We start from the raw sequence: 72,089 nt of genomic DNA, 5'->3' as shown, positions 1-72,089 counted from the left end.
CCTTGTGCACCGACATTTCTTGCATTGGAAAATGCATAGGCGACTTTCTTCATTTGTTGACTCACATTTTGGTTTTGCATTTCTTTACTTACAGCTTGAAGAACAGTTCCTACCTCTCGTTCATCTTTCGTTATGTAACTTGTGATGTATGCTATTGCTGCATATGGGCTTGTCACATACTGGAGATCTGTATTAGCTTTCCATAATTTGAGAAAAAATGGATTGTACTTGTTAATACATGTTTCTGATGGATTTCGTTTCATGAAAACAGTTCAGTGCTTCGTAGTATACATCAGCGCTAATTTGACTCTTTTGACGAAGGTCAGGAACACTAAGCATGTCATTGTTCGAATCGTCTTGTTGCAAACACTCCTTAACTTTGCTGAGGATTTCAATAGCTGCTTTTCGGGTTTTAGGATCATCATTATTGCTATCTGGTCGTGAGAGAATGATGTCCTCTGATATTGGTTTAGAGAAACCAAATCTGCATGCACCGCCTCGCTTTGTACAAGTTGCTGTATGTCTGTGTGTTTGTACTTCCCGGACAAGAGTACAAAGTTCTTCATCAGTTGATGGGAGGTTAGATTGGATGTATTTGCCAACAAAATTGCATATGTCTTCACTGGGATCATTTGGCTGAGGTGCATTTTCTACCCACAAAATAGCATGGACATGAGGGGAGCCGCGTTGTTGAAACTCTATCCGATAGAAGTAGTTAGTCCTAAGGGACAAGCTGGTGACAGAATAACATCTGTAAATAAAGAATGAACTATGTGTTGAAAGTGCCTGGCAGCTGTTGTTGGATTGGATCTTAGTAAAGAACATCGGTCCTCCCATGTCATTTCCTTGATTTCTTCATTTGAAAGATTCTTGCCCTGTTGCTTTGCTATTGCTTTCAATGTATCCTCCCATCTCATGTCAGCTGCAGAGAGTGTCAAGAACCAAGTAAATATTTTAAATTGCTTAATAGCAGCCAGTAGTTCGAACATGACCTTCTGCCAGTATGGTGGGCTTCCTCTTATTGGACGTAGAAATCTGTAAGCATCATCTTTCATTAGCAATGGACGAACATTATCAGTGTTTTTGAAGTAGCCTGCAGTAAATGTTTCGTCACAATTGCCAATCAGGGACTTGCGTAGTGCAATAGACATGGAAGAAATAATTTGTTGCCATTCAGATATGAGCTGAAAGTCGCACTGGTCTTTAATATTTGTAACCAAATTTTCCAGATGGAAATAGTGTAGGAAAACTAAGCTCTTCAAAATTATCATCATGCAATATTGCAATTGGTTTTTTGCCTTCTCCCGGGGCTATTGAAAGTACTCTGTTTGCATCAATGGACATATCAGTTGGTTGAACACATGTTTCAAACTGGACGTTTTGAGACGGATCGGTAGAAATGGGTACAATATCTTCCTCATTGTCACTGTCTTCATCTGATGAAACGTTTTCAACTGTAGCATCTGGTGAAGTGTCTTCAACTGTAGTAGATTCAGGGTTGTCATCTTCATGAATGGCATTTCCAATTAACTCATTCCATGTTTCAGTGTCATTTTCTACACAGTCTGCTTCCCATGTTCTGTTTAATTGAACATTTTTGTAAAGGGTATTATTTTCAATGAGCCAATGAAGTGCGCTTAAAATTCTGTCAGGTCTGATGTATTGGAAGGAATAGTGACCTTTCTACTCAATCTTTCGTTTAAGTTTCAATGGAATGAATCCTGCTTGAGTAGGAGTTAACGGTAACTTTTCAGCAACAGTGTTTACTTGCACAGGTATTTTAACTACAGCTCCTTTGATAGCACTTTGTCTTCCTTTCGGTAGTGCCAGTAACTTCATGAAAGGATATCTCTGTGACAACAGTCGTTCTTCAAGAGTAGTCAAACCTTTCAATTCTTCCGGTGTAGCAGGTAATTTCAAATTGTTAGCATCTGCCTGTGGAGGCATCTTGTTTTGTTGCGTACCGTGCACATGTGTTACAAATCCATTCTGTGTTGTCAGCAGAAATAGTTTGCTGTTTGCAACGATTTGACATTTCGGTGTGTGTTTTCTTCAAAGTTAGGATTGGCACTACTGATTTTTTATACATCATTCTGCTGCAGCAGGTACATATATATTCGGGAAATTGATTTATGTTGTCAAAAAATTTGTTGGAAGCAGTTTGTAAGTTATGGCCCTTCTGGCGTACCTTGTGTTGTTCTTCTGCTCGTAAACGCTTTGCAGTCTTAATATCCGCCTGTCTGTGTTTATGCCTGACTTTGTTTTTCTGTTGTGTTTGTTTTCTTCTTGCCGTGTCAGGATCTGTTTGTCTGTGTTTTTCACGGACTTTTGTTTGCTCATCTGCTCTAACGCGTCATGCTGCGTCAAGATCAGTTTGTCTGTGTTTATGCCTGACTTTGTTTTTCTGTTGTGTTTGTTTTCTTCTTGCCGTGTCAGGATCTGTTTTGTCGGTGTTTTTCACGGACATTTTTTTGCTCATCTGCTCTAACGCGTCGTGCTGCGTCAAGATCAGTTTGTCTGTGTTTATGCCTGACTTTGTTTTTCTGTTGTGTTTGTTTTCTTCTTGCCGTGTCAGGATCTGTTTGTCTGTGTTTTTCACGAACTTTTTTGCTCATTAGTTCTAACGCGTCTTGCTGCGTCAAGATCAGTTTGTCTGTGTTTTTCACGTACTTTTGTTTGCTCATCTGCTCTAACGCGTCGTGCTGCGTCAAGATCAGTTTGTCTGTGTTTTTCACGTACTTTTGTTTGCTCATCTGCTCTAACGCGCCGCTGCGTCAAGATCCATAAGTTTGTGTTTAGCTCTGACTGTTCTTTTGTGTTGTGTTTCTTTTTGTTTCACAGCGTTCAAGTCCATGCTTCGTTGTTTCGCTCTCCATTTTTGTTTTTTCTCCTTTTCTTTTTGTCTTTTAGTTTTTTTCTCATCTGCTGCGTGTTTTTGCGGACTTTCACACAAGTCAATTAACAGTTCTTTCTTACGAGCAGCTTTTTCTGCTTGATCTCGGAAATATTGTTTTTGCAACTCACTTGAATCTTTCATTGTTTCCAGAGTTCGCTGTAGTGTGGCACTGTCCAAATGTGATTGCGTATTTTTGTGTGGGAGTTGCTTTTTAGTCCTTTTTGATGTTGCTTTCTCATTATGTGATTCGTTTTGATCATGTCTCATGTCACACATGACTTCTGCTTCTTTTTCACTCAAAGCACACAAGTTTATGCTTGCCTGTTTTTTTTTTCAAACTGTATTTCATTGTTTGTGTCATTTGGAATCGGAGTTTGTATTTTAACTGCATTCTTTTTTGCATCTTTGTCAATGGGTTACCATTTTTGCACGTGTGGGAAGACAGTAATTAAACCGTTTTGTAAACACAGTTGTAGATGAGATCTTAATTGTCTTTGATTTATGACAATACATTCGGGATCCATTCCTTTTAGTACAAAGTAGGCATTCGCAGCAGCAAATGCTCCACAATCAACAGTTGTACCCTGACTTTGAGCTACAATATATCTTCTTCTGTACTTTGAAATATCTCCATAAATATACTGCAGCTGTTTATGTAGTGAAGACATTCTAGAAGAGTTGTAGAGGGAGTCATAAACAGAAATAGTTTCACTTGATTTATAACTTACAACATAGTGGTTGTCAATGAAGTGTATTTGTAGTGAATTCTGATTTCTTGGAATTACTTCTGCAACACCAACTTGTTGTGTTGATATTTGTTGCTGGTAAATAATGGAAGTGGTGAAAATCCGTACTGCAATCCTAGTTGTATTTTCAGTAACACGGAGTTGTAGTCTAATACTTGTACATCTACAGAACCATAGAAAATGTCCTCATGTACAGCAGAACAGCCAGCGTTTAGATGAACCTGCAAATTACATGAATGTGTTAGTTCGGCATAAAAGGAAATTATGCATATTATAAGGGACTCATGTGAAAGTGTTTTTTTTTTGGTTTTTATCAAAGAGGTGGACACACTGAGGCAATACAAACACACATTTGTGAGGTAAGTAGTGACAGAAGTGTTGTACATGTTTTTTGTCTTTAGTTTATTTTATGATTTAGTTAAGGTGTGTAAAGTACAAGGTTTGCTATGGAAACACTTATTATTTAATTGGCTTTACATTAAAGTTGTCAGTGTATCTGTTTTTTGTTCATATATGAAGACATGAGATTCAAGCAAGTGGGTTAAATCGAAAGTCGTAAGCATTGTGCAATAAAATGCAAATTTGTCATTTACTTACTGACTCATGTACCTCTTCTCTTGTATTAACATCAGTGCAAATTGCACCGCTTGTGTCAGTAATCAGTGGTATCTCTTCATCAGGCAGAGGAAGGTGTACAATCTGCAGTGCAAGAAAAGAAATAAATTTTAGACTTGCGAAATAAGTATAGGATGTGCATGAGTGGTTGTTTTGTGTCGAATTTATAAAACAAGTTATCAAAATGAAAATGAAAACCAGGCTTGCTGTGGTTGTATGTTTAGTTTGATGACAAGTGGCTCATGACAGTTTATTTCAGATTGCTGACTCAAACTGCAGCCAAACTGCAGCAGTGGAACATTATAACAATATTTGAATACATCATGGTAAATTAAACATGTTTGACTTTCCCTACTTGATTTTGTGGTCCATTAATGAGTTATAGATTGGACAGTAAGAGCAACAAACAAACAGAGCGTATTATTACGTCTCTCTTTTCTGGTTAAGAAATATTCATGTAGAGTTTATTGGTATGAGCTGTTGTTTTAAAGTTTTGAAAACATGAAACTGAACTTGAGAATACAGAAAAGTGTGCAGAGTGATGAAGAATTGTACCTTAAGGGCATTGGAAGAATGTACATCTGTTCCAACATTGTAGCTATGTATCACAGATGATTCTTTGGGGGGGGGGCTGCTTTGAATAGTCACAGGTGGCTGAAACAAATGAAATACAGACTGTTAAAATATGAAAAACCCTGAAAATGTACCAATGGAAGTGAAAATGTTGTTGTCATTAGTTAGAAATGCATGTTCGTGCGACGTTTATGAATTTAGGGATCATTGAGTAGTATGGAATATTTTGAAAAATATTTGAAAATGATAATTATTACTGTCAGGAGGAAGCTGAAGGTCAAGTGTACACTTGTATTATATGATGTTATGAACTGTCAGCTGAAGAAGGTAAAGAAAGGAAGTGATATTTGTAACTAACATTTCTTCTTCGTTGCTTGACTTCTTGTCTGAGTGTCCTCAGTGATTTTCTTTTTGTTCTCGGCATGTTTCAATTACCAACATCTGGAATACAATTCATTATGTATTTAAGTGATGGCACCAGAAAACGCCAATCAAAAGGAAATTAGGTACATGTTATTATACAGTGCTCCAGCTAGGCCATATTGAAGGCGAACTGCCCTACCCACCCCCTACCCACCCTAACTTTTACCCTTTCTAGGGCCGCCTCTGTCCATAAAAAAGGAAGGTAATAAAGAAAATGTACATATGATTATTAGTAAATATTATATGACATTGTAATTAATATGTTTTTAAGTGTACGTAATAATTATGAATGCTTTAATAATTATGGGAATAATGTATTCTAACAATGATTAAAAAGATATGAATTAACATGCAACAGAAAGCTTGACTGTCCGCTTGAAAGTGCCCTTTTGACAAAATACCGTGTATTGAAAGAGCCGTTTGGGCAAAGAAAACCCTGTGCCCATTGTAAAGCCCATTGTAAAGCCTAGTTGGTGCACTGAGCCACTGATAAAAGTTGATGTTAAAATAAACTGGAAAGTTACTCCTTTGGAATCACTAATTGCAGGTAATAGTAGAATAGCAATTCTGCTTTGGCGTGTTTATCCATATTTCAAACAGAAAGACAAAATCACTCAGTCGCATGCGCACCTTGTTAAGGCATTTTTTGTCATAACAGTATCATATACACCTAATTTGCTTAAGACCTAGGAAATATAACGACACTGAGTGAAAGGCATAGAGCGATTTGATTCAAAGTGACCACGTATTGCTGTGTTTCAAGGAATTTCGCACCTCATGGTATGACAGTAAAGAACACAAAGATTAACAGTTAGTTAATATGGTATACGCGTTTTGACGCGAGAAAATTAAAAAATACTCGTTTTTGACGCAACCCCTTTTTCTGCCGTGCGTCATTTTGACGCATCGAAAATTTGACCCGTGCGTCAATCGGTTAACATCTCGAGTTCCATGGTAATAAATCCCACTATGCTCCTAATTGAAATTAATGTTTCAGTATTTGAAACTCGGTCTATAATCGAGAGAATACCCCGGGCGTTGTTTATCTTATCTCATCTCCTCCAATACACATGTCACCTTCTAAATAGTGAGTGCGCACTAACTGGGTAATTAGCAGCAGCGATTACGTGATAATTGATGGACCATCCGATAATTGCAGGTTTTTTTGCAGACTTGCAGACGGCACGGTTTTTTGTTCTGCACTAGTGAAAAACAGTTTTTGACGTAACAACGTATTTAGCGTAGTCACATCAATAAACACTGCTGCGTTTTCATAGGGCTGAACAGCAGCAAATGTCAACGTTAAAACAATAAGGAAGGACATACAATTTAACAAAATTGCATTCATGTCTTTTGACATTGATTTTTTTTTGTCTGCTATGAATTGTATTTTCACATGCTCCACCGTAATGCAAGCAGTTTGACATAAATGACAAAGCTTTTGTGTTATTTCAATTGTGTTATGGAAAACGCAAAAAAAAATATATTGAATCAAACATTATTAGGACTATAAGGATTCGTAAACCGGTCTTGGTCACTGCACTTTTCCCAGTTACCATCTGTTTATATATATCATACTGTGCCAAAAAACTTCTAAATGAGATGTAGAAAATAATATGTCTTGCACTCATTTTAACTTACACCATATTTAAGCCAATAAAACTTATTGAGAATTTCTTACACTACGTTGTGGGAGAGTCATCCACGAAGGAAATTAGTATTTTTTGTTAGTAGAATTAACTGACTCATTCTACAGCTTAACGTGGAGATTTGGAAAATTGACTCACTAATACTACAACTTAATACATGAGGTTAGCCAATAAAACATATTGCATGCCCTAGAGAGAATTTCTTAAACTACGTTGTGAGAGAGTCATCCACGAAAGAGGTTAGTATTTTGTGTTAGTAGTCTCCCTAAGGAGATTTGGAAAAATGCCTGACTAATTCTACAACCTAACACATGCAGCTAAAATTGACTGACTAATTCTACAGCTTCACACATCCACCTAAATATATTAAACTTAGCCAATAAAACTTATTGCATGCCCTAGAGAGAATTACTTACACTACGTTGTGGGAGAGTCATCCACGAATGAGGTTAGTATGTTGTGTTAGTAGTCTCCCTAAGGAGATTCTGAAAATTGACTCACTTATACTACAACTTAATAATGCAGCTAAACATGCTAAATTTAGCCAATAAAACTTATCGCATGCCCTAGAGAGAATTTCTTACACTACGTTGTGGGAGAGTCATCCACGAAGGAGGTTAGTATTTTGTGTTAGTAGTCTCCCGTAGGAGATTTGGAAAATTGAGTCACTAATACTACAACTTCATACATGCAGCAAGCCAATAAAACTTATCGCATGCCTTAGAGAGAATTTCTTACACTACGTTGTGGGAGAGTCATCCACAAAGGAGGTTAGTATTATGTGTTAATAGTCTCCCTAAGGAGATTTGGAAAATTAACTGACTATTTCTACAACTTCGCATGCAAATGCATAAAAGCTATAAACTTAACAAATACAACCCACCACATGCCTTAAAACTAACCACATGACCTCACAGGGTGATCTGTGTCTGTAAAGAGAACGTTTCATTATAGTAACTTAAAAAAAAATATTAACGCAAAGAATGAAATATATACCTTATGGCATGCCCTAGAGAGAATTTCTTACACTACGTTGTGGGGGAGTCATCCACGAAGGAGGTCAGTATTTTGTGTTAATAGTCTCCCTATGGAGATTAGGAAAATTGACTGACTATTTCTACAACTTATCGCATGCAACTACCTAGAGAGAATTTCTTACACTAGGTTGTGGGAGAGTCATCCACGAAGGAGGTTAGTAGTTTGTGTTAATAGTCTCCCTAAGGAGATATGGAAAATTGACTGACTTTTTCTACCTTATGGCATGCCCTAGAGAGAATTTCTTACACTACGTTGTGGGAGAGTCATCCACGAAGGAGGTTAGTAGTTTGTGTTAATAGTCTCCCTAAGGAGATATGGAAAATTGACTGACTTTTTCTACAACTTATCGCATGCAACAGCATAAAGCTATAAACTTAACAAATACAACCAACCACATGCCTTAAAACTAACCACAGGACCCCGCAGGGTGTTCTGTGTCTGTAAAGAGAACGTTTGATTATAGTAACTTTTGAAATTAATATCAACGCAAAGAATTAAATATATACCATATTGCATGCCAGAGAGAAGTTCTTACACTACGTTGTGGGAGAGTCATCCACGAAGGAGGTTAGTATTTTGTGTTAAATATCCCCCTAAGGAGATATGGAAAATTGACTGACTATTTCTACAACTTATCCCATGCAACTGCATAAAGCTATAAACTTAACTAATACAACCCACCACATGCCTTAAACTAACCACAGGACCCCGCAGGGTGACCTGTGTCTGTAAAGAGAACGTTTGATTATAGTAACTTTTTAAATAAATATCAATGCAAAGAATTAAATATATACACTTTACCTTAAGCATGCAGCTATCGCGCCTTACTATCTTTCACTCATTTTAAATCACACCTTTTCAATACTTTAAAACAATAAAGTTGTATCTGATAATGTGTATGATGTTAATGTACATGAATGTTGTGATGATAAGAGTTTTGTAATAGCACCGATAAAAAGAAATAAAGAAAAAAAACTCACCTCCAAATAGTCTTCTCTGTTGCGCAGTTTCCTTTCTGTTGTGATCCTACGTCTGGCGCCAAATGTCCAAAATTATATTCACCAGTAAAACAGATTCTTTTAACAGTCTAATTTAGGTTTCAGAATGATGATAAGCCCTGTGCAGCATCTTTTATACACCCTCAGACTAGAAAGACATTGGCCAATAGTCAATGTCAAATAATGTACTTCAATACATCTTGTCTGGGCTTACTTAAATTTCAATTGGCGGTTGCTTGCTCATGGAGTAGTGTTCAAATTGTGATTGACAGATCAGAATGTAAGACAAGGCATTTCAGCCCATCCCTCTGTGATTCCTCAGGTTAGACAAAGAAAACATGACAATTTACTCCAAGTCATGTATAAAAAGAATAGTAAAACAAATACAAAACAACAATTAGCACACCCATGTTCCTCTAAGAAAATGCTTCATTTTGAATATAAACATGACATAAATAGATTATGAGATTACAGAGTTGTGTTATTAACCCATTCCATACTACAGCCTTATCTATAGGCAGCCCCTATCAGTAGTAGCTTTATCTACCCCTAGCTAATCAGGACCCTCATCAGCTCTGAATGCCTGACAGATTATCTGATTATTGTTACTTTAAGTGGTGTGAAATGGTATATAGTGTTTTTAAGTATTGTTACTTTGTTGACAGTTCATGTGACAGATGTTTTTTATTATATTTCCAATTTAAAAATGAATATAGTAATGTATGAAAATTTCGAAATCTTGCATAACTTATCAAATAAAAAAACATTGAATTATGTCCAAATAATTTATCCAATACCATTATTATCTATGGATACACTTTTTACAAATAGAAACTGTTATAATGAATAAAAACAATCTTTTAAAATTATTCTAAAATAAAACAAAATTAATAATTAAATGACATATTCACAATAATAATTTATTGCTTATAATAAAAACAAACATCAATAAGCACAGTTATGTTTCAATTGCAAGTAATTTTATGTAAATAATAAATAAAATATGAGAACATCTAAATATGCTTATATTAAAACTTAATTAAAATGTAGAATAAAATAAAATACAAAAATAAAATACAGATTACAATAAAAAAAACACGAGTTACCATTACTTAATTTATTTGTTTTTATCTTTTTTTTGACAGGTTTTGACCAAAAATGGTAAAACAAAATCATTTTTCAAATTAAGAAAGTATTTGATACAAGAATTTTCTTAGGTTAAAACAATTAATGCAAATAAAGCCAATTTGAACAAACGTACTTTTAAGTCATTAGGCATTCAGAGCTACATCTAAGTTGTCGTAAATTTACGCACTTATATACGACGCTAGGAACTCCATTGTAGATTATTTGGACGCATATATACGACACTAGGGCTGAATGGGTTAATAACTTACTGGCAGTTGAGACATTAACATCATGTAAACACTACTGCTGAGAAATGAATTACAGTATGTACACATATCAAAATAATGACACCCTATTGTGAAAAGATGCAAGAAATTTATCAATGTTATGTCTCCTTTATGGATGGATGTTATAAACTGCACTTAATATTGACTGGTTAACCAGTACATTCTACTGAAGTCAAAGTTGCCATGGAAACAGTTTCATTGCACTGTTCATTTGATACAACAAAACACAGTTGGTACACTTGGCTCATCTAAAGATCAAACAACAGGCTTTCCAGTGCATTAGTGTATGTACATGTATAATGACATTGACACAATAGCTGTATTAAATTAGATGCATACCACTTCCTTTATGCACAGCGAATTTATGAACGAAGTCCCACATATTTATTTGCATGGTTTTATAAGTAGTCTTAAACACATTTTGACTTTGAGTCCCACATATTTATTTGCATAGTTTTATAAGTAGTCTTAAATACATTTTGACTTTGGTACGATTGTTGGACAGGGGATGGGGGATAGGGGGGTAGGGGGGTGAGAGGGGGGTATAATGTCGGGTGTGGTAATTTATACGTTGTTTAAAAAAAATGGCGGTGGGGGTGGGGGTGGGGGGTAGGGGGGGGGGTGAGAGAGGGTAATAATGTGGGGTGGGGTAATTTATTAGATGTTTAAAAAAAAAATTGGGGGGATGGGGGGTATGGGGTGGGGGGGTGGGGGTAGGGGGGAGTGAGAGGGGGGTATAATGTGGGGTGTAGTAATTGATTAGATGTTTAAAAAAAATTGGGGGTGGGGGGTAGGGGGGTGGGGGGAGTGAGAGGGGGGTATAATGTGGGGTGTGGTAATTTATAAGTTGTTAAAGAGGTTTAAAAAAAAACTAGTGACATGAAAATCAATAGGGGTCATCTGCGGGTCACGTTCAATGTACCTATGAAGTGTCATGTTCCTAGGCAAAAGCGTTCTTGAGTTATCATCCAAAAATCATTTAACTATTTCGGGTCACCGTGACCTTGACCTTTGACCTTGTGACATCAAAATCAATAGGAGTCATCTGCAAGTCATGATCAATCTACCTATGAAGTTTCATGATCCTAGGCGTATGCGTTCTTGGGTTATCATCCGAAAACCATTTTACTATTTCGGGTCACCGTGACCTTGACCTTTGACCTAGTGACCTCAAAATCAATAGGGGTCATCTGCCAGTCATGATCAATCTACCCATGAAGTTGCATGATCCTAGGCGTATGCGTTCTTGAGTTATCATCCGGAAAACATTTTACTATTTCGGGTCACCGTGACCTTGACCTTTGACCTAGTGACCTCAAAATCAATAGGGGTCATCTGCAAGTCATGATCAATCTACCCATGAAGTTTCATGATCCTAGGCGTATGCGTTCTTGAGTAATCATTCAAAAACCATTTTACTATTTCTGGTCACCGTGACCTTGACCTTTGACCTAGTGACCTCAAAATCAATAGGGGTCATCTGCGAGTCATGATCAATGTACCTATGAAGTTTCATGATCCTAGGCCCAAGCGTTCTTGAGTTATCGTCTGACAACCACCTGGTTGACGGACCGACCGACCGACAGACCGACATGAGCAAAGCAATATACACCCTCTTCTTCGAAGTGGGCATAACGTTGTTTAAAAAAAAAATATAATGTGGGGTGTGGTAATTTATAAGAGGTTTAAAAAAACTAGTGACCTGAAAATCAATAGGGGTCATCTGCGGGTCACGATCAATGTGCCTATGAAGTGTCGTGTTTCTAGGCAAAAGCGTTCTTGAGTTATCATCCGAAAATCATTTTATTATTTCGGGTCACCGTGACCTTGACCTTTGACCTAGTGACCTCAAAATCAATAGGGGTCATCTGCAAGTCATGATCAATCTACCCATGAAGTTTCATGATCCTAGGCGTATGCGTTCTTGAGTTATCATCCGGAAACCATTTTACTATTTCTGGTCACCGTGACCTTTGACCTAGTGACCTCAAAATCAATAGGGGTCATCTGCGAGTCATGATCAATGTACCTATGAAGTTTCATGATCCTAGGCCCAAGCGTTCTTGAGTTATCGTCTGACAACCACCTGGTGGACGGACCGACCGACAGACCGACAGACCGACAGACCGATATGAGCAAAGCAATATACTTCCTCTTCTTCGAAGGGGGGCATAAACATATGAGTCAACCGGCCACACGCGAAGTATCCGTATTTATAGGCGCGTTCTTCGAACAAACTTGTTTTAGTGGTTTGTCGGGCATTGCCATTTGATTCGATTATTAACAGTATCGAGAATCATCGCGCTCATGCTTAATACATTAGTCAATATGGTTGAATAATTAATGTTAAATTAATCAAAAAGAATATTTATCATTGTATTGATGAAAACACATTAAGAATTTATTATTGACATACCATAATTATATTTCTGAAAATCTTCATTTAACATATTTCTGGTCTAAAGAAAATTCCAGGTCACCTAGTTCACGAATAGCGTCTTTATTTTATAACGATTATTTTACTGGCCGCGAACTCCGGTGATATACTGTATATAAACTCGATACCTCGCGGGTTGAAATGCAATCCATTAAAGTGAGGCCTCGCTTCCACTGCTCTTTATACTTTTACATGTTTGCATGTTGACATGTGGAAGTAAGTACTAAATATGAGAACATAGCCTTTAAGTATAAACGCTTTTGCGCTGGTAATTCTCTGAAAATAAAAGGTGCACGCACAAACTGTATTGATGTCGAGAATTAAGTGTAAAACTGTTCTATCTATTAAGCCTTTTCATTAGAGATAAAATTGTTTCATGCAGTAGAACAGTGTTACAAAGACGCGGATATGTTTCCAATGTTCTGGTGGTATACTCAAATCAGCCAATGGAATAAATGAATTGTATTCATTCGTACCTAGCCGCGGGAAATTATTTGAATTTTATTGGACACTTACAAAGGTCAGGTAAGGTGCAAAGCTGGCTTAATACAGCTATGCCGAAAAAAGTAAAGACATTAAACATTCTGCTTCCTTAATAGGAAGATATCATTTAAAATGCTGTTTGGTGAAGCGATTGTTTTTTACCGGTATACATGGTTATTGACCCAATTACGCAAACGTTATGGTAAATTGCCCTCAGGCATGCGTCTTCCAGGATTAATGACCTGAGCCGTTTGTAAAAATCCATGATCGAATTCGAAGTGTAACAACATACGCGTTTACAGTACCGAAATAGCGCTGTAAAGTATACTAGCTGTCCGAAAATTTAGAGTCATTAATGATAGACGAAACGCGCATGTCCGAAAATTAAGAGTCACGAAAAATAATTAGTTTGGCCTGAAAAGGGGGTGTCCGAACACTTAGAACACCCGAAAACTTAGAGTTATTGCGGTAGTTTTGCCCAAGAATATCTTTGCTGAGTTTACAATCGGCTCGCATAGAGTAAAACTCACTATGAAAAATTAAAGAAAAAGCCTATGCATACTCTAGATGTCACATGCATGGCTTAATATTCTTGCAACTTGATCAGACCATTTGCCTTGTGATATTTCGATACAATTGAGACTGGGTCACAGTGGGTTAGCAAAGGGTATTTAGGTAAAATTAAGGAAAATACTTGTGAAAACTCTATAGAGACAACATTTATTGTCCAATATCGGTGAAACTTGTTGTGAACATTTGTTGCAATCACATATAGGATGTGTTCAAAACTACGTAACGTATCGTTAATAAACTATGTCACTGGGTAAATTAAAAGAAAAAACTTGTGAGCACAAAAGGCCACATGTATTTCCTAAGCTTCACTAATGAAAAAACAGAGCTTATACACATGTCTTATTCACTTATCTGACTTCATTAGAGTTGCAAATGATAAATGTAATGTTGTAGGCATGTTTTTTTAGACTTACAGAAGGTTTTTGATACAGTGGACCACCCCATACTTTTTATGAAACTCCGTGCTTCTGGTCTGGAAGATGACGTAACAAAGTGGTTACAGTCATATTTGTCTGACAAGAAACAACTTATTCTGCCATTGTTGTTTCGGATAACAGCATATCTACGGTTGAGAAGATTCTTAGTGATGATCTAAATTTACAAGTCAGTGAATGGTTACGTAACAACAAACTGTCATTGCACCTGGGTAAGACTGAGTCAATTCTTTTTGGTTCACGGCAGATACTTAGGTCACAATTAATCCATTTTAAATATTTCATGTGATGGAACACCCATTTCATCTACATCATCAGTCAAGTATTTAGGGGTAGTCATGTCCTAAATTCAGTGTCAATTTGAATTCGGTTGTTCTTTTAATAACTACTGGTTTAATCAAATATTAAAAAACAAGTTACAGGTCACCCAAAATAAACTTATCAGGTTCATATTAAATTTACATCCTAGGTCTCACATTGGTAAAGAACATTTTACCAGACCTAACTGGTTGCCTATTGAAAGTCGAGTAAACCAGATCACACTTTGTCATCTTTTTAAAATTAACTCAAATTTGGCTCAGCTATATTTGGGAGATAATTTTACTCCAGTCAGTAATATCCACAATAAGCTAGAATACTAGGTTCGGAGTTAGAACACAGTCAGACTCACCTAATACCGATCTTAACATGCATGATTGCAATAGGTATGCCATTCCAAGGGTCAATGACTCTGGCAAAAAGTCATTTGCTTTCAATAGTTGTACTCTGTAACTCTCTTCCTCAGCATAACAGCTAGAGATGTCAAAGGTATTTCATCTTTTAAACACATGCAGTGTTAGGGAACCTTTTTTAAGACAGGTAGATTTTTAATATGCATCTCTTTAAGATTTCATACTGTTGATTTAATACGAATGTTAACAAAGATAGATTTGTGTGTGTCTTATCTAGTTGCTGTATGATTATTTTATAGCATGGCAAATAATTATGTTTAAGTTTTTAAACACTTAAAATGTGATAACTTCTTAATAATGTCTAGTCTAGTACTTATCAGAATATATTCTATGCAAGAGTACGTGGAACTTAAATATGTCATATGTCTTTCATAATTGTATACTGTGATATTATTATATATTGTAATATAAAACGCTGTCTCGTATGTCATACAATATTATATCTAAAGGACCACAATGGAAATAAGGGTTTAATTGCAAACCCCTTATTGTGCAATCCTTAATGTATAATGTTGATTGACATGGCTTTGTTTATACATGCAGGTTGATTTTATTATCTATTGTGTGTATATAATATGCTGTCATGTAAATCTATGCATTTTATGTGGAAATAAATATATCTATGTATTATTTTATCCATACTTTTTTCAGTTTAATTTCTTTCGGTCAATTTCGGATTCGTATAAATAAAATGTAACTAGAATTTACTTCCGGATGTTTCAATCGTTGCGAATAAAAACAAACTCTATGTCAATATGTCTCAGCAAGGAGCAGGAACCAAAGACATGTAAGTTTAATTGTTGGGATAAATTGACACTCGTGAAAAAAAAGAAAAATATGCATCGTAAGTCAAAAGCGAAATAATAATGGTTTTATTTTCTTGCACCAACATGTCAAAACACAAACATTGGACTAAATTGTTGATTTATTGTTCAATTACCTTTAATTCAACAAAGATCTATCAATTAATACAAATTCTTGTTAGGTCTGTAAGCAGTGTTTTATATACATCAATGGTTACAAAATGGCTTATATTTTTGAAAGTCGTGAAAAAATATTAAAATGCTGAAAATGGGTGGCGAAAGAAAAATTTAACCCAGCTAGAGCCCTGCACATCAACAGTTCATGAAAACTAAACGTTTTGGGGGGTTAATAAAAAACTTAAAAAATGACTCGTGTGGTGTAGCGCCCTTAAGGGATGATGGGGTCTTAAAATCTAACCCCAAGGAAAAAGCTGAAGTCTTAAATAAACAATTTTCTTCTGTTTTTACTAATGACACAAACAGCTCATATCCAGATCTTGGTAATAGCCCGTATTAAAACATGCCATCAATTAATATTACGGTAAATGGTGTTAAGAAACTCCTACTCAAACTGAATTCTTACAAGGCCGCAGGGCCAGACCAAATCAAACCCAGAATCTTACAGGAATGTGCAAATGAAATTGCACCTATTTTTACAATTATTTTTAACAAATCACTTATTTCTGGTTCTGTCCCTTCGGACTGGTCCATGGCTTTTGTAGCTCCTATTTTTAAAAAAGGTGAAAAGTACCAAGCTAGTAATTATAGACCTGTCTCATTAACATGTATTGCTTGTAAATTGCTGGAGCATATCGTTGTTAGTAATTCATCTTAGACCATCTTGACAACTTTAATATCCTGGTGGACAACCAACATGGCTTTCGAGCATGGCGGTCTTGCGAAACCCAACTTGTGGGTTTTATCCATGACTAAGCTTCTACCATGCAGAGAGACCAGATGGATGTTGCCATCATGGATTTTAGCAAAGCCTTCGATGTTGTACATCATGGTAGATTGTTGCTGAAACTAGCCCATTATTGCATCACAGGCACTACACACTCTTGGATTAAAGCTTTTCTTGGTAACCGTAGTCAACAGGTTGTTGTAGATGGGGCAACTTCCACCATGGCCCCTGTAATTTCTGGCGTACCCCAGGGATAAGTTCTTGGGCCTCTTCTGTTTCTGCTCTACATTAATGATCTACCTTCGTCTGTGAAGTCAAACGTCCGTCTATTTGCGGATGACTGTGTCATGTACAGATCCATAAAAACTTTGGCTGACACTATTCAGTTTCAGAGAGATCTAGATAGTCTATCATTGTGGGAGCTGAAATGGAAGATGTCTTTTAACATAGAAAAATGTCATATCATGCACGTTACGAGAAACCGCAAACCATTAAAAACAGCCTACACTCTTCACAATCAACCTCTGTCTGTTGTAAACCAAGCCACTTATCTTGGCGTTGAAGTAAGCTCAACTTTAAACTGGTCACCTCACATAAATAAAATTAGTAGTAAAGCAAGCCAGAGCTTAGGATTCTTAAAACGAAACATTCATTCTTCTAAAATGGAAACTTAGGCAGCGGCATATAATAGCATTGTTAGACCATCCTTGGAATATTGCTCTAGTGTGTGGGACCCTTACCATCAGAAAGATATTGATAAAATTGAAAATGTTCAGCGTCAAGCTGCCAGATTTGTAACGAATAATTACAGCAAGACACCGGGCACGGTCACAAATATAATTAAGGATTTTAATTGGAATACCTTGCAATCAAGAAGACAACAAGCTAGACTCATTTTGTTCTATAAAATAGTATATAATCATGTTGATGTCAATCCCCTTCACTATCTCACTCCTTACATTAGACACTCGCGCCATCACCATCACATGGCATACCAAATACCACCAAGTACAGCTGATTACCACAAATTTTCTTTCTTTCCAAGAACAGTTGTACAATGGAACACACTTCCATCTTATGTAGTCAGCGCTGATACGATCCCTGGATTTAAATCAGTGCTGTCTACATCAGTGTTCCTTCCTTGGATCACATGATTCTGCTTTTATCCTGTTTTTAACTCGACTAATATTCTCACCACATGCACAGTTGTATATGTATATATTTAAGTCTTAAGGGCTTAAGGTGTTAGGTTTTGCACCTTTTTTTATCACTGTTGATAGGATTTTCCTGAGTGGATTGAGTAACTCGGGAAACCTATCAATCTATTTCTTTTTAACCCCCCACGCATGGCCATAATGTATCAGTATTGAACATAGCCATTATTATAAAAGAAGAAGAAGAAAGAAATGTGTTAGTTTTTGCACTGAAATACACAGGCAGCGGGATATTTTGAATTTGAAAGTATGTAAACATTGACTATTGGAGATCTTGTGTCTAATCAACCAATAGTGCTACAGAGACCATCTCTGGAACCTCTGTAACAGTAAGATAGATTAAATCGTCCATTTAAAACCTTGGTTTTGGCTTTGATTGCGTTTTTTTGTTTTGAGCATTTATCCACACAAAAAACACGCAAATTGATGTTCATGATGTGAATAGGTATTGTGTTTGTTACCATGTAGAAGGTGGATTAGCTTGGTTGAATTGGATTTTTAAGACAAACTTAAGACTTAAGGTTTTGACTTGGACTTTGGTTTTATAAGGAAGAACTCTTAGCTGTATGTATGTACTCATAAAAGCTCAGAGAATTCAAGAAGAACTACCAATTATTAATGAAAGGATTTTAAAATGCACATGTTAAACATATAATAAATTATAAAGTACAATTCCCTTATATTGAGGGTATCCTGATTTTGATCATTTTGTTTACATTAAGAATGCGGCTGTCGTGATGACATTATACGCAACCGATCCAAGTATTTTGTCTCACTAAGATTACTACGCTTGAAAACAAACTGAAGAAAAAAAAACAAGAGAATAATTGCATTTCAAAATCTTACTTCAACTAAAATAATCCAAGTTTATACCTTCAATTCAATGATTTGGTAATCTTCATTAAATTCCAATTAAATTGCAAAGTAAGGCAGATGACTTTCTCTAGCATAAGAAATGTGCACGCACACTGCAAAAATAGGTGAAATAAAGATATACACATGCTCAGTATGGGACATATATTGCTTGGTTATACTAATGCTGAAATGTATTTGAATAAATTGTGAACCTTTTCTATTCTTGAGCATTTAAATGTGTCTGTGTTGCTCAAAAGGAGAAAGACCAATAATACAGAAAATTGTAAAATTGTATTTAAAAGTTGTAAAAAAGTTAAATTTCTGTTTCAGTTAGTATATATATGTTTAGTGAATCAAATTTTTGAAGTTTTGTTGTCCTATTCATTTACTATTGCCTTTTGCAATCGAGCGCTTTCCCTTTTTAGACGTGATGTCTCAATTCCATGTAAACTAGGCGTGTAGGGGATGTTATTGCAGGTGTGTATGGAACTATCGGCTTTGCGTTGAAATACACGCTGTAAATAAACAATTTTTACATTGATTTAACAGAATTAAATAAATCTTTGAAGGTAAATCATTTATTGCTGTATTGTTGGCATAAATATAGAAATTGTTTTACTTGTTTCCTGAACCGCTAGATATACAGTAATCGGAGGATTTGTGGTTCAATGTGCAATCTTGGCGGGCCCAGGGTTCCTGCTGCCATTCACAAATGCTGCCAATTTTAAAATATTTAGAAAAGTGGCGATTAGAAAAGTGGCGATAAAATATTTCAATTTGTGAAAACATGTGGCAATCTGTAGTGAAATAAGGTTTCTTCCAACAGCCTTGCTGTTGGCCTATCTCTTTATGTAATCAATTGAGAGTGTATGACTACCACTTTGGAGGTTGCCCTCTACAAGTAAAAACAATCACCATCATAATCATTGAAAGATAAGAAAACATTTTTTTGTATTTATGTTTCATCATTATTAAAATGCAGCCTGTTGCAATCGACTGCCCATTTCAGCCTCTAGTATAGAAATTGATTCAGTACTACCGGTAATGAGGCTTATCAGTTTTTACATACAGTTAAGGCATTAAATATATTAATTAAACTCCCTTATATACATCAATAACACAACATGTACACTTAAGTGTGTTTTTTATATTTGTTTATGTTTCCCTCAAACATTCAAATGTGTGTTGTTTCTGATTAAAGATCATGGGCTTGATATAATGAGGTGTATAAAACAAGTGAAGAGTTGATCAAACGCTGATCAGTTACCACTTCTCTTTTACATTTTTTTCAATAAATTTTTTGTTATGTGGATTTGGAAATATATATATGTTTTCTTATACAAAAGCAGTATGTATGTTTTCGATATAGAAGAGTTAATATGCATGTTTTGGCAAATGACTCAATGACAACAAAACATGGCAGTACATGTATATGAGCGCTGAACTTATTTATTAGAGTTTGTGGCTAATATTGAAGTTGCTGTGTATAATATTTATTGTATCATGACCACAAATTTCAACTGATCATTCAAGAATTGTATCACATTGAAGACTTTGATTTAAGAAGGGTTACAATATGGCTAATTTTTAAGTGGCAAAATTAAGGGGTGTTGCTGCAGTTTTGATGATTTTTTTCCATCTAATAACTTTTGCTCAAAATTTTTATTCAAGTACTACATACAAATACTAAATGAAAAATGCAATAAAAACATAGGGTCACCGGCTTTGTTTGGATTTTATTCACCATTACATAATATGTACTTTTTCATTAAAACTGAAAAATCTCTAATTGCATAATGATTAATAACCTATGAAATTGGAAACATGTAGAGATTATATAAGCTAATATATATCATATATCATTTAAGTAAACCACAAACAACCAAAAAAATGGAGAACACAAGTTAACTTTTAAGAAATTTAATTTTTATAATTTTTATGTCACCCAAAAATCGTCATTTTTTTACTATTTTTACCACAAAAATGAAATTTAAAAAAGTTCTATCTAATAACTTCTTGCGAAACTTCTCAAATATGTTCATCTATGTATTGTTATCATGAAACAAAAATAAAAAAAGTGGGTCACCGCACTTTTAACAGAGATTTTTTGTTTTAATTATCCCTACCGTCTAGACGTCAAATTTCATTAAAAAACAGCAATAAGACAAAACCCAAGTACCGGTACATAGATTGTCAGAAATATGCATAAACATAAGAAATTGTTTACAATCTTAACTGGGATCACAACAGCTTACCAAAAGAAATTAATAAAAAACAATATTTAATCACAAACATAATACCATACAGTATCAAACTCTGCCTTATAATCATTAATAACTTACATGTTCACAGATTTCGGCATGTTTTGAAGTTTGTGTTTAAATGCTTAAAATTGATAAATGTAAACAACAGGACTAAAGAGCTCCAGTATAAAACAAGTATGAAATTAAAGAAAGAAAAAAAAGTTAAAAAAAAAGTTAACCCCGCCTGGAATCGAACCACTGACAATTGTATTATGAACCAACTCGGTCATTTCTGATGATACTGATAACAAAAATATTGAGTCGTGATAATAGCATCATCGGTGTTGCTATAAATATATCCTCGGTTAAATAAACTGCCGCAACACCCCTCAATATTCAAATAGGGAAAATGGGTTGGCTTTCCCCAGGATTACAGCAAGACCAAACGATGCAATCCAGCTTTAATAAATACATGTATCTTTATACTATCAGAAAGAACCTACATTCAAATAACCAATTGCCCATTGCTAGAAAAATATTTGTCAACTCAGAATTATCACCCTCCTATGGACAAAAATAGATAATAAATTATCAACAATAAAAGTGTTCATGTTTTTATAAGCTTTTATTTTGCTTTATTCATAAAGTCTAGTTTTCTTTAGCTCCCCGTCACCAAATAGTCAGAACTATACTTCCACCAAAATCTGTGTGTGTGTTATGCTCTGGTAAGCATGCGACATGTCGCTATTTCCACCACGGGTATTCAATTAAAACTGCACACATTATTACATATTGAGGGGTCACTGATAGAATTCCATAACTCTCAAGCGCAATTAAGAAGAATTATTCCCCTTTTTCTACTTGGAAAATTCAGTTTAAAGTGTGTATGCAACAACTCCATGTCTATGTCTGACATGTCGACATAGCATGGGGTTGCAGTTGGTGCCACTTGGGTTAAGATCAGTTTCACTACAGCTTAAAGGAGCCTTTTCACGTTTTTGTAAATTGACAAAATAAAAAAAGTTGTTTCAGATTCGCAAATTTTAGTTTAAGTTATGATATTTGTGTGGAAATAGTAATACTGAGCATTTACCATGCTCTAAAATATTAATTATATGCATCTTTGACGATCTTAAAACCTGAAAATTATAAAGCGTTGCAGCGCGAAACTATTTAATAATTTGGAAAGTTTTTTGTTGTCGTTATATTTTGTGAAACTTCGAGGATTGCTTATATAAACTAAAAAATACATATCTTCATAACATGAGCACAGATGGCCCAGTGGTCTAAGCGGAATATATTTTAACTCCATGACCCCAGGGGTCATTGGTTAGAGCCAAGTTGAGGATTACTTTTTTAGCTCACCTGAGCACAACATGCTCATGGTGAGCTTTTGTGATCGCCTTTTGTCCGTCGTCTGTCGTGCGTTGTCCGTTGTGCAACGTCAACATTTGCCTTGTTCACTCTCTAGAGGCCATATTTATTGTCCAATCTTCATGAAATTTGGTCAGAAGATTGGTTTTAATGATATCTTGGATGAGTTTGAAAATGGTTACGTTTGCTTGAAAATCATGGCTGCCAAGGGGAGGGGCATTTTTCCTTATATGGCTATAGTAAAATCTTGTTAACACTCTAGAGGCCACATTTATTGTCTGATCTTCGTGAAACTTGGTCAGAAGATTCATCCCAATAATATCTTGGACGAGTTCGAAAATAATGCCGGTTGGTTGAAAAACATGGCCGCCAGTGGGCGGGGCATTTTTCCTTATATGGCTTTAGTAAAACCTTGTTAACACTCTAGAGGCCACATTTATTTCAAGATCTTCGTGAAATTTAGTCAGAAGATTGGTTTTATTGTATCTTGGATGAGTTCGAAAATGGTTACGTTTGCTTGAAAAACATGGCTGCCAAGGGGCGGGGCATTTTTCCTTATATGGCTATATACATGTATGGCGATAGTAAAATCTTGTTAACACTCTAGAGGCCACATTTATTGTCTGATCTTCATGAAACTTGGTCAGAAGATTCATCTTAACTCATTCCATACTACAGCCTTATCTCTAGGCAGCCCCTATCACTACTAGCCTTATCTACCCCTAGCTAATCAGGACCCTCATCAGCTCTGAATGCCTGACAGATTATCTGATTATTGTTACTTTTAGTGGTGTGAAATGGTATATAGTGTTTTTAAGTATTGTTACTTTGTTGACGGTTTATGTGACAGATGTTTTATTATTATATTTCCAATTTAGAAATGAATGCAGTAATATATGAAAATTTCGAAATCTTGCATAACTTATCAAATAAAAAAACATTGAATTATATCCAAATAATTTATCCAATACCATTATTATCTATGTATACACTTTTTACAAATAGAAACTGTTATAATGAATAAAAACAATCTTTTAAAATTATTTTAAAATAAAACAAAATTAATAATTAAATGACATATCAACAATAATAAGACATTGCTAATAATAAAAACAAACATCAATAAGCACAGTTATGTTTCAATTGCAAGTAATTTTATGAAAAAAAAAGAAGAGAACATCTTAATATGCTTATATTAAAACTTAATTAAAATGTAGAATAAAATAAAATACAAAAATAGAATACAAATAACTATACAAAAAACAACATGAGTTACCATGACTTAATTTATTTATTTTTATCTTTTTTTGCACAGGGTTTTGACCAGAAATGATAAAACAAAATCATTTTCCAAATTAAGAAAGTATTTGTTACAAGAATTTTCTTAGGTTGAAAAACTTACTGCAAATAAATAGCTGTTTCTTTAAATGCCAATATGAACAGACGTATTTTTAAGTCATTAGGCATTCAGAGCTACATCTAAGTTGTCGTATATTTACGACGCTAGGAATTCACACTGTAGATTATTGGACGCATATATACGACGCTAGGAACTCCACTGTAGATTATTTGGACGCATATATACGACACTAGGGCTGAATGGGTTAATAATATCTTGGACGAGCTCGAAAATGTTGCCGGTTGTTGGAAAAACATGGCCGCCAGGGGGCGGGGCATTTTTCCTTATATGGCTATAGTAAAACCTTGGTAACACTAGAGGCCACATTTATCGTCCAATCTTGATGAAATATGGTCAGAAGATTTGTCTTAATGATATCTTGGATGAGTTCGAAAATGGTTACGTTTGCTTGAATAACATGGCCGCCAAGGGGCGGGGCATTTTTCCTTATATGGCTATATAAGGCTATAGTAAAATCTTGTTAACACTATAGAGGCCACATTTATAGTCCGATCTTCATGAAACTCGGTCAGAAGATTCATTCCAATAATATCTTGGAAGAGTTCAAAAATGATGCTGGTTGGTTGAAAAACATGGCCACCACAGGGGCGGGGCTATTTTCCTTATATGGCTATAGTAAAACCTTGTTAACACTCTAGAGGTCACATTTATTTTCCAATCATCATGAAACTTGGTCAGAAATTTTGTCCCAATGATATCTTGGATAAGTTCGAAAATGGTTTTGGTTGCTTTAAAAACATGGCCACCAGGGGCGGGGCATTTTTCCTTATATGGCTGTATATGGCTATACTAAAACCTTGTTAACACTCTAGAGGCCACATTTATTGTCCAATCTTCATGAACTTTGGTCAGAAGATTGGTCTCAATGATATCTGGAATGAGTCTGAAAATAATTATGTTTGCTTGAAATAATGGCTTCCAAGGGGCGGGGCATTTTTCCTTATATGGCTATAGTAAAATCTTGTTAACACTCTAGAGGCCACATTTACTGTCCGATCTTCATGAAACTTGGTCAGAAGATTCATCCCGATAATATCTTGCATGAGTTCAAAAATGATGCCGGTTGGTTGAAAAACATGGCTGCCAGGGGGCGGGGCATTTTTCCTTATATGGCTATAGTAAAACCTTGTTAACACTTTAGAGGCCACATTTATTTTCTGATCTTCGTGAAACTTGGTCACAAGATTTGTCCCAATAATATCTTGTTATCTCTGGTGAGCGACTTTGGGCCTTTCAGGCCCTCTTGTTTTTTATGTATTCTTGTTTGTTTACTGTAGATTTTTAGGTCCAATGTTTTAATTTATAATAGAAAGCATTTTATGACAAACTTCAGTACATGCCAAAATCTGTGAAAAAGCCCCTTTAAAATATATAAAATATTTGCGTTTAAGAACTTCTGTAAGCGTAAAGTATTTGCTGAAATTTTGGGAGTAGATTAATTCCATGCTGATATAGCGATGGCTTGCTTTTGAGCTAGCGGGGTTAAGGTCACTGTTACTAGAAATATAAAAAGAGTTTCTGCTTAACATCTATCGAGTTTAAATGGATGGATTGTGCTTAAAAAAAATAAAAAAATAGGTAGTGTACATAGACATAGGCTGGGATTACATTGGGTCCAGTTGGGCAAAGGTCATTTTACATTGTACCAAAAAAAAAAAAAACATACGCTAAATAACTTGAAAGAGGTATTGTGCTGTAATTTTCCATATAGGTAGCGTATACATAGTGGTTGCTTAAAAATAATTTAAATTCAGCTGAATAATATGGTAAAGAAATATCATGTATTAGGTGAATGTCAGAATAGTATGCAATCAAAGCGGAAGAAAACTCTAGCCTGCTGTCTCGGCTAATGTTTTTAATGTATAAGGTAAAGCAGTAAAGCCCATATAAAATGGAATGAACTGCAAAAAAAGCTTTCTTTCAAGGTGCAAGTATAATTAAGTGAATCAAATATGATTCAAGTGCAATTTAAGTGAGTTTGTAGACTTATAAGTGAACTTTGTTATGGGAAATACCTATATACTATTGAATATGAAGTGGAATGTTTTGTAAACAGTGGGGATAGAAGTTTGACCTCAACTTCACCCCCAACAGAAATTGTGCCAGTAAACGGACAGTCATCAATATTCCGGTCATTGTAAGTTCTTGCACCATTGTGTAGAAAGCCTAATTGTGTGGTTGTCTTTGTAACACTGGACATGAGTTGTGTAACACAACTGTCTCTTTTGACTTTTTTCTGTGTGGCTGTTGTGTTTTTGTTTGGTGTTCTCCTTACAAACCTTCAGACCTGTTCTTTTATATTTTGTTAGAATATGGTAATTGGTCTTTTTGTTCTTCTTCAACAAATACAATTAAGGCAGTAAGTGCTCACTTCCAGAAATAAATAATGCAAGCCTAAATGAAATTGTACAATTCTAGCTTTGTTTTATAATCATTTTTTATCAGTTTATTATTATTTAATCCAGTTAAAAGCAATGAACTTTAAGTTAAACTGTTTTCATAGCTTTATGTGAATTTTGGAAATCATGTTATAAAAATGACCCTCAATGTATTTGAATGCAAGCCCGAGTATGTTCGTCTTGAAAACATGTCAACCGTGATTTTTTCTAACATGTCTAGTTAGTCAAACTAATTTCAGTGAAAATATAAAACTAATTTAATTTGTTGTGTGTGATTTAATGCCCCAACTATAGGAGGGGCTGGTATATATTCCGCTGTCCAACCTTTGGGTTGCACATAACTCAAAAATTATTTCTGCTAGAGAGATGAAATAAATATTTAATATTATATTAAATTAAATCTGAAATAAATATTAACAAATATTAACCAGCATATGATCTTGAGCACCTTCTAACGTTGGTTTAAATATTTTTGTCAAATACTGAAGTTATCGATATTTTTATGTCCCCCACTACATATTGTTTTTGCCCTGTCTGTCTGTTGGTCTGTTTGCGCCAACTTTAACATTTTGCAATAACTTTTGCTATATTGAAGATAGCAACTTCATATTTGGCATGCATATGTATCTCATGAAGCTGCACATTTTGAGTGGTGTAAGGTCAAGGTCATCCTTCAAGGTCAGAGGTCAAATATATGTGGCCAAAATCGCTCATTTTATGAATACTTTTGCAATATTAAAGATAGCAACTTGATATTTGGCATGCATGTGTATCTCATGGAGCTGCACATTTTGAGTGGTGAAAGGTCAAGGTCATCCTTCAAGGTCAGAGGTCAAATATATGTGGCCCAAATCGCTTATTTTATAAATACTTTTGCAATATTGAAGATAGCAACTTGATATTTGGCATGCATGTGCATCTCATGGAGCTGCACATTTTGAGTGGTGAAAGGTCAAGGTCATCCTTCAAGGTCAGAGGTCAAATATATGTGGCCCAAATCGCTTATTTTATTAATTCTTTTGCAATATTGAAGATAGCAATTTGATATTTGGCATGCATGTGTATCTCTTGGAGCTGCACATTTTGAATGGTGAAAGGTCAAGTTCAAGGTCATCCTTGTCAAGGTCATCCTTCAAGGTCAAACATCATACAGGGGGACATTGTGTTTCACAAACGCATCTTGTTTAGCAAAATGTTTTTAATTTGTGTCATGCGTAAGCCAAGAAGTTGTGATGCTCAAGGGCTGAAACTTTACAAACATGTTTACCAGAATGAGAACTTTGCCCACCTTCATATTTTGGTTTGATGTTTTCTTCACAATGTTTGCCTCTATTTTAGCAAAGCATTAGTGTACTTGTGTCATATAGTATTTCTGTAACAGGGATGAAACTTTACAAACATATTACTGGTAAAGCACCTCCATTCTTTGGTTTATGTTTTTCTGAAATAAGTGGAGTTTACAGACAAATTGGAATTTGGGGGCATCTGTGCTGTACGGTCCCATTTCTAGTTTAATTAAAGTGATATAGATTTTTTATATTTTCACTGGAACATAATGATATGCAAAAAAAAAAAAATACAAAGAAAATTAGTGTTTTTTATCAAGTTTTTTTTAGCTCATGGTGACCTTTTGTGATCACCTTTTCTCTGTCATTTGTTGTCTGTTGTCAACATTTGCCTTGTTTGAGGCTTTATTATTTACCAAGCCTCTTGAAAATTGATCAGAACAATTTACATTTTATTTTGTATATATGATATCTCAGTTGAGTTCTATAATGTGGGTTCGAAACTAGATCAGGACGGTAACTTGAAATGCCTTAAAACACTATGGAAGTCAGATTTTTTTCCCAATCAGCATAAAACTTGCAAAAGAGATTATTTCGATTCATTTTTATTCATGTCTAGCTCCAGTAGTTTTTAGCTCGACTATTATATATGAAATATATATAGTGGAGCTATCCTACTCACCCCAGCGTCGGCGTTTCCGTTCCCGTTCCTGTTAGCGTGCAAATGTTAAAGTTTGCGTACTACCCCAAATATTTCCTATGTCCTTTGACAAATTGCTTTTATATTTTGCATACTTCTTTACCAACATGACCCCAATCTATAAAGAAGAGCAGACAACTGTATCAAGCATTTTGACAGAATTATGGCCCCTTTAATACTTAAAATATGCATATTATTGATAAATCTATGTTAAAGTTTGTGTACCACCTCAAATATTTCCTATGTTCTTTGACAAATTGCTTTCATATTTTGCATACTTCTTTACCAACATGATCCCAATCTATAAACAAGAGCAGAGAACTGTATCAAGCATTTTGACATTATTATGGCCCCTTTTATACTTAGATAATTGAACATTTTGCTTAAATTGCCATAACTTCTTTATTTATGATCACATTTGATTCATACTTTGACAAAACAACACTTACCTGACATACCACCCAAACCATCCCCCATGCCCCACCCCAGAATCCCCCCCTCCCAAAAAAAAAAGTATATATATCTTTTATTCCTTATTTTTGAAAGATCATCTATTAAATGACCACACACCCACATTATACACCCCCCCCCACCTCCATGATGGCTTACGTTATACTGTCAAGCACTCGAATAGTCGAGCGCGCTGTCCTCTGACAGCTCTTGTTAAAGATTACCGTAAGAGTTTGGTAAAGTTTATCTTGTGTTACTGTATTGAAACATTTTAAACAAGCAAGAACTTTTATTTTTTACCCAATCATCATGCAACATGCTAAAACTTTTTTTTTATAATATCTTAAATGAGAGTTCAAACATTTACCTATAAAAAAATATTGCTGCCATGAAGTGATGCAGTTTTCCTGGTATGACATGGTAGTATGTGAACAAGACTTTTATTTAAGGATTTTAAAATGATAAAAGGACCAGAGCCTTTCTTTTTTATCTTATTTTTAACTTGGCTGTTTTAGGAGAAAACCCGAGGTATTGTCATAGCCAGCTCGTTGTTGTCGTGTCGTGTCGTCCGAGTCGTGCTAAAACCTAAATATTTTGTGAAGGTTTTGAACATTAGCTCTAAAATCAAAGTGCTTCCATCTACAACATTGAAACTTGGTATGTAGCTGCACCTTGATGAGTTCTACACGCCACACCCATTTTTGGGTCATTAGGTCAAAGGTCAAGGCCACTGTGACCTCTAAAAAAAATCTGACAAGCTTTCAATTATTCACAACTGCACCCGCAGCCAAGCACCCATTATGCCGTGCTCTTGTTTAACTTGGGCAGACCGCAGAACATTTTTATATTTGCACTGCCCATGTAAAATTTGTTTCATAAGCTCGGTCAGAAGTCAAATTTATTACACAAACATCACAAAAGTAGTTACAATCAATAAATTGTCTTTGGTTCTATGTGAGCGTACAAGGGTGGTTGGCACTCTTGTTCAAATGTATAGTTTTACAGATTAAACATCATCATAAGTTTTTACCTAGAATTCTTACTTAGAAATAGAGGTTAGCCAGTACTCACATTTTAACATTTCCAATTGCTGTTATCTCACATTCCAATTAGTTGTAGAAAGTAACAGCTATTGGTATTTTGTGGTTCTTTGTTATTACTTAGGACAAGGACATAAATAAAGTAAATTCATGTTAAATTGTTTGATTTGTTATTATTTATCAGATACATTGAGGCATTTTATTTCGTTTTTTAATGTCAACGGGAAAAAAACACATTATTAAAGCTGTACGTTTTCTAGTACTTATATGATTTATAATAGTCAGCCCTCATAATAATTTATATATTATTATTTAGCAGGTAAATGTTGATCAGCCAGTTTGCATGTGTTATTTGAATCTTTCATCGACTTATTGTGAAAATGATTACCAATGATAGCACCATCTATACTCACTTTGACTACAAATTGTGCAACTTTCAGTGAGAACCAGTCCAAGTTTATCCAGGAAAGGATCACTTCAGTAGAGAAGAATTTTGGCCAGCTATGTGAGACGTTCTCATCCTACACAAGAAAAACAGCTCGACTCAGAGACAAAGGTAATATTCTACATTTATTAAGGCAAACACATCTTTCAAAGCTTGTTTTCATGTTCATCTCTCAAACTTAAGAATGATTTTATATAGGCTTTAACTTTTTTCTTCCTTAACTTGCATTATCCATGCATTAAATAAGTCATTTCCCTTTGTTATATTTAAGGACAGAAATATAAAATCCGTTTTCATTAACATTTTTTCACCGTAGGTTTCCACGTATAGCGCGCTCCCGTGTAAAGCGCAGGCTGTTTTTTTAATGCAAAAATGGAGACAAAATATTTAAAGACAATAAAACCACCAAATCGGACCGAAAATGGCCGCCATTTTTCTATTGCACAATCCAATAATCCGGGGCATTGGAAAGCTTAATAAAGCATTCAAAATAGGAAGCGTCATTATGATTAGGAGCATGGGTTGCATAGCACTATACTTTTTTTACAATTTTGTAATTTTCCAGCAAAAGATTAAAAGTCCACGTGCATTTCGTGAAAACGTGAGAAAATAAGAATTAGTGTTCATCGTGTGATTTTTCCTCAGGGAAAGCATGGGCATTACCGGTTAATTTGAATGTGGCCTGGGAGACAGGGATACAGTTGTTGAGGTACACCACTGTTGAACGTTCAATATTTGTACACCCAAAATGCAATTGCACATCTTCACGTTCTCATGCATATCTTCACGATCTCAAGTGTCAATTAGTTTCTCAAATATCAATAAGCGTCTTAACAAGTCGTGGCACATATTACTCAATAACATCTGCCAATTACGAAGTGCAAAATGACCCCCTTTCACACCTACTGTTACCCGCAAAAAAGACCTCGTTCGCACCTACCCTTGCCTGCAATCCGGAATGTCGACAACAATCCCCATTGGAATTCATCAATAAAGAAGTGTAAAAACACAAACAAAGAAATGTCCGCAAGTTTATTCAAACAAATTTATTTTTGACCAAAACTTCTTCTACCGCATTCATATCTACCAGTAGCGACTTCTTGTTGTTTCGACAATGGCTCAGTCTGTACGATTATAGGGTGGTAGTTTTCTGGAAAAAAACATGGCGGCCATTTTGATTATTTACGATTACCGGTATACAACATATTTTTTACCAATTTAGCAGCCAGGATAGCGTTGTATCAATGTATAGCGCGCACCAGCTTTTTAATTTGAATTTTGGAGGTAAAACACTGCGCGCTATACGTGGAAACCTACAGTATATGTTAAAGTCAGTTATGTGATTTTGATCAACTGATCAGATACTCAATTTTAAATACCAAAACAAATAAGGTAAGCTTAAAAAATTAAGGTCAGTAAGACAGGGGCAAAGAGCAGTATTCTCAAGACATTAATTGGTTTTTATATAGAGCATCTCTTTCAAAACAAAACTTAATGCTATACAATGTGGTCACGAACATGTGAAGGCTGATCAAATTAATCATAACAGTGATAAGAAACTCTGGGGTTAGATATCTGCATTCAGCAACAAAACACTTCAAGGGCTATTGTCAATTTGATTCACTGTAGAGGAAAATCTCTTGCTTCATTTCATTATGGCACATTTGAGATATTTAAGTAAGTAAAAATAAGGAAAAGTATGATGTATTTAAAGCATTTTCGACAGAGCATTCTTTTATTGTTTATTGTAAATATGCCATATTACACATACTATTGTAGGAATATAGTCAAAGTAAGGAAATCAAAGGTGTACTTTCAGCGTTCTAGATTAGCTGCGTATCAGCGTAATATACGCATTAGAAATATCAAGATAATTTATCATTTCCGTGCGTACATTCAGGGCTTTTTTTCCTTCTTTGGGACCCGCCGAAAATCGGCCCTTTCCCTTCGTAAATTTTCCTCCAGACTTCATTTTTTTCCCCTAAAAAAAAAATTTTTTTTTTTTTTTTTTTTTAGCTTTAAATACATAAGTTTACCTGATCCAGTGTGGAAACTATAACATATTGCATAATTGAATTATCTGTTGCCGTGAATTTGTTTTAAAAACAGCAAAATATGTTGAATTGATTATTTAAGACTCCTTATTTCCCCCAAAATCCGGCATTTCGCGTGATTTTTTCCCCCAAAATCCAGCATTTCGCGCGAATTTTTTTCCCCTCATAAAGGCCAGGCCCTTTCCCCAAAATCAGATAAAAACCCCTGACATTTAAGCAAGCCAATGTGGACTAACGCAAATGCTGTAAATTCTCTGTGTACAACGTAAACAAAAAATATAAACAGCTGATTGTCTTTCGCCAATATATGAGACTGGCTATCGTAATAATTAGAGCTTATTTGTGCGCTGGTAATTTCATAAATAGTTAGCCAGTCGGTATGTATATTCTGTATCATCTAAACGCATGGTAAATTTAGTATTGATTTTTATAACAGACAAGCGCTTACCGGTATGAGTTTATTTACATGAAGAGGTCAGCATGGCTTCTTCGAAGCATAAACAAATTACTTCTCAAAGTAAAATTGATTCTTTTTATTCGGCAAAAGTTGTATCGAGTCAGGGCTCCCGCTGCCGTTTGGCAATGGCGAAAATTTAGCAAATTCGGCGAATAAAATAATCGTTTGGCGAAAACATTCGGGGAATGATTTTTTTCCTCACAAATGCCGCCCCGATAGTAAACTCTTTCAGCTGTAGACTGTGCTTCAATACATCGCCGTGTTATTGACCCGATTAATTGATACGCAGTCTGAATTAACACCTGTCAGAACCGGATATCGAGACAAAGGAAAATGACTGGTGTGAAAACAAAACAATGGTGTAACCGTTGATCTTATCGGCTTAAATAAACAATTACATCTGATTAAAGATTGCTGCCAATTTCAATAAATTTGAGTAAAAGCTGCTATCGAATTACAGGGCTCTCAGCAACACTTAATTATGCGCATTTGTATGCATAAATTTGAAAATGGACGCATGTTCCAAACCAATCGAGAGTCCCTGGTACGCACGTTTTTTTGCAATAAAAATGTATAAAAATATCGTAAATTGCGTCATATCAAGCAGCTGAAAAGTACCGAAATTGTCTGCCATTCAAATCAGGACTGGTTTTCAATTTGGTTTCATTGTCAGCATAAACATTTAAACAAAAAGCGAAATCCGGTCTGCACCATAGTAAGCGACCACGCGTTTATTAAAGAGAAAAGCGAAATTCATTTTGCCATATTTTTCAAGTAAATCCATAAACAAACAATACCTGTAAAGCAGCATCACATTTAAATTCCAGCAAACACAACTTATTTCCTCACACCCGATAAAAATAAATACAAATGAAGTCAAATCTCCGATAGTTTTCACACATTGCATCCTCTATGGAGCTAATGTATTAATGCTGTATCTTACAGTACTGCATGCTGCCGGTAAGGTACTATTGATCAATGCCTTTTGGCCATAATTGCCACCTGCTGAGGTGTTACAAGTTTACAGTTTTAACTCCTAGAAAACGGCCCCAACATCCAGTGATTTTTTTTGCTTTAATTTGTTACAGCCTGTGCCATTTGAATTGGGAAAATTAGCGCGATAAACCGTGAAATTGAGAAAAATAGCGCGATAAACCATGAAATTGGGAAAAATTAAGCATTATAAATAGGATTATAAGTAACAGAAGTGATATTGTTTTTAAGTGCATGTTCAGGGAGTTTTCTAGAAAAGGAGTCTGGTCAAATTGGGATTTTTTTTAATCAATAAAAGTGGCAAGTTTGGGAATGATTTATGGACAAAAATGACTAAATTCAAGTTATATATTTTGTAAGATGTTTAAAAATTAAAGTTGAGACCTAGATTTAAGAAATCATAATTAAGTTATGAGACTTCTTTCTAAAAAAAAAAAAAAAAATTTTTTTTAAGTTGGGCTTTTTTTGGGAAATTTATTTTGGTCAGATTTTTGGGAAAAAACGTGTATTTTTGCGATTGGGAAGCAGCCGAAAATCGGCTGTAAATTTGAGCAAAAAAAATCACTGACATCAAAGACCTTTGATGTCTACAGTCTACCGCCAGCATTGACAGCTTGCAGTTTTTTAGGGATTGGTTTAATTGACGTCATTTTGAAACACTGTTGTGATTGTAAAAGACATGTGTATTTAAATGGTTTGTTGTTTCTACATGAATTTGAGTATAGGGTAATTATAATGTTTTATTTAGAAGACAAAATTAATATTAAATATTAAATGAATTAATACCAAAATATCCCCCCACCCCTAATTTTTTTTTTAATTGTGGGGTAGATGAGTCGTGTATCTAAATATAATTTATATCAAGCACTTTCATGCACACTTGAAAACTGTAAAAGGGTTGTTTATTGTGTTGTTTTCTTTATACTTGATTGTTGATTAATAAAAAATAAAGAGAATTGAATCAGCTGGATTCATAATGCACATCTTGTATTCAGCAATTTAAAAGGGTAAAAAATTATGCAACTAATTACAAGGCATTTGATAAAAAATGTGTTATGTTAATTGTATCATGACCACTGATTAAAACTATTATGTATGTACATCTATAAATGGTTTGTTGTAAACTGTGTTTATTTTTGTTATGCACAAATGATGATTATAGTAATAAACATATTAAAGCTTCGTTTTGTAGTTTCTTCTTTTACACTACTGTAGCCTATACTTACAACAGGCGGTTCCGAATGCTTTGCTAAAACTTTGGCTACAGTTTCTAAAATTTGCCTACAAAAAATCCATTTGGCTAAAATGTTGGCTACAGAAATTTTTAGGCCAGGGGGAGCCCTGCGAGTAAAAACATTGTACTGCCAATACTGAATGATTTGATTTCCTATGTTTTTAAATCAAAAAGGACACATTTAAACGCTAATAAAACAACTGTTGAAAGTTGGCAAAACAGTTTTCCGTGGCTCACGGTGGTGGACGATAAGGACGAAGTTCGTCTTAAATGTAAAATCTGCCAATAATTCAAGGCTACTATGAAGGAACCCACATAGTTTATGGTTTATTGTGTTTAACATGATTAAAGTAGTGTGTCTGTACCCCGGCTACATTCTTGTTTTACTTTTAGCAAATTACCCTTCAAGCAAGGCAAAATTTTACCATTTACCCTCATGCTTTGAAAAGTGGGGGTATTTACCCCCATGGGTCAAAAATTATCTATAACGCTGACTTTTTCATTGTAGGTGACCAGATTACTAAAGATTTAATGACCTACATTGAAGGAGAGACCTTGAATCCTTCGTCCAATAAATATTTCACAGAATTTGCACAGAATCTTTCTGCCATACAAGATTACAGGAACGCACAGGTTAGACATAACAACAATATATGTGGACATTGATGTAAAAATAATAACAAAATAAGCATTTTTATCTAATGGTTGCCATCTGACATCATGTCTTTAACAGAAACATTGTTATGCTCGCTATCTCATGAATAGATGCTAAAGCATGAATAATGTCACTGATTTCAATATTGGCTAGAAGCTATAGCATGAATAATGTCACTGATTTCAATGTTGGCTAGAAGCTATAGCATGAATAATTACACTGATTTCAATGTTGGCTAGAAGCTATAGCATGAATAATGTCACTGATTTCAATGTTGGCTAGAAGCTATAGCATGAATAATGTCACTGATTTCAATGTTGGCTAGAGCTATTGCATTAATAATGTCACTGATTTCAATGTTGGCTAGAAGCTATAGCATTAATAATGTCACTGATTTCAATGTTGGCTAGAGGCTATAGCATGAATAATGCCACTGATTTCAATGTTGGCTAGAAGCTATAGCATGAATAATGTCACTGATTTCAATATTGGCTTGAAGCTATAGCATGGATAATGTCACTGATTTCAATGTTGGCTAGACACTATAGCATGAATAATGTCACTGATTTCAATGTTAGCTAGAAGCTATAGCATGAATAATGTCACTGATTTCAATATTGGCTTGAAGCTATAGCATGAATAATGTCACTGATTTCAATGTTGGCTAGAAGCTATAGCATTAATAATTTCACTGATTTCAAATGGCATCACACACTATCTCACGAATAGAAGCTATAGCATGCATAATGTCACTGATTTCAATGTTGGCTAGAAGCTATAGCATGAATAATTTTACTGATTTCAATATTTACTAGAAGCTATAGCATAAATTATGTCATTGATTTCAATGTTGACTAGAAGCTATAGCATGAATAATGTCACTGATATCAATGGTATCACACACTTTCTCACGAATAGAAGCTATATAATGAATTATGCCACTGATTTCAATGGCATCACACACTTTCTCATGAATCGAAGCTAAAGCATGAATATTTTCACTGATTTCAATGTTAGCCAGAAGCTATATAATGAATTATGTCACTGATTTCAATGGCATCACACACTATCTCATGAATAGAAGCTATAGCATGAATTATGTCACTGATTTCAATGGCATCACACACTATCTCATGAATAGAAGCTATATGATGAATAATGTCACTGATTTCAATGGCATCATACACTATCTCATGAAAAGAATCTATAGGATGAATAATGTCACTGATTTCAATGTTGGCTAGGAGCTAGAGCATGATTTCTATGTTGGCTAGAAGCTACAGAATGAATAATTTCACTGATTTCAATGTTGGCTAGAAGCTTTAGCATGAATAATGTCACTGATTTCAATATTAGCTAGAAGCTATAGCTTGAATAATGTCACTGATTTCAATAGTGGCTAGAAGCTATAGCATTAATAATGTCACTGATTTCATTTTGCCTTGTGAACACTCTAGAAGGCACATTTCTTGTCCGATCTTCATGAAACTTGGTCAGAACATTTGTCCCAATGATACCGAGTTCGAAACTGGGTCATGCTGGGTCAAAAACTAGGTCACTAGTTCAAACAAAAGAAAAACCTTGTGAACACTGTTGAAGTCACATTTGATGCCCAATCTTCATGTAACTTTGTCAAAATGTTTGTCTTAATGATATGTTGGTTGAGTTCAAAAATTGTTCCGGTCCCTTGAAAAACATGGCTGCCAGAGGGCGAAGCAGTATTCCTTATATGGCTATAGAGAAACCTTGTGAACACTCTAGAAGTCAAAATTTTTGCCCAATCATCATGAAACTTGGTCAAAACATTGGTTTTATTGATATCTCTGAGGAGTTCGAAGATCTGTGAAAAAACATGGCTGCCAGGGGGGCGGGGCAGTTTTCTCAATATGTATATAGTGAAAATATGTGAACACTCTAGAAGTCACATTTTTGGTCCAATCTTCATGACATTTGGTCAGAACATTTGTTTCCTGGATACGAAGGTTGAGTTCGAAAATGGTTCGGATCAGTAAAAAAACATGGCCGCGGGGGGGGGGGGGGGGGGGGGTCTTTTTCCTTATATTTATAAAGTAAAAAAGCTTGTGAACACTCTAGAAGTCATATTTTTTGCCTAATCATCATGAAATTTGGTCAAAACATTGGTTATGTGGATATCTCGTGAGTTTGAATACAGTCGTGAACATTTGAAAAACATGGCCGCCAGGTGGTGGAGCAGTGTTCTCTATATTTATATAGTGAAAACATGTGAACAGTCTATAAAACACTTTTTTTGCCCAAGCTTTATGAAATTTGGTCAGAACATTTGTTTCCTTGATATGACGGTTGAGTTCAAAAATGGTTTGGATCGGTAAAAAAACATGGCCGCCAGGGGGTGGGGGTTCTTTTTCCTTATATTTGTATAGTAAAAAAAGCCTGTGAACACGCTAGAAGTCACATTCTTTTGTCCAATCATCATGAAACTTGGTCAAAACATTGGTTTTATGGATAACTTGTTATGATATCTAGGCCGAGTTCCTTTATGGTTGCGGTCTGTTGAAAACCATGGCTTTAAATGGCTTTATAGTGTAACCTTGTTTACACTCTACTATGAAATTACCAATGTACAAGTTGAATGAAATTTATGCATATTATGATATTCATGATCTCCATGCAGTCATGTGAATATTAATTCTGCCGATAAGATATACAGTTAAATTGCCAAAAAAAATTTTATTTATTTTTGTTCCTTTCTGAAGAGGATTATTATGTTTATGATTGGTTGGGGATGAAGTGCAACAAACATATTTTTGCCATCTGAAAACCCATTATTAAATAATCTAAAAATTTTAAGGACCGTAATTACTCTATGTTTATGGACACTTAAATTTTATTTTTTTTTGTGCCCGAAAACTTGGGATACGAAAAATATTCACAAAGTACAGGTGTGCGACAACTTAGAGTTAAAAATTGAAGTGTCCGAAAATAGTGTCAATTGTATCAACAACTACCGGTAATAGCACGCCGTATAGTATAGATTACAGTTACATAAAATATTATGTTTGCACTGCATTTTAAATAATTTTAAATGCATAATTTATTTGACAATAAAAAAGCAAACTATGAATTCTTTGTTTGTTCATTTCCGATAGTTGTTGTCTAACACCTTCCATTGTTCGTAAAATTTGCAATAGAGTGCATCACACTTTGAAGCGTTTAGCATTTGTCACAGTTATTTTACTGAAAAGGGGTAGTACCATTGTGGTAGATAATTGAACTGTTAATTGGCACTACCCGTGGTTATTGTCATAAAGCTTATGCTATCAGGCGAAACCATTGTTTAATACTGGTTTACAAGGTTATTTATCCAATAATGCAAATGTAATGGTCCGTTGACCTCAGGCATGCACCTGCCATGTTTTATGATGTTAATCTGGTTGTAAAACCCCATGATTGAAATGTCATTAGATAACAGGACCGAAATTTGGTAAACTAGCGCTTTAAAATATACTGTCCGAAAAGTTAGAGACATTAGTTATGGACGAAAACTCGTGTGTCCGAAAATTAAGAGTCACGAAAAATAATTATTTTTGCTAAAAAAGGGGTGTCCGAAAACTAAGAGTGTCCAAAAACTTAGAGTAATTACGGTAGTAATATTGATTTCACAGAAAATTACTTAGGGGAGCAACAACTGTATATAACAGTTTAGAGTCAGGCCCCAAATTCCTGTGCTGGCCACTTTTCACACATTTTGTTGCATGTAATTTAATGACCGCAGACCAGTGAAATAACCATTAGCCACAGCAGGTACCTCATTATCTCTGACAGTTGCTTGATGCCTAACCCCTTGTTTACGACCCTTTGCAGTGAACAGCATGGAACAGCAATTGCTATACAGTGGTATCAATATAGAGATAAACACATAAATACATCTGTCTGGCATTTATTTTCGTATAAAAATCAGCATGCTGACAGCATAAAAAGAACAGATTACAATATTGAAGCAAGCTCTTGAAATAGCAAAATTATGTACTTAAATATTTCCAAGAAAGGTTTATGCAATATATATAAACTTAATGGGCGTGATATTTCATATTTCTTAGCTTTAAGTACAGTGATGCCTGATTGAACTTACTCAATATGGCTATTATTTAACTTATAACTATCACAAAGTCCCAGTGTATATTATGAATATCAAGAAGAAAAAGTAAAGATATGTACGTAAAAATATCCTTTACAGCTTAGGCAACAACTGTTGTCTAAATTCAATTATATTGATCAATAAAAAATAGATTGAAATATTCTCCAATTTTACTGTTGAACATTTATTGACAAAAAACTATCGTGTCTACATGTACACATATCATTTCACAGATATACTTTGTTCAAGAATTAAAGAGATAGAGAAAATGTACTTAAAACCAACTATTTGCGATACTTATGATATTAAATGCAGCTTGTATTTGAGAATAAATTTCACAATTAAAATGCATTTTAGTTTTGCATTGGTTGTAAATAAAGAGTAGAAGCGTAGATGCATTGTTTACAAACAGCACTTACAAATGTGAATAATTAACAAAAATTAACTCTTAAATGAAGTATGAAATTGCATTTTAAATCATAAATACAGATTGATATACAAAAGTCATGTAGGCCTACATGGATGATATGTGAAATACAGTATTACATGTGTATGTGAAAGTCAGAAATACCATTATTCTAATTAATTTTATATACAGGCATCATGTATGATATGTGAAATGCAGTATTACTTGAAAATCAGAATATCATTGTTCTAAATAACTTTGAATGCAAAAACAGTGAAAAGGTATTTTAATAATAGAGCACACTAAGTCTGTACTACTGCCTGTCTGCTCAGCACTCGTTCTCTTTAAGATTTACACTAAATAATCAAACTATAAAGCACAAGTTAAGTATGTACGCCCGTCTGTATGAAGTACTTTTATTATTTTTAACTCCACCTTCCCAGAATAGTTTAGTTCCTTTGGGTCTCAGGTGAGCGCCTTAGGGCCCATGGCCCTCTTTTTTAAGTATTTGTTGACTGGGCTTTTACCCATCACATCTAAATATACATTATATAAGTTAATTATATTAATTTAAAAATTAAAACGCTGGAGGTTGGGCATTTTCAGGTAACTCGCCTTGAAACCAAAGTACAACAGCCACTGAGTAACTATGGTTTAAAATGCAAGCACACGAAAGCTGACCTTAAGGCAGCTTACGCAGCACGAGATAAGGAGCAGAAAATACGCAAAAAGTTGGACGTAGCCAGAGGGAAAGGGGATGCCCGACAGATTGCTGTTCTTGAAACAGACTTGCAAAAAGCAAGTGTGGACTCCTCACGGACAACTAAAAACTTGGAACAGCAATCAGACAAGTTTGAGCTCGAAAAATTACAAGATGCAAAGGTATTTTGTGTCAGAGTTGATAGATCCATTTTGTTGTGAATTGTTTTTATGTCGTCCTGTGCATTGGATATATCAGGCTATATTTTTTTTGCAATCTTTAGCAGATTGCATAATTGAATGTTAGAATTTGATGAAAATGATGCACATTATCAAGGGAGAAAATCTTGTTACCATCCACTGGTCTTGTAGTTATGGCTAGTGACAAATTATCTTAATAACATTTTAGGCAAGTAACCTATAGACTTTTCAATATTGAGTCAAGTGACCAAGTGCCTGTGAATTATTTACAGCAAGTGACCATGTGCCTATACAATATTAAAGGCAAGTGATTAAGTACATATACAATATATAAGGCATTTTACCAAGTGCCCATACAATATTTTCAAACACAAATGGCACAAACCCTTACCACAATTTTGCATTTTTTGCAACCACTACATGTTTTCAGGATTGGCAATGTTAGCACAGGACGACCCCTGTAAATTAAATGCTCTCAATTAAATGTGGTGAAGCCATTCATATTTTTTTCCGAATGGAAAATCTCTACCCCAACCTAAGGAGGTACCAAATTTTCTTTCGCATAAGAGGCCATGTTGAAAGCTGTTTTAATGTTAGAACCAAACCAATCATATACTCAGTTGTTCTATGAAAAATTGTTTCAATTTAAACATCAGTAAAATATTTTATGGGGACACTCCAAACGTGGGTCCACACTGAAAACTTTTTATGCCCCGGTAAGGTAGCATATAGCAGTTGAACTGTCTGTCAGTCCGTCAGTCTGTGCGTCCGTTCAAAAACTTTAACATTGGCCATAACTTTTGCAATATTGAAGATAGCACATTTTGAGTGGTGAAAGGTCAACTCCAAGGTCATCCTTTAAGGTCAAAGGTCAAATATATGGCTTCAAAGCGGCGCAATAGGGGGCTTTGTGTTTCTGACAAACAAATCTCTGGTTTATGTCAGCATTTGTTTATCATATATATATATTATGAACAATGGCATTGTTGACATAATGTAGGCTTACAAAATGAGTTGTTTTGTTTTTTGGCCTTGAAAAAGTGCTCACAATTTGTCTAGTGATGTATGCATGAACCCTGTTTGCATGACAGAATGTGAATGCACGGAATGAACAGGTTGAAGAAATAGGTTTGGTACCAGTGCTAATTGTTATTGTTGAACATATGTTCAACATTTGCTGTTATTGCACTGAATGAATGTGTTGAAAAAATAGAAAAGGTTTGGTACCATCTCTAATTGTTACCCCCCCCCCCCCCTCCCCCCCCCCCCCCTCCAAAGGCAGAGGGATGTAGTTTTGGCGTTATCTGTCCATCCTTTCGTTCATCTGTCACAAACTTTTTAGTTATTGCGAAGCAGCTTGTTATTGTTAAAACTGACGCTGTGTCTAAAAACTTGTGAACAACCACTCACCTGTAAAGATAACTTTTATGAAACACCTTTTCTGGTGGAAATATAAACAAGGGATATAAAAGTCCCCTTTCAAGGTAATTTGGGGATTCTGGCATTTGGATTGTTTATTAAAAAAAAACACTTGTCACGCTACCGTGAGATTTGTTTTGCAGGCGCACCCATGTGATTTGTTTTTAGATGCTTCTATGTGATTTGTATTCAGGCCCTACCATGTGATTTGTATTCAGACACTACCATGTGATTTGTATTCAGAAGCTACCACAAGATTTGTTTTCAGACACTACCATGTGATTTGTTTTTAAAGGCTTCCATGTTATTTGTTTTCAAACGCTACAATGTGATTTATTTTCAGACACTATGTGATTTGTTTTCAGATGCTACCATGTGATTTTTATTCAGACTTTTCCATGTGATTTTCATTCAGATGCTACCATGTGATTTGTTTTCAGATGCTTCCATGTGATTTGTTTTCAGACGCTTCCATGTGATCTGTTTTTTAGATGCAAGCATGTGATTTGTTTTCAGAAGCTTCCATATGATTTTTATTCAGATGCTACATTGAAACGTGTGATTATACCCCTACTAAACGAAGTTTAGGGGGGTATATAGGAGTGAGCTTGTCTGTCGGTCTGTCTATCAGTCGGTCTGTCGGTCGGTCGGTCCGTGTCTGCTCTCTAATTCAAGTAGTTTTCATCCGATCTTCACCAAACTTGGTCAGAAGTTGTATCTAGATGATGTTTAGGCCAAGTTCGAACATGGGCCTTGCCGGGTCAAAAATCAGGTCACGGGGTCACTTAGTGCGTTTTAAACATTCAGTATGTTGTCCGCTCTCTAATTCAAGTAGTTTTCATCAGAGCTTCACCAAACTTGGTCAGAAGTTGTATCTAGTTTGTATTTGGACACAACCATGTAATTTGGTTTCAGATACTACCATGTGATTTGGTTTGAGACGCTATGATGTGATTTGTTTCAAATGCGACCCTGTGATTTGTTTTCAGACAACATATCAATGTTTGTAATTTGAGAACAACTTACAATGCCTAATTTATGCTCAAAATCATGTGAAGATTTTGTGGTGATGGGTTGATAAATATGATTTATAAGTTTTCTTGGGGAGGTAACAGACTTTCTGACATTTTACATTACATTTGTGTAAATCTTGTCTTATTTTGTCATGATTGAAATGGTATTTTTTTCTTTATAGAAAGTTATGACTTGGTTTGCGCTGAGTGAGAATGCTTATCAGAATTATTTAGCCATCATAGGTTTTGTTTAAATGCTTGATTAAAAAAGTTCATGTGTAATAAAAAATATTTGAATAATTTTGTTATGATTCAGACTACATTGGTTGCTTTTCCGGAAGCCTTTAGCCTAGGTTTGTGATGATTATTCATTAAATATCTTGTGTATTACTGAAAGTAAGGACATATTTTGTGATAATTCAGTGGGCATTTTACAATTTCCAGAAAGTGATGACAGACTTCGTAATGATTGAGATGGCATTTCATGCAAAGGCTCTTGAAGTTTACTCCCAGTGTTACCAGTCACTAAGCAGTCTGAGTGTTGATACAGATATTAAGGTATATTGTCCCAGTGTTGATACAGATATCAAGGTAAGTTATCTCAGTGTTGATACAGATATCAAGGAAACATTCTAAGCATTGATACAGATATCAAGGTAAATTGCCCCAGTGTTTATACAGATATCAGGGTAAATTGTCTCAGTGTTGATACAGATATCAAGGTAAATTGTATGTGTTGATACAGATATCAAGGTAAATTGCCTCAGTGTTGATACAGATATCAAGGTTAACATTCTGAGTGTTGAAACAGATATCAGGGTAAATTGTATGTGTTGATACAGATATCAAAATTGCCTCAGTGTTGATACAGATATCAAGGTTAACATTCTGAGTGTTGATACAGATATCAAGGTAAATTGTATGTGTTGATACAGATATCAAGGTAAATTGTATGTGTTGATACAGATATCAAGGTAAATTGTCTCAGTGTTGATACAGATATCAAAGTTAATTGTCCCGGTGTTGATACAGATATCAAGGTGAACATTGTGAGTGTTGATACAGATATCAAGGTAAATTGTCTCAATGTTGATATCAAGGTTAATTGTCCCAGTGTTGATAAAGAAAGCAAGGTAAATTGTCTCACGGTTGAAACAGATATTAAGGTAAATTGTGTGTGTGTTGATACAGATATCAAGGTAAATTGTCTGAAGGTTGATTCAGATATCAAGGTTGTCTCAGTGTTTATACAGATATCAAGGTTAATTGTATGTGTTGATACAGATATCATGGTAAATTTTCTCAGTGTTGATACAGATATCAAGGTAAATTTTCTCAGTGTTGATACAGATATCAAGGTAAATTGTCTCAAGGTTGATGTCAATGTAAATTGTCCCAGTGTTGATACAGAAAGCAAGGTAAATTGTCTCAAGGTTGAAACAGATATCAAGGTATATTGTGTGTGTGTTGATACAGATATCAAGGTAAATTGTCTGAATGTTGATTCAGATATCAAGGTAAATTGTCCCAGTGTTTATACAGATATCAAGGTTAATTGTGCGTGTGTTGATGCAGATATCAAGGTAAACATTCTGATGCATCAATATATCAATGAACAATTTTTATGATTACATTAGTTTTTGTTCTACAACTGGGTTCAATAGATAAAAAATATTTCACCTACTGGTATGTTGTCTTTAATCCTGTAACTTTCATTGACAAACATAACCGAGTATAAATATATTGCACAATTTTAGTATATTCATGCTACTTAGAGTTTACTGTACACACCACCCCCTCAGTTTGATGTTGGTGAGCTTTAGTATCCTGATGAAAGTAACATTATGAGATTTTATAGTTAAATAAGTATATTTGTCATTTACAACATGTATTCTTTTAATACAAATATTTAAACGCCAGTAATATTGAACACAAAAGAAAATTGAATTTTATAAAATAAGAACCTGGTAAGGTTTTTTGTGTTTATTTTCCCACTTAACATGTCTTAAGTGTTCAGGAGATACTTTCAGGTTTGAAGTAAGTGGACGAGTGAAATAAAGTAGGTGGGAATATACAAATTATAACTTTTCTGCTATTTCTTTAAATGTAAAAAGCATAGTAGATGTTTAAGTTTAATAGACATGTGATTCCCTCACCTCCCAGGTCTTGTTAACTCCTGGGTTTTGAGCTCATTCAAGTTTATACGTATGATAACTATACACTTCTTTTATTTCCTGGGATGCATCATAACCTGTACCAGTTTTCTCAGGAGTTTAGGTCTAAGATGAGGCCATCCAATAGCTCAGCACGTATCAACATGGCTCGCACTGGCTCGGTCTCTTCTGGGGGTTCAAATGCCAACTTTGAAGACACACCACGCGTGGATCTGCAATCCAATGTTCAAACCTCAGATCCACCCCCTCGAAGACAACCAATCAAGCCTGTCACTAATGGGGTATGTTAGGGCTACAAATCACCAACATTGTGTCTCTACCAGCAGCTTTCTTATTTGTTTATGAGAAACCTTAACTGACCAACAACTTCACTGCAGAGCACTTTCTCATCAAACATCTTGCTACAAATTTTAGCTTATCAGAGTAAAAGTTTATCAATTTATAATGAATATACATTTAAAAATCAATATAATGTGAGAGAATCAAAGAAAACAAATGGACTTACTAAAATTGTTAACTTCCTTAGCATTTGTACACTGCAGACTTCACTACCTTACACAGTTCCCAGTGATGCAAGAGCTGAGGGAACCCATTGTTTATTCCAGTTTTATTTTGATTCCATTGACAACAATTTGACCAAACCTTATGAATGTTTACATGATATTGCTGTTTTGAATGTAGAGATATAGAGATACATTTATTATATGAGTGGTTATGTTATATGGAATTTATTACACAAGTCATTTGAAAAAGATAAAACTGATGATTTGCTGAGTTTTTATCATTTACAAATATAATGTAATAAATTCCATATTACATGACAACGGATATGATGTTCTATTGATATCGTAGGTACTGGTACATCATGTTTAGTGATTAAAGATATATGCACAGAGCCTAAATGCCCTGATAAATTTTCTGATGATGCCATTGCTAGTGAGGTAACTTGAAGGTGTTACATTTAAGTATTAAAAATATTAAACAGCATTGTTACACTCCCGCAATGTCATCAATGATGTAAAAACTATTATTTAAAACTGGAATAAACAATGTAGTGCAACTGTTTCATTGACCAATCAATGATGTCATAAAAGATGTCCGGTGATAAGGTCCTATCTCCAGTTGCATAATCTGCTCTGCAATGACCAGTCATTTTGAATGTAACTTAAGTCATTATAACTGTTCCCTATTATCAATTTAAAGGTTTCAAAATGTAGCTGTAGTATTAATCTTGTACAACAAGTTGGTATATCACTAAATAAATTTGGTCTTCTGCTTAAGGATATAACATACACAATATATTACCATTTTTGACAAAAACACAAGGAAAACATGAAATACATGCATGATAATTCACAAAAGCGTTTGTTTGGAAGTGCTCCAAAGCCAAGCAGCTCTGAGGGTGGTGGGCATAAATCTATCTGTATGCAAGTACATCCATCACACAAGGAACAGGTACAAAAGGCTGAAATCCTCTGGGCCTTTAAGGTAGCTTCAAGTGGGTATCCATACAGAACATGACATTGTGATGGCACTCCTGCTCTGTTTCAAGCTATGTTTCCTGGACCTGTGTCTAAAGATTTTGTATTATGTATTTCTTCTTTTGAGGGAAAAAATCCTACTTTTTTCCTACTTGTTTTGCAAAAAAAGTAGTTCATATTTTTTCCTACTTTGCGAAAAAAGGTCACTTGACAGCCTGTATTTAGTAACAAGCAAAATAATAGTAGGCATTAGAACGCGTAAATGACTATAAAAAAAAAGAACAAAAAGAAGGTAGCATATTTTATCACAAGTAAACAGACTTACAATGTTAAGTTAAAAAAATAATCTTTGTGGCTTCTGCTGGTGCAAGGCATACATCATTCTTCTGGAGTCCACTGCCTCAATATCTGGTCCTTCTATGCTGATCATCATCAGCACATTGGGGACAAAATACTTCAGGCGACCATGATTTTCTGTTTTTACCCTTTCCATTTTGCTTAAGCCCCTCTGGCAGTCTGAAATGCACAAAAATTGTAAATAACTCTGAAATGACTCTATTAAATTGCTTTGATTTACACACAAAGGGATATTAAAGCAAAGAAAAACATCTGTTGGTTGTTATTCTGTTCTTGACGGCCTAATCAAGTGCCTACCAGCTGTTGATGCAGGGAGGAGCAGGCCAACAGCTGGCTGCTTGTAGAGATGGTTTGGGCTTTTCCATAAATTGATGGTCATCCACTAAATTGCCTCATCAGCGTTTTTCTGAACGCTGTTTGAATTGCTTGGTTGGTGGGTGGGAGGTCTCAGGATCACTGGCAACACCCTAGGCACTTTCACTTATTTTACTTTCTGACACCGACGATTCATTAGTAGACCTTACCAAGAAATTAGTATAATTACAGATTTTTCAGACACAGAGACTAGTTGTTTTTAGATCTGATCATTCTGTGATACACAAAAACTAAAGAAAACAATGTTGCAGATATATAGCGTAATTTGTAAAAATTAAAGAAACTTTTGAATGTTAATACATAAAATGTTGGTGCTATTGATTTAAAGTTCCCATTGAGAAAATATTGTGAGCATATTTTAAGTTGGCGGGAGCAATCAATTGAGACGTTTGACAACAATAAATTGTAATTATAACTTAAATTACGCACAACCGAAACAAACAACAATTACTGTTTATTTTTGAAACACCCTTGAAATAGTCATAATTAAAATAAAACACACAAATTGAATTAATTTTGAAGTCCAGGCACCGCAAGGCCGCTGTGCTAAAATTGCTTGGGGAAATGCCTGATATATATATATTAATGTTGGCGCCGCAGTAAAACACAACACAGTCATTGTGCAAGGATGTTAACACAATATTTTTCTGTCCATTTGCATTAGTGCTATGAGATTTTTAGAACTCTATCATGTATAACTGTTAATTCTTTCCAGAACACTATGAATGATGATGAAGAGGATGATGATGATGAAGAGGAGGAGGAATCTGATGATGAGGAAGGAGACAGTGAGGAATACAGTGATGATGATGAGACAGAGCTGGAGACTGAACGAGACCAGCAGGTGCAGCCTGTCAGGCCAGCCCAGCGCAGATGAGGAAGGGGAGGGGCAGGACTTGACAGGGGCACGGAGGAGCAGAATACGCACAAGTTGTAGTGATTTCATTGTATCTATTCCCTATTCAACACTCATGGTGGGCTATTGTGCTCCCTCTATGTCTGTTGTAGTGCTTCTTCAACTTCAGTTTTATATCCATCTGGATACAACATTTTTCCGTCCATTTGTATTGAAACTTGGTCAGAATGTTTATCATGACAATATATAGGCAAAATTGGAATCTTGGTTATGTGAGTAAAGAACACAAGTATTTCAGAGCCATCACGGCCCTCTTGTTTCTTTATGCAATCATTATTTTTTATTAGTCTGAAGTTTATATTTCTAAAAGTAAAGACAAATGACACCAGAGACAAAGAACAATTAATGGTGTGAAAAAATACTGGCCTGCATATTATACATGTACACAGCATTTATCTGAAATATGATTAGTTTGTGGAGATAAACATTAATCTTCATAAGAATAATTTAATGGTTGTGTAGTGACAATACATATATGTAGTCAATAGTGACTGTGATATGTTGTCATTTATTTTGTTCTTAGTTATTTACATATTTTTATGTTACATTAATTGTTTTACATGTTATTTGTTCTGCATAGGATATTGATGAATTAGTTGGTTTTTAAGATAATGACTGCATTTTTATTGGAAAGCATTTGTCTGTCTTGTTACATTAAACTGAAAGATGTTTGTTAAGACTAGGTCACTGTTGTATCCATTAGGTGTAAAACAATAATAACAGGGGTGGGATTCTTCCTCCTTTTAATTGCCGTCAACATGCTTTATAAGACCTATTTTATTCTGAAAACTTTTATTGAACCTACTAAGGATAGGAGATTTTCCTCCCTTGAAGTGTTTTGTTAATCTTACCCCTGAACCCCTGAGTAAAATGGTTGTTTTGGTTACATAAAACTAGGTCGATGTGTGCCAGATTTCCTATCGTAGCCATTACTTTGCCATATATTGCACTATTGAACGAAAATTGTCATTTTAAAATGTATTTAGTTATTTATATTCATGTTTTTTATGCCCCCGGATCGAAAGATCGGGGGTATATTGTTTTTGGCCTGTCTGTCATTGTATGTGTGTGTGTGTCCCAAAACTTTAACCAAAACTTTAACCTTCTTCATAGCTTTTGCAATATTGAACATAGCAACTTGATATTTGGCATGCATGTGTATCTCATGGAGCTGCACATTTTGAGTGGTGAAAGGTCAAGGTCATCCTTCAAGGTCAAAGGTCAATATTTTTTTTCAAAAACTTTAACCAAAACTTTAACCTTCTTCATAACTTTTGCAATATTGAATGTAGCAACTTGATATTTGGCATGCATGTGTATCTCATGGAGCTGCACATTTTGAGTGGTGAAAGGTCAAGGTCATCCTTCAAGGTCAAAGGTCAAAAAATAAAAGCGGCGCATTAGGGGGCATTGTGTTTCTGACAAACACATCTCTTGTTTAAACAATATATAGTGAGGTAAATGATTTGGTTTTAATCATACTTGATAAAAGGAATACCTTTGCTAGATGTATCAAATATAGACTCAAATGTTATGCACTTTATTTGGATGGTCTTTAGTATACCTCTATATGTGTTAACATGTAGTGTTATAGTATTTAGAAATTGTTTTTGTAAAAATAAACACTTTTTGCATGTTCTTGTATGTATACATGTACATGTACGAAAAACATGTGTCGAAAAATGCGAAATAAGCAAGATTCTGAAATCGTAAATGTCTGTACAGTCGAATTCGCCAGTATGTATATCATGCATGTAGGATGTGAATCTAAATTTAGATTTACAGATCATTTTAATTTCCTGCAACTATATCTATTGGACAGTAGATGACTCATATTGAAATTGGGGTCACTAGGTCAAAGATCAAGTTCACTGTCACAATAAGTGAGTAATTCGTTTGCGATCAATAACTTGTCAACCTATTGACCTATTTGCTTGATACTTTCCTTGTGCATTGGCCTTAGGCAGTAGACAAACCCTATTCAAATTTCCCTAACATTATCAATGCTTCTTCAATTCGCGACACAAGATTTTGAATATTTTGTAAGATACTACGGATGACAAAGCAAATAGTTCACTACAATAAGGTACACAAATATCATACAATAATCATACTCCTACTACTACTTGGACTACCTGTCATTTAACTCATAGTTAATATGTTTATATCGCAGCAATACTTGAGGAATGAAAATAAACATCATTTTATTATATTCTATGCATGGTTAATAATGTAATGTATGGTTGATTCTATGCATCATTTTTCTGACAAATAAAAAAAGTATTCATGTTTCGTAGTGTACACTTCACAGATACAAAAAAATAACAGGGTTCCCATCGGATTTTAACAGTTCTTTGGTTTTATTTTTGTTGTTGTTTGGCCTGAAACGTGCATTCATAATTCAAGATGAAGCACTTGTAAGTTAATAGACAGCTGAAATATGAATTTTAAACTTGTAAAGCTTCTGACACGAATTCACGCTGGAACGATGCTACAGGAATATGAACGATATCAGATCGGTCTACATATGGCGTTCTTTGATGATCATCTGCAAACTGTCTAGTAAATAGGCTCAAAAATTAATAGTGTTTATAGATACTACAAAACATCCCAGCTTTAAGCTGTGTTATAAGTCTGGCTACCTCAGACGGTAGGGCGCTTGACCAAAAATCTTAGAAATTCAGATTCGATTCCTAGCTGGACAAGATACTGAACATGTGGGACAACTGGACATGAAGTAATTTCCTTTGTTCTAAACACCCAACCTCTGATTAAGAGCACTTTCAATGTTTTTGCTCAAGTTTGTGTGCCTCATACTGTTTCACCAGCTTACAGGTGGAATTAGCGACTAAGTTTATGGCTTGTATCATATTGAAAACTGCGGAAAAAAAAGAATCAAAACAAACATCTGAATGGCATCCACTTTTCCTGTTTATGTAAATGAACGCTGTGAATTTATTTTTGTAACGCACTCCATTCCTCTGATGATAAGTCACAAATTATGTACGTTGTTTACTAGAGCAAAGTGTGCGAACAGTTATATAATATATAAGAACAATACCCTGTGGTTATAGGGCTCAATTCATGAAGTGTACTCAGTTAAACTAAGTAAGATACTACGGATGACAAAGCAAATAGTTATCGACATTAAGATAAACAAAAATCATACAATAATCAGAATACTATTACTACTACTACTACTACTATTACTACTACTACTACTACTACTACTACTACTACTACTACTACTACTACTACTACTACTAATACTACTATTACTACTATTACTACTACTATTACTACTACTACTACTACTACTACTACTACTACTACTACTACTACTACTACTACTACTACTACTACTACTACTACTACTACTACTACTACTACTTCTACTATTACTACTATTACTACTACTATTACTACAACTATTACAACAACTACTACTACTACTACTACTACTACTACTACTACTACTACTACTACTAGTACTTCTACTACTACAACTGCTACTACTTCTACTACTATTACTACTACTACTACTACTTCTACTATTACTACTACTATTACTACTACTATTACTACTACTTCTACTACTACTACTACTACTACTACTACTACTTCTACTACTACTACTACTATTACTACTGCTACTACTACTACTTCTACTACTACTACTACTACTACTATTACTACTTCTACAACAAGAACTACATCTGATACTACTACTAATTATAATAATAATGATGATGATGATGATGACGATGATACTGATGATGATGATTGATGATGATGATAATAATAACTACAATCACCTTCACCACAATACTTAACAAATACGTTCATATAGAGAAACAACGTTTGTAATAACAATAGTAAAATAAAAAAAAGTGTAATTATCATAAAATTATTATTTAAGTCTTTCTTAGCATACCCTTGTTTTTTTTCATATTTGCTATATTGTATTATACGATTCCACCAAAATATCATTTACTCTGTCAAAAAATCTCATTATTGCGTAAATAGATCTGTATACGGCCTAAACGCAGGCACTGATAGAAGTGGAATTAGCAAAATCCGGTACGTTGTATTCATCGTTATATTGTATATATTTTCAATTTGTATCCTTTGATTTTTCGTTTTGACTTAATCGAATCTGTCTCAAAAGGATGCAATTAAAGCTTCTAAGGTTGTCGGCGTCGACGCTGTTTACAAAAAAGACTGAAAGAAACCCCCACTGAGTCACAGCTTGAACCTTTTATTTACCTCTATGAATAAATATACATCACGAAATATTATCACCACAGCTGAACTTCATCTCAACGTTATGCTACAGCCATTCGAAAAAAGAAATGTAATACCATGTTTACCAAATAAAAAGTTAAGCTTGTAACAAGGCATTCCAAGAGACCTCTATTTACTTCATTGAGATTATTTGACCTTGAAGTGGCGAACTGAATCTTAAGCCAGCCTCATGCCCTCTGGGACATTAACTTTTCATGGAAAGCCTTCAATCGGTATATAAGATTTGAAGCAGAAACGAAAATAATGAATGCTTAGCTATTGACCTTAAAGTGTGACCTTGCCAGTGTGCCATGATAACTGACTTGTAGCCATGTTTCAGGAAAAAATTTCAAAGCCCTAGAATATATGGAGCAAAAAAGTTTATGGAATCTGAAAGGCGCCAACAATCGAATAGATGACGCTACCAACTTCAGGGACATTATACTATCACCATGTACCATTAAAGTGCACATGTGTTTCTTAATGGAGCGATGTAAAGACAATATCAAATCAGGATTTCAAAAAGATCTAGGGTGCTCGAAGGTATGAATTGAATCCCTCTATTTGCAAAGGACCTCTCTTCGACCGGGTACCTGTGTTTCTTGAATGCTTCACACGCCTCTTACCGGGTCTTTCACGATGGTCTGTTGATTCAAGATCAATTAACCCCCTGTAAGCCATAAGCAATATATATATATGCTTGATGTATTCCGTGTATTTCCTGTATACCAAGGTGCCAGGTAAGGATGTAAAAGTTCGCCGCCTCTCTATCTAGCCTTCATCGACCAGTTTTAGATGTCATATGTATCAGAATATATGTTACATTATGTTGTTTAATACGCCGACTAAGCAGCGGTCTTTTTATCCGGAAGAAGAGAGAATTCCTGATCTGTTCAATATTCTCTATTGGAAAATATCAGTCATTGATCACTGTGTGTACACGAATTATTGGATAAATACATTTTGAGGAACATACTCAAACGTGTGTAAGTACATCTGCCAGCCGTTATACCTAAGGTGTAAGTACATCTGCCAGCCGTTATACCTAAGGTGTAAGTACATCTGCCAGCCGTTATACCTAAGGTGTAAGTACATCTGCCAGCCGTTATACCTAAGGTGTAAGTACATCTGCCAGCCGTTATACCTAAGGTTATAACGCTGTGAACTGTGCATACATTATTCGAAAAAAACAAATAACTTAACTCGAAATTGCCGAGCGAGTCTGTATTCAACACCTGCAAATATGCATAGCATTATACATACCGAATACGAGCTGTCAACAGTTAATCAATATTAGAGCAAATCACATCATCGAATCATAATTTTACCGGCATTTCGTCATGTTATATCATTTGAACATTTACTTATACTATTAAACTATGTTTATCCACTGATACACACACACTCATACAATATATAGGTAGTTTTCTGAATAACAAGAACATAACGATCAATATATTTTAATAAAATAACATCGAATTATAAGCTTTTTAGCTATGTATATTAGACAGTAGTGGTTAGGGAAGAATATCTTATTGTTAATGCTTCTTCAATATACTTTGCGAGCATAATAAGCAACTTTGTACTGTTAATAGTTCATATTTATCCATATTTTTTCACAGTATTCACGAACTTTAAGCAGCAACTAATACAATGAAATTCGTCTACACTAGGAATGTCTTTGCAACACGTACAGACAACATCGTTCGTTCTAGAAAATATTGTAGTTGACGTATCGACCACTTCGAATTTAAAGATGTAAAACGGATAATCTTAATATCGTAATATATGGTCTTAACGATGTGGAAACAATGGCTAAATAACACTCATAAGCATACACAAGTAATAATAAACGATAAATGTTTAGCACGGACTATTATCCACTAATCTATGCCAATCCTTGGTATACATATCAATTAGTGTACTTTAACATTTGCATAAAACACATATTCATTGACATGATAAATAACATAAGAACACCCGTTATTATCAAAAGCTTCTTTGCATTCAAACCCGATTTGAGAGGTCGCTCCCGAAATCACGCATCGGTCGCCCATCGACGTAGAAGTAGCACACGCAATCCAGGATTGGTCGCCTTTAGCCCTGGCCTTCTTTATCGTAGGTAGTAGCTTGCGTCGTTATGAAGCCATTTCCCGCCGAAACTTGTATACTTCATTTAATTCGGAACAATCCAGACGTTTCCAGTGGCGTCTCAAAGTCATCATATCATTAAAAAGGCTACAGTAAACTTTCCAATCAAATAGCGAATTTGCCTACGTGTCGGTTCCCACTGGCGATCGCTGAACCCGCTCGATCCTGATGTGATGTGCTCCGATGTCTCATGGGACTCGTTCTCCACTTCCGGCCCGCCATGTTGTTCCTCATATTTTCCGATTTGAGATATACCATATTATCATTAATGATATCACGTCCATGTACGAGTTCCTCCTATCTTCATACGACCAGTGCCGCTGCTCTTCCCGCCCCTAAGTAACGTATTCGAGCTTCGAAACGCGCTCATCAACCGCCATGGCGTTAATCGTCGGTGCATTGCAGGGTTCGATAAGATTAAGATAAAACGCGCTAGTTTTTGTTACATTAGTATCTTCATCGCCATATTACAAAGAGGAGTGTCCGAATTCTGGATATCACTGGACCCTTTTTGATTTGATATATTGTTATTGATCGGATTTGAAAATGTTATTAGCACGGATCCTGTAGATCCCGCAGCAATTCCTTCTATATACATCTGGGAGAAAATAGTATATACTATCTCTAAGCAAAGAACCTTTGAAAACTGTGAACTACTGAACCAACGTTGTTGCAATCGTTTTTGAGAACGCAGATCAAAACACAACATCACCGTATATGTGCGCAAAATATTGTCGCTCAATATTGGTATAAATGTCTCTTAACCCTATATACAAATCTGTATATCCTGACAATTATTGACGGACAAATCAATCGTGCGCATACGTTTTATCACAAGACAGATTGTAAACGTTTGAACATGCGGTATGCAATAATTGAAATACGTGTCCATGACAAATTAAGCGAAACTACATGTATGTCCATATTTATTGTTGACCAGTGCTATGAACTGTTAGCGTTGTGTACACAGCACAGCGACGGCTGCTTAACCAACCGTTAACAGTTGCTTTTATGGAACAATTACATTATTTGGTTACCATTAATATAAAAAGGCTACATTTCGGTATTATGATCATGATATGTTTGCCATCATTTGAATCGCTATACTCTAAAAACCTTATCTAGAGATTTGATATTATTTTGAACATATTCGTTGTATATGATACAACATCTTAGATTACTTTCTTTATTAGAAATGTATTGCGTTTTGTGTGATTACGCACATTTCAATATTTACATTTGCATGTTGTATCACGTTGTAAATTTACTGTGTACATATGTAAAACTATTCATTCTTGGAGGACATACATAAATCAATCCAGGAGTAGTGTTAATACTCGGTTGCTGATGTTCCGATCATATCCGGTTCAGATTCGTCAGGTACACCTTTGATGATGAATGGTTTCTGTGTTAACAGGTGAGAGTACACGATTGCATCTTCCGCGTGTACGCACGCCGATGCTAGCAGGAATCTCTGTTCTACACTCAAACGCATTTCCGTGGTAATCTAGGAAGGCATGTGTTTAAATGTTTCTTCTTGAACCACCAGCACAGAAGGGAGGACCAGTTGGCATGTCTACAGCAATATATTTGTAGCGCGGCGCCTTTAATTCGGGCCACATTAGTTCACGGGCTTCGCTTATTTCGCGTGGGAATACATAGAGAAAACTTGGTTAGCGTTGAATACAGAGAAGTTTATGTTGCGAGGCTTAGAACGCCTGGAGCGCGAGCCTTGGCGAGCGCTTTCGGTGTTCGAGCCGAGCAACATAAACTTCTCTGTATTAAACGCTAATCCTAGTATTCTATTTATCCCATTTGATTTTTTTCAACGTGACATTTAACATAAATAGATCTAATAACCTTAACAATAATTTTAATTCAGTCTTAAAAGCGCTAAAAATCAAACAAATGTAACCATGCGTAGTGATATACATGTATTTGTACTGGTACGCAAAATAGTCTTTAAAAAATTCACACACAAACTGTAAAACTAGTAAAAATATCACCATATGCCTCGATTCAATTTTACGCAGTATGCGAATTGTAACACATTACGACTGCGAAAAGAAGATTTTACTTTACTATAATTCATTTTATTTTCGAAAGAAAATGATTAAAATCCAATATGGCGGCGATTGCTCCTGACAAAATTATGTCGATGTCAACATACATGTACACCATCGACGACCTAGTTCTGGCTACCATAACTTTAAATGTCGCTTTTTATAATTTTTGACTGGCGCGACTTTGTACAGGTCTGTCAATACTATATAAACTGTACGCTGAAGTTTCTTTAGCTATCGACGACCTTGACAATTTTGACGAGTAAACAGACAATTGCAGCGACTGACACTTTATTTGACTTAATATACAGGGCAATACGCTTTCCGACTTCGGACGACGAATTTAAGGACGCGCAGAACGTGTTTTTTATATAATGTTATGGGTATGCCGTGTGTGATCCGATGCATCAATGGCGCCCATGTTAAAATCATTTCCCCGATAACAGCATAGGCGCTCGATGTCAATGTTTATATTTATTTATTTTTTTATTATTATTTTGTTTTTAGTTACCCGTTGTTTATTATTGCATACACATACTCAATCAATACAAATCTTCCGACAAAATGTCTGCTTAAAAAAAATTCGACTATGTACATAGAAATTGACTATTATTCGAACTTTTTTTAAGCAGACGTTTTGTCGGAAGATTTGTATTGATTTAGTATGTGTATGCATTAGAAGTTAAAATTCGATCAATGAACCAAACAATATCGACCTAATTTTAGCGCATATCGCATGACGTCATTTGAAAAGTAGTCCGTGCACGCGACAGGTATATTCCAGGTATATTCCACAGTGTTGAAGACAGGCTAGTATATTCCACAAGGTGTTATACCGTCAATGTCGCGTTGAAAATGGGATAAATTAGAGATCTCAAATGAAGATCCAAGTAACAGCTTGGCGTTGTACGTATTATAGCGTTCACGTCACGCATGTCAGTGAATATGTATGGCCTTACGAAAGACATTCACTTGGAGCGGAATTTTGTTCTCAATGAACAATCGAATGATGCGGGTAGGGTCATCATTGGCACCACCACATCGGAGTATATTTTAACACGTCCTTATTGAAATAAATGTACTATAAATCTGTGTTGAATTGTTTCTTTCATCACACGAAAAATTAAATTAACGTACACAATATATATATATATATATATATATATATATATATATATATATATATATATATATATATATATATATATATATATATATATATATATATATATATATATATATATATATATATATTGTTACCATCACTTTGTGTATAAAGCTTACCATTTATAATTATATACCCCCCCCCCCCCCCCCCCGACAAATCATATTTGGATTATTCGTGGCATGTTAAAATACAAGTTCCACAGCGCAAATGTTAATACATACATTTTTTTTAAATTTCTCCTACAATATAAAGGAATTTAAGATGGGAAGAGGACAACGAGCGAGGCATGGTATTAGGGGAGATTAGCCTGGGTTATGGTTAGGTCAGGGTTAGGGTTAGGGGTCGGGTTAGAGTTAAAGTTAGGGTAAAGGCTAACCCTATCCCAAACCCGACCCCTAACCCTCTAAACCTAATAGCAACAGATCTGTTACTTATATTTCTGCCTTCTTTTGTTAAATACATGTGAGAGTTTAAGGCAACATATTTTGTGTTTATAAATTACGAAAAAACGTTTATTAGCCGATTTGTGAAAACGTCATATTAAGTCGTGTCAAACGCAATATATAAAGTATATTGTTTGGATTCGGTTGATTATCGATTTTAATTCACGAGTGCTCAATAGAAAATAATATTTTCACGAGTGGTGCAAAAAAAATGACGTCATTTGACAGTATAATTTTCACTGATAATTTTCACTGTTTGAAACAGTGAAAGTGTCAGTTTTAATTCACTGATATTTCTCTATAAACCACCGGAAAGCATAAAATAAACGATTATAATTACATGTATTGATATGACGCAGCATAAACGTTTAGTTTCTGTTCTGATAAGAACAACAATAGGAACAAAAGCCTGTCGCCTTGCGTTAACCGTTTATATCTATCCGTTTATTTACATATTCATATGGAACATCATTTTCTTTGAAACTTTCTTTTAAAGCGAGATTAAACGATTTTGTCAAATATTTATAAATTAATATAAAATGTGTAAAAAATATTAAACATAATTATATTTCAATATAAATTAAAATAGAAGTTAAGAAGAACATGTGTCGAATAATGCGAAATAAGCCAGATATTTAATTCTGAAGTCGAAATATCTGTACAGTCGAATTCGCCAGCATGTAAATCATGCATGTACGATGTGAATATAAATTTAGTTTAACGGTTTATTTTAAATTCCTGCAACGATATCTTTTCACAGTGTGGCCATACCACGTGGTCCGTGACGTCATTTTGGCTAGCACGTCAAGTAGAAAATTGTAAACATTGCCTCCGCTAAGAAACTTCAAATCCACGTAAGTATCTTATAATTTACTCTATTTTGACGAAATGAAGCGCAGGCTATGGGAAAAGCTGAGCACTATTCCCGGTTATATAAATATTTGACAACAGATAAGTAGTTTAGTCTATCATTCGAGGCAAATTCCTAGTTTTTACGTTACAATTCACGCAAGCAAGACAAGCACATTTAAAATCTTCCAAAATATTTATTTTATATTCCTTTTTTGCAGTGCACTAATATACGCGGACGTGAATAATTCCATATAAAATGTGTTTTGTCCGAAAACAGTATCTTAAAACACCATGTAATGACATTTCTAATGTACACCAACAATTTGGCAAACACGACAAGCAACGAAATTAAAGGCAAGCACGACAAGTCGATATTCGGCTAGAACGACTAGTGTTTATAAGTGTAGAATTGGTAATTTCTATGTTGTCAAATAATATACATCAATCAATGAAATCTGTGTGTCCCTTGAATAGTTCGTGTCTATTTACTGTCTTGTGTGATTGTGTACCCTGTCCTGTGTGCGTTCAGCCATGTATAATGTATAAAGTAACGTGTTTAAGATTTTAAAACAGAACAAATGAACACAATCTGCACGTATAAATGACTACTGAATTGAAATTCAGACATGATGTAACCATAACTTAGCCTCTTCGCCCATGAGGAATGAAGGGTCATGAATTTTATATTTATATTACCGGGAACAGTTTTTGTTAAAACGTATAAACAAGTATGCATTCATATGGAACATATTTGTGCGGTCAAAATAAGCCTTTTATAGTTTTATAGTTTATAGTCACTTTATGACGATATACTACACTGCCTTTTCCCCAAGTTGTTTTCATATACAGAAAACATGTTGACTAAATTTTTGGAATTATCGCAAAAGTGTCAAATTAAAATATGCCGACCAAACTATCTTTTTTGTGATGTAAATTAAAAAAGATAAAACATTAAATAAACAAAAGAAAAATGAATATTGTTAACACATTCATATTTGAACTACATGTATAATTAGAACTTTATTGTTTTGTTTTCTTACAATATTTATTTTTCCTTTGTAGGAATCATGAGACCAAAAACCAACACTCAAACTCGGCAAGCGAAGCAAGCATACCCAGACGAGACGTCAGCAACACGAATGTCCAACGTGGATGTAATCTTGGATCAAAACCAAAGATGAACAAGGGCTGTTTGTAAAACATGCATGCCCCCCATATGGGCTCTAAGTTGTAGTGACAGCCATTTTGTAAATATGTTTTTTGTCACTGTCACCTTGACCTTTGACCTAGTGACCTGAAAATCAATAGGGGTCATCTGCGAGTCATGATCAATGTACCCATGAAGTTTCATGATCCTAGCCATAAGATTTCCTGAGTTATCATCAAAAAACCATTTTACTATTTCGGGTCACTGTGACCTTGACCTTTGACCTAGTGACCTGAAAATCAATAGGGGTCATCTGCCAGTCATGATCAATGTACCTATAAAGTTTCATGATCCTAGGCATAAGCGTTCTTGACTTATCATCCGGAAACCATTTTACTATTTCGGGTCACCGTGACCTTGACCTTTGACCTAGTGACCTGAAAATCAATAGGGGTCATCTGCCAGTCATGATCAATGTACCTATCAAGTTTCATGATCCTAGGCATAAGCGTTCTTGACTTATCATCCGGAAACCATTTTACTATTTCGGGTCACCGTGACCTTGACCTTTGACCTAGTGACCTGAAAATCAATAGGGGCCATCTGCTAGTCATGATCAATCTACCTATCAAGTTTCATGATTCTAGGCATAAGGGTTCTTGAATTATCATCCAGAAACCATTTTACTATTTCGGGTCACCGTGACCTTGACCTTTGACCTAGAGACCTGAAAATCAATAGGGGTCATCTGTGAGATCAATGTACCTATGAAGTTTCATGATCCTAGGCCTAGGCGTTCTTGAGTTATCGTCTGACAACCACCTGGTGGACGGACCGACCGACAGACCGACCGACAGACCAACATGAGCAAAGCAATATACCCCCTCTTCTTCGAAGGGGGGCATAAATATTCCATAAAGTGAAATATGAATACAAAAACACACATAATGTTTACTCATCACACAGTCCCAGTCGAAATGCTGTTGCTAGGTGAACATTAAGAGTACGGTGGGATACTGCGAGTAGAAGCGAGAGCAAGTTGTTAACTACTTATAGACTTGGACTAGACATCAAAGAAATTTAATCAGATACCCCCTTTCTGTAGATTTCCTTGCTTTAGAGTGATTGCAATCAAGTAGGTTGACTTGAGATACAACAGACGTTTAAATATATATTTATTCATGTGCATAATGTGTGTTTTAATTTGTCCAGTATTTAATGAAATGGAAGTGCTGAATATTTACTTCAGTCAAATAAATGTTAATGTTATGTGTTTCTTGTCGCTTTTATAAATCAAATAACAATTGCTTGCAAATAATTACTTGAAGCTTTGGCCATCATTGAGTCAAACGTTGTTTGTATAACCCTTACAATATTCCAAAGCTATCAAATATTTCAACTGTCAATGACAAAAAATAATACTTCATTTCATATATCGTGTGACAGAGATAATTGATAAATTTGCTCATTTGACTTTGCTTTTTTCGTGTGATTTTCTCCATGCAGTTAAAGAACAACGAAGATTTGCTCCCTCTTTGTGAGAAACAATTACACGGATTTTGCATACATTTTGAACCGATTTGTTTTGTTTTCATTCATTTTATTTCAGAAATGAACACTACGCAGAGTATAATGTATGTTTTTTTCTTATTAATGAAACAATATTAAATGGCATCATATCATTAAATCACACGTAAATCACAAACTAAATCACTATTGCTATAATATAATTGTAGCACTAACAAAAAATAAAATTCAATAAAAATAAAGAAACGCAACAAGTAAACATCGTGGTATAAACAGATAAGATTCAAATGTTAATTATGACTGAGATTTGATGATAAAGCTATTATCACAACTATTAAATCACGGGTAAATCACAAATAAATCACAGACAGGTGAAACCACATTATACACGTCATTTGTGTTTTTGCCCGTAGTGCCTACACAGTGAGCTGATATTTTTGTAGGGGGCTTTGCACACACTCTGCAGACATGTGTTTTGTCTTCACTATGTGTGTTCAGATATTTCTCGCATATGCGCCCATGTACTTGTCTTGTGCTCACATATCTCACAATCTATCGCTCGAGAGCGCTATATGACAATGACCTGTGTCTCTGTTATTGTCGTCTTGATGGAAATGCAGCCCCGCAACAGTTAAAGGGTAACATCCCAACGTGTGATCTTTCATGATATACCAAATTGCGTCTGTGCTTATATCCTCTGGCGCATATATATCTGAAAACATAAAATATGTTAAATCAAATACATATGCATTTTTTTATGTATTCACCGTGCTGCCACCATAAGAGTATTATAATCATATACATCTAATGTATGTGTAATGTGTGTTACCGTTTCAAATATTTCATCCACTTAACCACATATAATAACAAGACAACGGGCATTACTAAATCTTCATGTTAAAGCAATTAAAATCAACGTTTACAACAGTACAGTTTAATCCTTGCAATGGCCTTAACAGTTGGAAAGAACATGGACATAACCAACAGTAGAATCAATCGAAAGTTAACTGCAACTCCGATCGATATATCACTTTTTATGAATCTATATGTGTGCATTGAGTATTGTTTTATCAAAACGTACATAAATATGCTACTAACCAAATGTTACTTATATAATCATACCAAAAATACAAGTGCAAATACATATACGTAATCATCTTTCACTAAAGTATACAACAAACAAAGAAACATGTGTTGATATGTTGCGTCAAATGTGACATTTTATACCAATCAGTTCGTCTTAACGACAGTGGAGTTTTTGTGGACTGTCCATCGAAATCAAAAGATTAAATTGAAACCAGACTCCAAAAGGGTGTGTCAGTCAGTCGCCAGATTAAGTTGGAACTTTTTGTCAGACATATAGAGTCTCTCTATCAGATTCCGAGGCTTGTTTTTTGTGAAGGTTTCACATTTATATAGCACTTGTGCAAGACAGCATCGAAGCTATTGTATTTGTTGTGTTTTATGTGCCGGATTAAGAAAATGTTTTGAAATTCTAATTATATTTTTGTTTATTAACTCGACAATAACATCGCTTCAGAAACATAGTTTATAACAACTGGTCATTTTAGCCAAATATCGACTTGTCGTGCTTGCCTTGAAGTTCGTTGCTTGTCGTGTTTGCCAAATTGTTGGTGTACATTAGAAATGTCATTAAATGGTGTTTTAAGATACTGTTTACGGACAAAAAACATTTTATATGGAATTATTCACGTCTGAATATATTAGTACACTGCAAATATGAATATAAAACGGATATTTTGGAAGATTTAAATTGCGCTTGTCGTGCTTGCGTGTATAACGAAAGGATTCGTAGTCGAAATAGATGCTTTGCGTATTTTCACTGCTACAGTATAATTACCTCCCTTAGTTTTAAATTTGCCAGGTAAAGAATATGAAATTGTAACTTGTTCTTCATAAAGTAAGTTAATTGTATGGCTAAAAATAAGGTATTAAGCATTTAAAGAGTATTTGATATTTAAGGAATGTTTCTAGTAAAATCCGGCGTATATATTCGGCTAGTTTCTGTGTTAGTGAAGGAGAAATGCTGATCGGTGATCTCCGTAGAGTGCGGATGGAATTCGGAAACGTCGGTAGTTTCCGGATCGTGTCTTTCCGTTAGCTAGGTGGCGCTCTGTTCGCTAGTATATAAAAGGCTTGCAAATAGGCAAGTTAGAGCAGTCCTCCGGTGTATGCGAGCGGATCAACATCTGAAGAAAAGGGACGTTACTCTAAAAGAACAGTATTCTGGAGCAGTTGGGTATTTACGTTGGCTTCAAGCTTTAAACGGTGCTGCCCGGGCTGCAGAGTTCCTGTTTCTTGGAGAGGGTCTTCAGAGGGTTGGAATCTACGGACGTCGTACAAGGCAGTGACGGAAGCTTCACCTAAGGCCTTGGGGTGACGTGAGCCAGTGTCTTCGCGGAAGCCTGTAGCTTCACGGAAGCCAGAGGATTCGTGGAAGGAACATCGGCATTGTGAGGCCGCGCACATAGCGCTCGGTGGCGGCCTCAGGAAATCGGTCGAAGGCATCGATTCCCCTTTTTTGGTCGCATTGTATATATTTAAGGCGACTCAATTACTCTTCATTTTCCAATCATAAGGCAGGTAGCCTGAGAAAAATTAGTTTTTATTAATTGTTATTTGTAATCGGCCTTCCGAGGGTTTCGGAAGGCACATCGTCATTGTGAGGCCGCGCACATAGCCCTCGGTGGCGGCCTCAGGAAGTCGGCCGGCTCGCGCTACACGTGCATTGACTGGCATTGAAACGTAAAAACTAGGAATTTGCCTCGAATGATAGACCAAACTACTCATCGGGTGTCAAATATTTATATAACCGGGAATAGTGCTCAACTTTACCCATAGCCTGCGCTTTATTTCGTCTAAATAGAGTAAATAATAAGATACTTGCGTGGATTTGAAGTTTCTTAGCGGAGGCAATGTTTACAATTTTCTACTTGACGTGCTAGCCAAAATGACGTCACGGACCACGTGGTATGGCCACATTGTTTCAACACTAACTAAAAAGACGAATGCTTCGGTTATTGTAGGAAAATATGTACGAAATATCTTCGTCACAATCGGCTCGGGGCGCTAATTTGTATTTGCTGCATTTTTTTTAATTCGTCTTCAATGTTTAATTTGTCTTGCCTATTGTGTGTTATTGTAATATATTTTATCACATAGCATACCCTGTTTCCAATGTAATTTAACTATTACATATATTTTTATCTTACACGTATGTAATATACTTTTTAAGCGTTTTCATTGGCTTAGTTTTCGTTTATTGACCAATCGCATTATGTTATTTTGCTAAAATGACGTTGCAACGTCAAATGACGTCACGAAATCTAAACAGCATTCGGGATTTATCATTATGTTTGCGTAAATATTTATTTAATCTGCTCATTTAAAAGCATGTGATAAAAAGATCTGACACTCGTTGTCATATCATACCATATTTTATTAAACTCGTCCAGGAAATTCGTTAGTAAGCTCGCCAGATGCTCGCTTACTAACAAAATTCCTGAACTCGTCAAATAAAATATGCTATGATATGAGAACTCGTGCCGTATCCTATATTTGTCAATATATTACAATTAAACACATACACAAAATCGTATAATCTCGCTTTAAAATCATTTGTTATCGAGGCCATGCAAATTGGCGAATGAAAAAAAAAATGCAATGCGATATAAAATTACTTGTAACAGTGACGGTATTCAAGCGCCTAGTTATAGTCGATAACGGATCATTATGGTTACAACGTGTTACGTTAAAATCACTCAAAATACTATCAAACTTCAACATAATAGTTATAAATGGTAATTGTTATTAATTATGTTAGACAGATGCGTTGAATTCAACGCCAGGTGTTTGAATGGCCAAGATCCGTTGAAGTGGACCTATGTTTGTTTTTGATATATTGGTCCAACTGGCTTTTTTTTATCGTTTTGACTTTTTTACCTTATGTGCAAACAAAGCAAAAACCGTGTTTTTCGCATAGTGTATTTAAACAAAATTGACATGTTACACAACACAATAATACTGTTTCCCTCAATTATAAACATTTGCAAACTATTCTTATTGCAATGCCTACAATGAAAAAGAAAACAAACGGAAACTCACCTAATATGTCTTTCATTCTTATCGGCATTACAGCAGCTATATTGACATCGGCTATGTATTAGCTACTAATGTCCTACGGTTATTAATATTGTCAAACGTACGGTAAAAGTTTTGCCAAACAACAGCTGTTTTCCATTATTTACGGCCGTACGTTCGGCATGCACTGAACGAAACACAAATGTTTTGCACTTGTCCGACGAGGCTGATTCGACCGACCTCCAACAGACCAATTGCGACGACCTTCGTGCGTTTGAACGGCACACGGGAGTAGACACAGCAAAGCTCGAGACATACGCTCAAGTCATTAAGTTGTTCAAGAGAAACCTTCTTGATCTTCCGGTTTTTCATTGAATTCCATTACTTTTTGACCTCTTTTGTTTTTCGTCCCGGTAAGTATGTTACTTGTTTGTTATGCAGCATTTGGTTCAAATTAAATACTTGTTCTCTTGAACAATTGTTTGTGGAATAAATGAAAAATTAAAATGAAGAATCTGTATTTCGATTCCAAATGATTTGGATTTAAGATCGTTCATCAGAGACAATCTCGATGACGCGATGATCGTCTTCTCAACAACTGGACACTTTTTTCGAGTACTAAGCTGATGTCTTGATCATTCTGCGACAGATCTTTTCCAAGCGGCGTCGAGAATTTGGGTTTCTTGAGAACCGTGCTGTTACATACACTGGCGTTGCTTGTACTTTCATGTGACTTTTGATTGTAAGCTTCTTCACAATGAAGAGGGCGAATACCGGGTATATTAAGAGGGTCATATCCGTCCAGTCGATGATTAAAGCTTCTGTAGTCCCTATTCTCTAGTTGAAGATACTTCCTCTCTGGTCTCATATTATTTGCTGTGGATGCTTGAAATTGTCCGATTCGCTTTTTCTCTGGGTTTAATAGCTATGCTTTATATTTCAATTCAATTTTTGTAGCATAGCCTTTCTGTCTATTGCTCTCCTTTGTGTCGGTATTTTGAATTTTGGAAAACCGTTCGCTCATTTTTTGGTTGAACGTTTTGCTTTTAAACTGAAAACAAGGTGCATGATATACTCCCTTCCGTCTCGTTCTCTCGGTTATTTTTGTATCAGAAAACATTCCAATTGTTTTTTCGATGATGCTTAACTTGTGACGGAACGAGTTCCGGGCTGACATAGATCTTGCAAAGCCCTCTTCAAGGTTATTCCATGCATTGGCAACTGTATTCATTGTGACTCGACACCCATCGAAAATACATCGGCAATCGCTTGAAAGCTGCCCGTGGCATTTGGGAGAGAAGTTCGCCATCTTGTAGACATTGTTGGTGCTGTCAGTTATCTACTTGATTATTCCGATTTTGCTTCAATGTTTGTCACTAGGATACCTACAATAGAAGACAGAGTCTGACCAAGAAGTGTAGTTATCCACACCAGGTTTGGTTCATATCTGAATACCGCAACGATTATGATGTCTTAAATACCGTTGGCCTGACTTTGAACCGCGGGTGCTAATTGGTATGTGATAGTTGCGTTGACGTCTTATAGTATATAGTACGAAATAGTAAAGACCGAATACATTGACCTCAAACTGTCTGTTTTTGCAGTGGTCGGTGCACCCACTTCTAATTTATGCGACCCAGGTTTAATGCCCGTTTCGGACGCATTTATGTTTGCTAGGTGTTCGCCAAACCGGACAGCCGAAGACATTTGGATGCAGAGATGCGATTAAATAAATACTGTGCTAAATAGTGGATGGTAACAGCTCCTAATCCAGACCGAATTCAATGCATTCCATATTAAATTCACATTGAACTTCTCCAAATATGAACATATAGATAATCCGTCGGTCTTGCGTAAATACGGTGACGACGTTTAAGGCAAGATGGTCTACAAAATGCACGGTAAGTTTGATTCCGTACCTCTAAATAACTCGCATTGATTTATAGTGAAAACATTTTTGAAGTTACCATGGGAATAAAATGCCTTGCATGAATGCTACCGACCAATTGGTTAACCTTATTTTAAAGGCACTAAGCCACTTTGATATTTTTTTTACTAGACCTGAAACCTTACAATATGCTTAGACGTCTACAAATGACAATTTGGTATTAAGATAATTGCACGCCCGCCTTCCTATTGAGGTCTGTCAACCACGGGCACAATTTGAAGAGTTATGTACTAGGCAGCTCCGCCTTAAATACCAGCTTTCTCTATGGCCTTAGACGGTCACACTAAGTCGCAAGGTTGATTTCAAACCCAAAATGACACATGCTAACGATTATTTATTTATTATTTATATCGATAATATATTTACAGAAAGAATCACGACACACACAGATATAGTTGTTACGTTGTCTCGAGCAATCAAGTTCGAGTTGCGTTCTATACAACCCTTATAATTGTTACATTCTTGTACAAAAAAAAGACTTCTATCTTTTAGAGTGTGTCACAATCTTCACTCTTGAAAAATCTAAATGATAGTTTCTCCACAGTAGAATAAAACATTGAAAGCCTTCTTCGCATGGTAAGCTTCTTGAAAAAAATCTGCATCAAACCGTGTTATTTACTCTATCACAGAAGACTATACAATACTGATTGCTAGTAAATAATTTCTGCCGCATACAGTTGATGGTCTCGCAGAAAAAAAATGGCCATGGGCCTATTGCAGCAATCACGAAAACTAACATGTTGCTAGCCCGTCCCGGCCGCATAGGATTGTGTTACTGTAGGACAAACCTGTCATATAGTATTTACATACATCATGTACGCGACTGACAGTTTCAGGTTAGTGACTTTATGGACATTTAGTAAGTTGTTGTTAAAGCATTCACCTGGACGTATACTTGTTATTCAACCATTGAGCATCACTGACCGAATATGCCATTGCGTGTAAAGGCAATTTAGAATCTTTATTGGATGCAACAGCTGAAAACCATAACTTGGGATTTTGTTGTTATTTAATTACACGGGGAATGTGCATACTAAGCAGTTGGTTTGACCTTTGAAGTTGAAGCAAAAATTAAGGCCCGCTAAAACTGAATAGTGAGGTTCACCATGTTTAATTTTAGGATTCCCGGTCGTTATGTCATAACCATTTAAGGGTAATGTACAAAAGATGACAATCCAAATTATCATCCATATAGAGTATATAATGGAAAGTCCATTTCTCTTATTTTGAGTTTAAGAACAGAAGCTAAGTATAATAATATTATGCCTAAACAATTCGCACATACGAATTAATTACTTAAGTCAGATATATTGTCAAGCCCACCGAGTCAGATACAGTGTTCATGCAGTCAGATATATTGTCAAGCCCACTGAGTCAGATACAGTGTTCATGCAGTCAGATATATTGTCAAGCCCACCGAGTCAGATACAGTGTTCATGCAGTCAGATATATTGTCAAGCCCACCGAGTCAGATACAGTGTTCATGCAGTCAGATATATTGTCAAGCCCACCGAGTCAGATACAGTGTTCATGCAAGGGATGTTATACTACAAAAAGGATCGTTCACGGCTCATAATTTAGATATTATGCATTCTTCTCACATAACCTCACTCAGGACAAAACATGTTTTGTTTTACCTAGGTTTATCAAAACACTTATTGAACAACTCACAACAAAGAAACATTCTATTATATTATAAAACAATTATATTTCATGAGGTACTTTATCGACCCTGATATCATCATTCCTCAGAATTATTTTTCTGTTGACATTTTACCTGCCGTTAACAATTCAACAGTTCTTATCAATCACAGTTAATTGTTTGTTTGTTTTACAGATTCAACCCATGGCTTTCTTAACGGACTTAGGCGGAAACGCCGGAAATATAGACAAACGGTTTATATATCTGGCGACACGGTAATATTTAATGACAGGTATTACGTGTATTATAATGTCACTTCACATGAAAATACAAAAAAGTTAAATAAAATTTCTAAAAATGTACGAATACATTTTACCTGCAGTTGAAATGTGTTTTTTTTTACTAAAGTTCAAGAAGCAAGTATTACCCCTTTAACGATTTTAAAGAGAATTAAAATACACGAATTCGCAAAAAGCTCTCGGTTACCATGCAACTCCAAATATTGTGAACAAAAAATGACATGAAACGCGGTGTAAAGAGCCGTTGTTACGATTTAAGAAATTACCGCGGTTTTGAATTTACAACCACGTTTACAAATATGTTACACCCTTAGGACTGAGGTCACATCTATTTATTAAACTTAGGTCAGTATATGGCTAACCCTTACATAGTGTCACAATGCATGTTATAATTATGCCAACGTGTTAATGTTTGCCAACAAAAACAACCGTTGCCACTCTTTTCAATACTTTTTTACTTCAAAAACTAATATCACATATAAGCTTGGCAAAATTATTTAGAAAATAAATATAATATAAAAAGATAAACTGGCAAAGTTTTCAAAACATAAATAAATATAGAAGCTATCTTTAAATAAATAAATAAATGTACATACATATATATATATATATATATATATATATATATATATATATATATATATATATATATATATATACACACACACATATTTATATATAGACCCATCTAGTATAAAACTGAATTATTTTTAATTTCTATCCCATTCAAACATAAAATTAATACAAAAGGGCCATGATGGCCCTGAATCGCTCGCCTGACTAACCAAATATAATCCCAAACCAGTGTTCATCATGATAAACATTCTGACCAAATGTCATAAAGATTGGATAAAAACTGTGACCTCTATTGTCTACACAAGGTTTTTCTAATATTTGACCTATTGACCTAGTTTTTGACCCCAGGTGACCCAAATACAATCCAAACCCAGATTTCATCAAGATAAACATTCTGACCAAATTTTAAAAGATTGGATGAAAATTGCGACCTCTATTGTCTATACAAGGTTTTTCTATTATTTCACCTAGTGACCTAGTTTTTGACCAAGTGACCTAGTTTTTGACCCCAGATGACCCAAATACAATCCCAACCCAGATTTCATCAAGATAAACATTCTGACCAAATTTCATAAAGATTGGATGAAAACTGTGACCTCTACTGTCTACACAAACAAATTGTTGACGGTTTTTCTATTATTTGACCTAGTGACCTATTTTTTGACCTCAGATTACCCAAATACAATCCCAACCCAGATTTCATCAAGATAAACATTCTGACCAAATTTCATAAAGATTGGATGAAAACTGCGACCTCTATTGTCTACACAAGGTTTTACTATTATTTGACCTAGTTTTTGACCTAGTGACCTAGTTTTTGACCCCAGATGACCCAAATACATTTCCAAGCCATATTTCATCAAGATAAACATTCTGACCAAATTTCATAAAGATTGGATGAAAACTGTGACATCTACTGTCTACACAAACAAATTGTAGACGGACAGACCCACGCACACACGCATGCACACACAACGGACGCCGGAAATCACATGGTCACATAAGCTCACCATGTCACTTCGTGACAGGTGAGCTAAAAACAAGAGGGCCTGAAAGGCCCAAAGTCGCTCACCTTAGATAACAAGATATTACTGGAACAAATCTTCTGACCAAGTTTCATGAAGATCGGAAAATAAATGTGGCCTCTAGAGTGTTAACAAGGTTTTACTATAGCCATATAAGGAGAAATGCCC

The 72,089-nt window shown here is 35.2% G+C and overlaps 2 protein-coding genes across 2 annotated transcripts in view; one reads left to right on the top strand and one right to left on the bottom strand.

Moving 5' to 3' along the window:
* The first annotated feature begins 15,684 nt into the window (after positions 1-15,684).
* LOC127844639 (CBY1-interacting BAR domain-containing protein 1-B-like) lies at positions 15,685-50,087 on the top strand. The gene is made up of 7 exons (XM_052375043.1): positions 15,685-15,798; positions 30,140-30,255; positions 35,391-35,515; positions 40,667-40,942; positions 43,837-43,950; positions 45,662-45,847; positions 48,495-50,087. Exons 1-7 carry the CDS (start codon positions 15,767-15,769, stop codon positions 48,654-48,656), a joined length of 1,011 nt encoding a protein of 336 aa, XP_052231003.1. The 5' UTR covers positions 15,685-15,766; the 3' UTR covers positions 48,657-50,087.
* Positions 50,088-70,951: 20,864 nt separating this feature from the next.
* LOC127845989 (CBY1-interacting BAR domain-containing protein 1-like) overlaps positions 70,952-72,089 on the bottom strand; it is a 73,813-nt gene continuing 72,675 nt past the window's right edge. The window contains exon 12 of the mRNA XM_052377169.1: positions 70,952-72,089. This exon is cut by the window's right edge and continues 4,673 nt beyond it. The gene's annotated coding sequence lies outside the window, so the exon portion shown is untranslated.

This window comes from Dreissena polymorpha, chromosome 9, assembly GCF_020536995.1.
Source record: "Dreissena polymorpha isolate Duluth1 chromosome 9, UMN_Dpol_1.0, whole genome shotgun sequence".
NCBI classification, from domain to species: Eukaryota; Metazoa; Mollusca; class Bivalvia; order Myida; family Dreissenidae; genus Dreissena; species Dreissena polymorpha.
Note: the sequence above shows the minus strand (reverse complement) of the source record. Positions and strands in the feature narration are given on the sequence as shown.

What these genes read in the sequence shown, in the direction of transcription:
- LOC127844639 (XM_052375043.1), top strand. Translation starts at nt 15,767, where the DNA reads ATGTCTCAGCAAGGAGCAGGAACCAAAGACAT. An exon ending in GGAGCAGGAACCAAAGACAT is followed by an intron (nt 15,799 to 30,139) that starts GTAAGTTTAATT and finishes TGCAACTTTCAG; the next exon opens with TGAGAACCAGTCCAAGTTTA. An exon ending in GTGTTGATACAGATATTAAG is followed by an intron (nt 43,951 to 45,661) that starts GTATATTGTCCC and finishes CAGTTTTCTCAG; the next exon opens with GAGTTTAGGTCTAAGATGAG.